Raw genomic sequence first — 72,089 nt, 5'->3', positions numbered from 1 at the left:
AACTACTCACACTTCATCGGAGGGGCTATGGTGTTGATGTAGAAGCCCTCCGTGATCGATGCCCCCTCTGGCGGAGCTCCGGAATAGGCCCCAAGATGGGATCTCGTGGATACAGAAAAGTTACGGCGGTGGAATTAGGGTTTTGGCTCCGTATCTGATCGTTTGGGGGTACGTAGGTATATATAGGAGGAAGGAGTACGTTGGTGGAGCAACAGGGGGCCCATGAGGGTGGAGGGCGCGCCTGGGGGGGGGGGGGGGTTGGCGCACCCCCCTACCTCGTGGCCTCCTCTTTTGTGTCTTGACGTAGGGTCCAAGTCTCCTAGGTCTTGTTCATTGAGAAAATCACGTTCCCGAAGGTTTCATTCTGTTTGGACTCCGTTTGATATTCCTTTTCTTCAAAACCCTGAAATAGGCAAACAAGAGCAATTCTGGGCTGGGCCTCCAGTTAATAGGTTAGTCCCAAAAATAATATAAAAGTGGATAATAAAGCCCAATAATGTCCAAAACAGTAGATAATATAGCATGGAGCAATCAAAAATTATAGATACGTTGGAGACGTATCAAGCATCCCCAAGCTTAATTCCTGCTCGTCCTCGAGTAGGTAAATGATAAAAACAGAATTTTTGATGCGGAGTGCTACTTGGCATAATTTTAATGTAATTCTTCTTAATTGTGGTATGAATCATTCAAAGATTCAAGAAAAAAGTTCATATTGACATAAAAATAATAATACTTCAAGCATACTAACTAAGCAATTATGTCTTCTCAAAATAACACGGCCAAAGAAAGTTCATCCCTACAAAATCATATAGTTTAGTCATGTTTCATTTTCATCACACAAGAATGCTCTCATCATGCACAACCCCGATGACAAGCCAAGCAATTGTTTCATACTTTAGTAATCTCAAACCTATAAACTTTCACGCAATATATGAGCGCGAGCCATGGACATAGCACTATGGGTGGAATAGAATATAATGAGGGGGGTTATGTGGAGAAGACAAAAAAGGAGAAGGTCTCACATCAACGAGGCTAATTAATGGGCTATGGAGATGCCCATCGATTGATGTTAATGCAAGGAGTAGGGATTGCCATGCAACGGATGCACTAGAGCTATAAATGTATGAAAGCTCAACAAAAGAAACTAAGTGGGTGTGCATCCAACTTGCTTGCTCACGAAGACCTAGGGCACTTGAGGAGGCCCATTGTTCGAATATACAAGCCAAGTTCTATAATGAAAAATTCCCACTAGTATATGAAAATGACAAAACAAGAGACTCTCTATCATGAAGATTACAGTGCTACTTTGAAGCACAAGTGTGGCAAAGGATAGTAACATTGTCCCTTCTCTCTTTTTCTCTCATTTTTTTATTTGGCCTTTCTCCTTTTTTATATGGCCTTTCTCTCTATTTTTTTATAATTCCTCACTTGGGACAATGCTCTAGAAAATGATGATCATCACACTTCTATTTTTTACAACTCAATGATTACAACTCGATACTAGAACAAAAGATGACTCTATATGAATGCCTCCGGCGGTGTACCAGGATATGCAATGGACCAAGAGTGACATGTATGAAATAATTATGAACGGTGGCTTTGCCACAAATACTATGTCAACTACATGATCATGCTAAGAAATATGACAATGATGAATGTGTCATGATAAACGGAATGGTGGAAAGTTGCATGGCAATATATCTCAGAATGGCTATGGAAATGCCATAATAGGTAGGTATGGTGGCTGTTTTGAGGAAGATATAAGGAGGTTTATGTGTGAAAGAGCGTATCATATCACGGGGTTTGGATGCACCAACGAAGTTTGCGCCAACTCTCAATGTGAGAAAGCGCAATGCATGGTACCGAAGAGGCTAGCAAGGATGGAAGGGTGAGAGTGTGTATAATCCATGGACTCAACATTAGTCATAAAGAACTCACATACTTATTGCAAAAATCTACAAGTCATCAAAAACCTTTGCACTACGCGCATGCTCCTAGTGGGATAGATTGGTAGGAAAAGACCATTGCTCGTCCCCGACCGCCACTCATAAGGAAGACAATCAAATAACACCTCATGTTTCAAATTTGTTACATAATGTTTACCATATGTGCATGCTGCGGGACTTGCAAACTTCAACACAAGTATTTCTCAATTTCACAACTACTCAACTATCACGACTTTGATATTATTACCTCCATATCTCAAAACAATCATCAAGCATCCAACTTCTCTTAGTATTCAAAACACTCATAAGAAAATTTTACTAATCTTGAATACCTAGCATATTAGGATTTTAAGCAAATTACCATGCTATTTAAGACTCTCAACATAATCTAAGTGAAGCATGAGAGATCAATAGTTTCTATAAGACAAATCCACCACCGTGCTCTAAAAGATATAAGTGAAGTACTAGAGCAAAACTATATAACTCAAAATATATAAGCGAAGCACATAGAGTATTCTAACAAATTCCAAATCATGTATGGCTCTCTCAAAAGGTGTGTACAGCAAGGATGATTGTGGTAAACTAAAAAGCAAAGAATCAAATCATACAAGACGCTCCAAGAAAAACACATATCATGTGGTGAATAAAAATATAGCTCCAAGTAAAGTTACCGATAGAAGTAGACGAAAGAGGGGATGCCTTCCGGGGCATCCCCAAGCTTTGGCTTTTAGGTGTCCTTAGATTATCTTGGGGGTGCCATGGGCATCCCCAAGCTTTGGCTTTTAGGTGTCCTTAGATTATCTTGGGGGTGCCATGGGCATCCCCAAGCTTAGGCTCTTGCCACTCCTTGTTCCATAATCCATCAAATCTTTACCCAAAACTTGAAAACTTCACAACACAAAACTCAAAGTAGAAAATCTCGTGAGCTCCGTTAGCGAAAGAAAACAAAAGACCACTTCAAGGTACTGTAATGAACTCATTCTTTATTTACATTGGTGTTAAACCTACTGTATTCCAACTTCTCTATGGTTTATAAACTACTTTACTAGCCATAGATTCATCAAAATAAGCAAACAACACATGGAAAACAGAATCTGTCAAAAACAGAAAAGTCTGTAGTAATATGTATCTAGAGCAAGATATGGAACCCCAAAAATTCTAAAATAAATTTCTGGACGTGAGGAATTTATTTATTAATCATATGCAAAAAGAATTAACTAAATATCACTTTCCAAATAAAAATGAAATCAGTTCTCGTGAGCGCTAAAGTTTCTGTTTTTTACAGCAAGTTGAACAAGACTTTCCCCAAGTCTTCCCAACGGTTCTACTTGGCACAAACACTAATTAAACACAAAAAACACAACCAAAACAGAGTATAGATAAATTATTTATTACTAAACAGGAGCAAAAATCAAGGAATAAAAATAAAATTGGGTTGCCTCCCAACAAGCGCTATCGTTTAACGCCCCTAGCTAGGCATAACAAGCAAGGATAGATCTAGGTATTGCCATCTTTGGTAGGCAATCCATAAGTGGCTCTCATAATAGATTCATAAGGTAATTTAATTTTATTTCTAGGAAAGTGTTCCATGCCTTCCCTTAACGGAAATTGGAATCTAATATTTCCTTCCTTCATATCAATAATTGCACCAATCGTTCTAAGGAAAGGTCTACCAAGAATAATAGGACATGAAGGATTGCAATCTATGTCAAGAAAAATAAAATCTATGGGCACATAATTCCTATTTGCAACAATAATAACATCATTAATTTTTCCCATAGGTTTCTTAATACCGGAATCCGCAAGGTGCAAGTTTAGAGAGCAATCATCAAAATCATGGAAACCTAACAAATCGCACAAAGTCTTTGGAATCGTGGAAACACTAGCACCCAAATCACACAAAGCATAGCATTCATGATCTTTAATTTTAATTTTAATAGTAGGTTCCCACTCATCATAAAGTTTTCTAGGGATAGAGACTTCCAATTCAAGTTTTTCTTCATAAGATTGCATCAAGGCATCAACGATACGTTTAGTGAACGCTTTATTTTGACAATAAGCGTGAGGAGAATTTAGCACGGATTGCAACAAGGAAATACAATCAATCAAAGAGCAATTTTCATAATTAAATTCCTTGAAATCCAAAATAGTGGGTTTAGCAACATCTAGGGTTTTAATTTCTTCAATCCCAACTTTTATCAATTTTAGCATAAAGATCTAAAAACTCCGAATTCTTGGAACGCCTTCTACGTAAAGGTGGATCATATTCAGTCCCATAATTATCAAGATTCATATTGCAAAACAAATATTTAATGAGGGACACATCAATAAATTTTAGATCTTCGTCTTTATTTTCATAGCAACTAGAAGAACACACTGTTATAAAGGCATCTTTCTTAGCACGCATCCTAGCGGTTCTTTCTTTGCACTCATCAATGGAAATTCTCATGGCTTTGAGAGACTCATTGATAGCATGCTTAGGTGGAATAGATCTAAGTTTCAAAGAATCAACATCAAGAGAAATCCTATCAACGTTCCTAGCCAGCTCATCAATCTTAAGCAATTTTTCTTCGATCATAGCATTGAAATTCTTTTGCGAAGTAATAAATTATTTAATATTAGATTCAAAATCATTGGGCATTTTATTATAATTTCCATAAGAATTGTTGTAGGAATTACCATAATTATTAGAGGGATTACTTGGATTAGGCCTAGGATTGAAATTTCCTCTATACGCGATGTTACCAAAATTGTTCCTACCAACAAAATTCACATCCATAGATTCATTATTATTCTCAATCAAGATAGACAAGGGCATATCATTAGGATCATAAGAAACACTCTTACTAGCAAATAATTTCATAAGTTCATCCATCTTTCCACTCAAAACATTAATTTCTTCTATCGCATGCACCTTTTTATTAGTAGATCTTTCAGTATGCCATTGAGAATAATTAACCATAATATTATCTAGGACTTTAGTAGCTTCTCCTAAAGTGATTTCCATAAAAGTGCCTCCCGCGGCCGAATCTAAAAGATTTCTAGAAGCAAAATTCAATCCGGCATAATTTTTTGTATAATCATCCACAAATTCAAACCATGAGTAGGGCAATTACGTATCATTAATTTCATTCTCTCCCAAGCTTGTGCAACATGTTCATGATCAAGCTGCTTAAAATTCATAATATCGTTTCTAAGAGAGATGATCTTAGCGGGAGGAAAATACTTAGAGATAAAAGCATCTTTGCACTTATTCCATGAATCAATACTATTTTTAGGCAAAGACGAAAACCAAGATTTAGCACGATCTTTAAGCGAAAAAGGATATAGCTTCAATTTAACAATATCATTATCCACATCTTTCTTCTTTTGCATATCACACAAATCAACTAAGCTATTAAGATGGGTAGCGCCATCTTCACTAGGAAGGCCGGAAAACGGATCTTTCATGACAAGATTCAGCAAAGCAGTATTAATTTCTGAAGATTCAGCATCGGTAAGAGGAGTAACCGGAGTGCTAATAAAATCATTGTTGTTGGTATGGTGAAGTCACAAAATTTAGTGTTATCTTGAGCCATCGTGACAAGCAAGCAAACTAACACACAAGCAAACAAAAAGCAAGCGGGCAAAAAGAGGCAAACGGGAAAGAGAGGGAGGATAGAGAGAGGGCGAATAGAACGGCAAGGGTGAAGTGGGGGAGAGGAAACGAGAGGCAAATGGCAAATAATGTAATGCGGGAGATAAGGGTATGTGATGGGTACTTGGTATATTGACTTTTGCGTAGACCTCCCCGGCAACGGCGCCAGAAATCCTTCTTGCTACCTCTTGAGCACTGCGTTGGTTTTCCCCGAAGAGGAAGGGATGATGCAGCAAAGTAGCGTAAGTATTTCCCTTAGTTTTTGAGAACCAAGGTATCAATCCAGTAGGAGGCTACACGCGAGTCCCTCGTACCTGCACAAAACAAATAAATCCTCGCAACCAACGCGATAAGGGGTTGTCTATCCCTACACGGCCACTTACGAGAGTGAATCTGATAGATATGATAAGATAACATTTTTGGTATTTTTATGATAAAGATGCAGAGTAAAATAAAAGCAAAGTAAAAGCAAAAGGAAATAACTAAGTATTGGTAGATTAATATGATGAAGATAGACCCGGGGACCATAGGTTTCACTAGTGGCTTCTCTCGAGAGCATACGTATTCTACGATGGGTGAACAAATTACGGTTGAGCAATTGACAGAATTGAGCATAGTTATGAGAATATCTAGGTATGATCATGTATATAGGCATCACGTCCGAGACAAGTAGACCGACTCCTGCCTGCATCTACTACTATTACTCCACTCATCGACTGCTATCCAGCATGCATCTAGAGTATTAAGTTAATGAAAACAGAGTAACACCTCAAGCAAGATGACATGATGTAGAGGGATAAACTCATGCAATATGATGAAAACCCCATCTTGTTATCCTCGATGGCAACAATACAATACGTGCCTTGCTGCCCCTACTGTCACTGGGAAAGGACACCACAAGATTGAACCCAAAGCTAAGCACTTCTCCCATTGCAAGAAAGATCAATCTAGTAGGCCAAACCAAAATGATAATTCGAAGAGACTTGCAAATATAACCAATCATACATAAAAGAATTCAGAGAAGACTCAAATATTGTTCATAGATAGACTTGATCATAAACCCACAATTCATCGGTCTCAACAAATACACCGCAAAAAGAATATTACATCGAATAGATCTCCACAAGAGAGGGGGAGAACATTGTATTGAGATCCAAAAAGAGAGAAGAAGCCATCTAGCTACTAACTATGGACCCGCAGGTCTGAGGTAAACTACTCACACTTCATCGGAGGGGCTATGGTGTTGATGTAGAAGCCCTCCGTGATCGATGCCCCCTCCAGCAGAGCTCCGGGACAGGCCCCAAGATGGGATCTCGTGGATACAGAAAGTTGCGGCGGTGGAATTAGGGTTTTGGCTCCGTATTTGATCGTTTGGGTGTACATAGGTATATATAGGAGGAAGGAGAACGTCGGTGGAGAAACAAGGGGCCCACGAGGGTGGAGGGCGCGCCTGGGGGGGGGGGGTAGGCGCGCCCCATACCTCGTGGCCTCCTCTTTTGTGTCTTGACGTAGGGTCCAAGTCTCGTGGGTCTTGTTCATTGAGAAAATCACGCTCTCAAAGGTTTCATTCCGTTTGGACTCCGTTTGATATTCCTTTTCTTCGAAACCCTGAAATAGGCAAAAAAACAGCAATTCTGGGCTGGGCCTCCGGTTAATAGGTTAGTCCCAAAAATAATATAAAAGTGGGTAATAAAGCCCAATAATGTCCAAAACAGTAGATAATATAGCATGGAGCAATCCAAAATTATAGATACGTTGGAGACGTAGCGCCCGCCCTTGCCGCTGCGGGGTGTGGAAACGCACAGGGGCCTAGACCACCGACGCGAGGGACGATAGCGGTGGCGCCTCGCAATCCGTCGCAGGTGTCTGGGAAGCAGCCTCAGGATGTGTTGCCGCCTCACTTTGTTGCGAGGCCGCCGCAACAATGGTCTGGGCCGGTGCAGATGCATGAACCGCCACCTCAACCTGAGCATGTGGTATTCGGAGGCGTGGGACACGCTCGGTTCCCGCTTAACCATGGTGGTAATGGACCACCTCGGGGTCAGTGGGGCGACGATGGATACAACACTTATGGTGAGGGCCAACATCGTGGCTCGTCGTCGACGGGCGGCGGGTGTGGTTATGCATGGTAGAGTGATGGAACTGCAGAAAGACCTTTTTATGGCCCTCTGGGAGGCTTTGTTGAGGGGGCATCTAGCCCAGATTACCGGCAGAGAGGTGGTTACCGTGGTCATCGTGGTGGTCGAGGTGGTCGGAGCTGTTACCGCAAACCTCCACCGCCTGTCGTTGTGGAGCCAACGACGACCTCAGAGGTGGTTCCTTCTGGATAGACGCCGGAATTGTCCGGCCAGGCTTTGGATGCGGTGACGGCTCCGGCTGATGCCGATGTGACTGTGACTGAGGCCTTAGTGACGGGTGCTGTCGGTGCTACCAACAAGACAGATGGTGAGAGAGCTTCCAAATGGGCCCGTAAAAAGGAGAAGATGCTCTATTATCGTTGTGGCGAGAGAGGACACTTTATTGCAGAATGTGTGACTGAGTTATGTGATACCTGTCTCAAGCCAGTGCATGATACAGGGGAGTGCCCGGTATTACGTGATTAGATACAAAGTATTACCATTTATGGAGTTTACTGTGCCGAGTTGATGTTTTTTGAGTCTCCTAGTGCGAGGGAGATCCCAGAGGAACCCTAGAGAACGACCATGGGGATTTTCAAAGTCACAAAAGGTGATGTGTCTGAGGCTCAGATTATGCAGAGGCTTAGTGAATTAGCTCCAGGTAATTTCCAGTGGGAGCTTATGCGACTCGAGGCCAATATGTATAAGGTAGACTTCCCTACAACAGAGGACTTGGAGCGTCTTCTCAATTTTGGGTTGTGCCATGTACCTGGCACCGAGTGTATTCTTGAGTTTCATGAGTGGAAGAAGGTAGAGCCTCAGGGAAGGCCTCTCACTCAGGTCTGGCTACGATTCTCAGGGGCTCCATCAAAGCCGCTTCAGGATGCTCAGGTGGATGCTAGCTTGGGGAGGCTGGTCGGGAAAACTGAGAGGGTGGACATGGCCTTTACCGGAGCCAACGGGGTGGCCCGACTGTTGGTGAGTGTCCTGGACATCGAGTTTGTGCCTGACGTGGTCAAGTGGACATATAGGGGCCTGGTATACGACCTTGAGATTGAGTTTGAGGATACCAATCTCTTTGCTGAGGCTCTAGCAGGGACGGATGTGGATATGCAAGATAATGATGATGGTACGGGTAATACGGAAGCGCGATGGGAGGATGTTGGGCGTGAGTCATCCAATAACCTGGGCTCCGCCTCACAGACGCCAGGGACTGGGGCTACTCCTTCAGCTACGGTACCTATGAGCACTCTGAGATTTGGCTCTTTTGAGCCAGCATCTGCGCCTCCTAGGTTGTGGAGCGATCGGATGGAGTCTGAGGATGTTCTTGAACGCACGCTCCCCCTAGACTTTGCAGATGCAGATGCCCATCCGGCTGTTTCACCGGGCATGAGGACTCTGATGGTGCCGGCTGCGGAGGTGACTGCGTTGCCATACGGTGACGGGTCCGATTTGGGAGGGGGACCCGACAGGTGGCCTCAAACCCTTTTTCTCCACTGATGGCCTGGCCGGCCGTGCCTGCGCCGTCCACAGGCCCCGAGGGCCGGCTGTCGTCCGCTCGGCAATAGGTGCCGACCCACTCGGCGCCGACCGAGGTGGCTGCGCCACCCTCCTGCCTGAGGGGCGGGTCGGGTGGGGAGCGGGGACAGGTGGCCCCCGCAATTACTTCTCCTTGTCAGCATGTGGATGGGATGCAAGTGGTTGCTACCTCTTGAGCACTGCGTTGGTTTTCCCTTGAAGAGGAAAGGGTGATGCAGCAAAGTAGCGTAAGTATTTCCCTCAGTTTTTGAGAACCAAGGTATCAATCCAGTGGGAGGCCACACGCAAGTCCCTCATACCTACACAAACAAATAAGAACCTCGCAACCAACGCGATAAAGGGGTTGTCAATTCCTTCACAGTCCCTTATGAGAGTGAGATGTGATAGAGATAATAATAATAGGATAATTTTTTTTGGTATTTTTATGATATAGATTGAAAGTAAAGATTGCACAGTAAAATAGATTGGAAACTTATATGATGGAAAATAGACCCGGAGCCATAGGTTTCACTAGTGGCTTCTCTCAAGATAGCATAAGTATTATGGCGGGTGAACACATTACTGTCGAGCAATTGATAGAAAAGTGAATAATTATGAGAATATCTAAGCATGATCATGTATATAGGCATCATGTCCATGACAAGTAGACCGACTCCTGCCTGCATCTACTACTATTACTCCACACATCGACCGCTATCCAGCATGCATCTAGAGTATTAAGTTCATAAGAACAGAGTAACGCATTAGGTAAGATGACATGATGTATAGGGATAAACTCAAGCAATATGATATAAACCCCATCCTTTTATCCTTGATGGCAACAATACAATACGTGTCATTTCCCTTTCTGTCACTGGGATCGAGCACCTCAAGATTGAACCCAAAGCTAAGCACTTCTGCCATTGCAAGAAAGATCAATCTAGTAGGCCAAACCAAACTGATAATTCGAAGAGACTTGCAAAGATAACCAATCATGCATAAAAGATTTCAGAGAAGAATCAAATATTGTTCATAGATAGACTTGATCATAAACCCACAATTCATCGGATCTCGACAAACACACCACAAAAAGAGTTACATCGAATAGATCTCCAAGAGGATCGAGGAGAACTTTGTATTGAGATTCAAAGAGAGAGAAGAAGCCATCTAGCTAATAGCTATGGTCCCAAAGGTCTGAAGTAAACTACTCACATATCATCGGAGGGGCCATGGAGTTGATGTAGAGGCCCTCCGTGATTGATGCCCTCTCTGGCGGAGCTCCGGAAAAGGCCCCAAGATGGGATCCCTTGGGTACAGAAGGTTGCGGCAGTGGAAATAGGGTTTCATGGTGCTCCTGGATGTTTTCGGGGTATGTGAACATATATAGGAGGAAGAAGTAGGTCGGTTGCGCCACAAGTGGCCCACGAGGGGGGAGGGCGCGCCCAGGGGGTAGGCGCGCCCCCTGCCTCGTGGACACCTCGTTCGTTTCTTGACGTCCACTCCAAGTCCTCTGGATCACGTTTGTTCCAAAAATGACGCTCCCAAAGGTTTCATTCCATTTGGACTCCGTTTGATATTCCTTTTGTGCGAAACACTGAAATAGGCAAAAAACAACAATTTGCACTGGGCCTTGGGTTAATAGGTTAGTCCCAAAAATAATATAAAAGTGTAAAATAAAGCCCATTAACATCCAAAAAAGAAAATATAATAGCATGGAACAATCAAAAATTATAGATACGTTGGAGACGTATCAAGCATCCCCAAGCTTAATTCCTGCTTGTCCTCGAGTAGGTAAATGATAAAAACAGAATTTTTGATGTGGAAACCTTTCTAGCATGTTCTTCAATGTATTTTCTCTATTGTGTCATGAATGTTCAGATCCGAAAGATTCAAGATAAAAGTTTATTGTTGACATAAAAATAGTAATACTCCAAGTATGTTAATCAAGCAATTATGTCTTATCAAAATAACATAGCCAAAGAAAACTTATCCCTACAAAATCATATAGTTTGGCCATGCTTCATTTTCATCACACAAAATGCTCTCATCTTGCACAACCCCGATGACAAGCCAAGCAATTGTTTCATACTTAGCCTTTTCAAACTCTTTCAACTTTTACGCAATATATGAGTGCGAGCCATGGACATAGCACTATGGGTGGAATATAATATGATGATTGATGTTGTGTGAGAAGACAAAAAGGGAGAAAGTCTCACATTGACGCGGCCAATCCATGGGCATGGAGATGCCCACCGATTGATGTCAATGAAGGATTAGGGATTGCCATGCAACGGATGCACTAGAGCTATAAATATATGAAAGCTCGTCAAAGAAACTAAGTGGGTGTGCATCCAACTTGCTTGCTCACGAAGACCTAGGGCATTTGAGGAAGCCCATCATTGGAATATACAAGCCAAGTTCTATAATGAAAAATTCCCACTAGTATATGAAAGTGACAAAATAAGAGACTCTCTATTATGAAGATCATGGTGCTACTTTGAAGCACAAGTGTGGAAAAAGGATAGTAACGTTGTCCCTTCTCTCTTTTTCTCTCTTCTTTTTTTGTTTGGGCCTTCTTCTTTTTATGGCCTCTTTTTTTCGTCCAGAGTCTCATCCCGACTTGTGGGGGAATCATAATCTCCATCATGCTTTCCTCACATGGGACAATGCTCTAATGATGATCATCACACTTTTATTTACTTACAACTCAAAAATTACAACTCGATACTTAGAACAAAATATGACTCTATGTGAATGCCTCCGGTGGTGTACCGGGATTGAGATGAATCAAGAGTGACATGTATGAAAAATTAAGCATGGTGGCTTTGCCACAAATACGATGTCAACTACATGATCATGCAAAGCAATATGACAATGATGATGCATGTCATAATAAATGGAACGGTGGAAAGTTGCATGGCAATATATCTCGGAATGGCTATGGAAATGCCATAATAGGTAGGTATGGTGGCTCTTTTGAGGAAGATATAAGGAGGCTTATGTGTGATAGAGCGTATCATATCACGGGGTTTGGATGCACCGGCGAAGTTTGCACCAACTCTCAAGGTGAGAAAGGGCAATGCACGGTACCGAAGAGGCTAGCAATGATGGAAGGGTGAGAGTGTGTATAATCCATGGATTCAACATTAGTCATAAAGAACTCACATACTTATTGCAAAAATCTACAAGTCATCAAAACCAAGCACTACGCGCATGCTCCTAGGGGGATAGATTGGTAGGAAAAGACCATCGCTCGTCCCTGACCGCCACTCATAAGGAAAGCAATCAAAGAACACCCCATGCTTCAAATTTGTCACACAATGTTTACCAAACGTGCATGCTACAGGACTTGCCAACTTCAACACAAGTATTCATCAATTTCACAATTACTCAACTAGCACACCTCTAATATTACCACCTTTATATCTCAAAACAACTATCAAGCATCCAACTTCTCTTAGCATTTAAGATTTATAACAAAGTAAATTACAATGCTTTTTCTAAAGGACTCTCAAAATTATATAAGTGAATCATGAGAGGTCAATTGTTTCTATAAAATAGAACCACCGCCGTGCTCTAAAAGATATAAGCGAAGCACTAGAGCAAAAATTATCCAACTCAAAAGATATAAGTGAAGCACATAGAGTATTCTAATAAATTCCAATTCATGTGTGTCTCTCCCAAAAGGTGTGTACAGAAAGGATGACTGTGGTAAACTAAAAAGCAAAGACTCAAATCATACAAGACGCTCCAAGCAAAACACATATCATGTGGCGAATAAAAATATAGCTCCAAGTAAAGTTACCGATGGACGAAGACGAAAGAGGGGATGCCTTCCGGGGCGAAACCAAGCTTAGGCTTTTGGTTGTCCTTGGATTTTACCTCGGGGTGCCTTGGGCATCCCCAAGCTTAGGCTCTTGCCACTCCTTGTTCCATAATCCATCAAATCTTTACCCAAAACTTGAAAACTTCACAACACAAAACTTCAAAGAAAATCTCGTGAGCTCCGTTAGTAAAAGAAGACAAACCACCACTTCAAGGTACTGTAATGAACTCATTCTTTATTTATATTGGTGTTAAACCTACTGTATTCCAACTTTTCTATGGTTCATAAACTCTATTACTAGCCATAGATTCATCAAAATAAGCAAACAACACACAGAAAACAGAATATGTCAAAAACAGAACGGTCTGTAGTAATCTGTAGGTTTAGTATACTTCTGGAACCCCACAAATTCTAAAATAAATTTCTGGACGTGAGGAATTTATCTATTAATCATCTGCAAACAGAATTGACTAAATAGCACTCTCCAGTAAAAAGTGGCAGCAAATCTCGTGAGCGCTAAAGTTTCTGTTTTTTTACAGCAAGAACGCAAAGACTTTCCCCAAGTCTTCCCAAAGGTTCTACTTGGCACAAACACTAATTAAAAGCATAAAACCACATCTAAACAGAGGCTAGATGAATTATTTATTACTAAACAGAATCAAAAAGCAAGAAACAAAAATAAAATTGGGTTGCCTCCCAACAAGCGGTATCGTTTAACGCCCCTAGCTAGGCATAAAAGCAAGGATAGATCTAGGTATTATCATCTTTGGTATGCAATCCATAAGTGGCTCTCATGATAAATTCATAAGGTAATTTAATTTTCTTTCTAGTAAAGTGTTCCATGCCCTTCCTTAACGGAAATTGGAATCTAATATTCCCTTCCTTCATATCAATAATTACACCAATCGTTCTAAGGAAAGGTCTATCAAGAATAATAGGACATGTAGGATTGCAATCTATATCAAGGAAAATGAAATATACAGGCACATAATTCCTATTTGCAACAATAAGAACATCATTAATTCTTCCCATAGGTTTCTTAATGGTGGAATCCGTAAGATGCAAGTTTCAAGAACAATCATCAAATTCACGGAAACCTAGCAAATCACACAAAGTTTTAGGAATCGTGGAAACACTAGCACCCAAATCACATAAAGCAAAGCATTTATGATCTTTAATATTAGTCTTAATAGTAGGTTCCCACTCATCATGAAGTTTTCTATGGCTAGAAACTTCCAATTCAAGCTTTTCTTCATAAGATTGCATTAAAGCATCAATGATATGTTTAGTAAAAGCTTTATTTTGACTATAAGCATGCGGAGAATTTAGCACAGATTGCAACAAGGAATACAATCTATCAAAGAGCAATTATCATAATTAAATTACTTGAAATCCAAGATAGTGGGTTCTTTGCTATGTAAAGTTTTAACCTCTTCCATCCTACTTTTATCAATTTTTGCATCAAGATCTAAAAAGTCCGAATCATTGGGACGCCTTCTAACTAAAGTTGACTCATATCCAGTTCCATCATTATCAAGATTCATATTTCAAAACAAAGATTTAATAGGGTACACATCAATAACTTTTAGATCTTCATCTTTATTTTCGTGGAAACTAGAAGAACACGCTTTCACAAAGCAATCTTTTTTAGCACGCATCCTAGCGGTTCTTTCTTTGCACTCATCAATGGAAATTCTCATAGCTTTGAGAGACTCATTGATATCATGCTTAGGTGGAATAGATCTAAGTTTCAAAGAATCAACATCAAGAGAAATTCTATCCATGTTCCTAGCCAACTCATCAATCTTAGACAACTTTTCTTCAATCAAAGCATTGAAACTCTTTTGCGAACTAATAAATTCTTTAATATTAGATTAAAAATCAGAGGGCATCTTATTATAATTTTCCTAAGAATTGTTGTAGGAATTACCATAATTATTAGAGGAATTACTAGGAAACGGCCTAGGATTAAAATTACCTCTATACGCGTTATTACCAAAATTGTTCCTACCAACAAAATTCACATCCATAGACTCATTATTATTCTCAATCAAAGTAGACAAAGGCATATCATTAGGATCATAAGAAACACTTTTATTAGCAAACAATTTCATAAGTTCATTCATCTTTCCACTCAAAACATTGATTTCTTCTATAGCATGCACCTTTTTATTAGTAGATCTTTCAGTATGCCATTGAGAATAATTAACCATAATATTATCTAGGAGTTTAGTAGCTTCTCTAAGGTGATTTCCATAAAAGTGCCTCCCGCGGCCGAATCTAAAAGATTTCTAGAAGCAAAGTTCAATCCGGCATAATTTTTTTTGTATAATCATCCAAAGATTCAAACCATGTGTAGGGCAATTACGTATCATTAATTTCATCCTCTCCCAAGCTTGAGCAACATGTTCCTGATCAAGTTGCTCAAAATTCATAATAACGTTTCTAAGAGTGATGATCTTAGCGAGAGGAAAATACTTAGAGATAAAAGCATCTTTGCACTTATTCCATGAATCGATACTATTTTTAGGCAAAGGCGAAACCAAGTTTTAGCACGATCTCTAAGAGAAAATGGGAATAGCTTCATTTTAACAATATCATTATCCACATCTTTCTTCTTTTGTGTATCACACAAATCAACAAAGTTGTTTAGATGCGTAGCGGCATCTTCACTAGGAAGGCCGAAAATGGATCTTTCATGACAAGATTCAACAAGGCAACATTACAAGATTCATCATTGGTATGAGGAGCAATCGGAGTGCTAATAAAATCATTATTGTTGGTATTGGTGAAGTCACACAATTTAGTATTATCTTGAGCCATCGTGACGAGCAAGCAATCCAACACACAAGCAAACAAGAAACAAGCAAAAAGAGACGGACTAGAAAAGGGAAGGGGAACGGAAAAATAGGGCGAATAAAACGGCAAGGGTGAGGTGGAGGAGAGGAAAACGAGAGGCAAATGGCGAATAATGTAATGCGATGGATAAGAGTTTGTGATGGGTACTTGGTATGTCTTCACTTGTGCGTAGACTCCCCGGCAACGGTGCCAGAAATCCTTCTTGCTACCTCTTGAGCACTGCGTTGGTTTTCCCTTGAAGAGGAAAGGGTGATGCAGCAAAGTAGCGTAAGTATTTCCCTCAGTTTTTGAGAACCAAGGTATCAATCCAGTAGGAGGCCACACACAAGTCCCCCGTACCTACACAAACAAATAATAACCTCGCAACCAACGCGATAAAGGGTTGTCAATCCCTTCACGGTCACTTCCGAGAGTGAGATCTGATAGAGATAATAATCATAGGATAAATATTTTTGGTATTTTTATGATATAGATTGAAAGTAAAGATTGCAAAGTAAAATAGATTGGAAACTTATATGATGGAAAATAGACCCGGGGGCCATAGGTTTCACTAGTGGCTTCTCTCAAGAGAGCATAAGTATTACGGTGGGTGAAAAAATTACTGTCGAGCAATTGATAGAAAAATGAATAATTATGAGCATATCTAAGCATGATCATGTATATAGGCATCACGTCCGCGGCAAGTAGACCGACTCCTGCCTGCATCTACTATTATTACTCCACACATCGACCGCTATCCAACATGCATCTAGAGTATTAAGTTCATAAGAACAGAGTAACGCATTAGGTAAGATGACATGATGTAGAGGGATAAACTCAAGTAATATGATATAAATCCCATCTTTTTATCCTCGATGGCAACAATACAATACGTGTCGTTTCCCTTTCTGTCACTGGGTCGAGCACCACAAGATTGAACCCAAAGCTAAGCACTTCTCCCATTGCAATAAAGATCAATCTAGTAGGCCAAACCAAACTGATAATTCGAAGAGACTTGCAAAGATAACCAATCATGCATAAAAGATTTCAGAGAAGAATCAAATATTGTTCATAGATAGACTTGATCATAAACCCACAATTCATCGGATCTCGACAAACACACCATGAAAAGAGTTACATTGAATAGATCTCCAAGAAGATCGAGGACAACTTTGTATTGAGATTCAAAGAGAGAGAAGAAGCCATCTAGCTAATAGCTATGGACCCGAAGGTCTGAAGTAAACTACTCACACATCATCGGAGGGGCCATGGAGTTGATGTAGAGGCCCTCCGTGATCGATGCCCTCTCCGGCGAAGCTTAGCAAAAGGCCCCAAGATGGGATCTCTTGGGTACAGAAGGTTGTGGCGGTGGAAATAGGGTTCTGTGGTGCTCTTGGATGTTTTCGGGGTATGTGAACATATATAGGAGGAAGAAGTAGGTTGGTTGAGCCATGAGGGGCCCACGAGGGGGAGGGCACGCCCAGGCGGGGTAGGTGTGCCCCCTGCCTCGTGGACACCTCGTTCGTTTCTTGACGTCCACTCCAAGTCCTTTGGATCACATTTGTTCCAAAAATCACGCTCCCGGAGGTTTCATTCCGTTTGGACTCCGTTTGATATTCCTTTTCTGTGAAACTCTGAAATAGGCAAAAAAACAGCAATTTGCACTGGGCCTTGGGTTAATAGGTTAGTCCCAAAAATAATATAAAAGTGTAAAATAAAGCCCATTAACATCCAAACCAGATAATATAATAGCATGGAATAATCAAAAATTATAGATACGTTGGAGACGTATCAGTGGTGCTGGCCGTGTCTCCCTCCACTCAGAGGGCCGGGTCAGGTGGGGACTTCAGGCATGTGGCCCAGCACCCATGCCCCCCGTGCTCGTAGGGAGCATCGGGGACTTCGCTGGTGATTGCGACCGATTTTGGTGGCTCTCCGGGAGGTGCAGTCGGGCCGCACATTGGGGGTGGGGCTGGAGGCCTCACTCCAAATAGGGCCACTCGAGAGGAGGTCACCGCTCTTGGAGGCATTTCGGACCCTGTGTCTGAGGGGCGACAGATGAGTTGTCGCATCCAAGACCGACCGGATGTTGATGACATGGAGCTGAGGTGTGCTATGTGGGCGGCCAAGCTCCTTGACATTGAGGTCACTACTGGTATGTCAGTCAACACTTCAAATTCCATTATGCATTTTTCCAATGATGAGATTATTCATAATGCAAATCAGTTAGGCATTTCACTAGGTAGTAATGATAGTGAAATTTCTAAATCTGTTAATGATATCCTGGACCTTGAGGAGGAACACGCTTTAGAACTGATACGCAACTTAGCAGCAGTCAAACCGATGAACGATTCCGACATAGAGGCATTGGGAGTCAGGGTGCTAGATACTTTCTGTGCGGATCTTGTCCCACCCATCCCTGAGACAGAGGAGGAGGACGATTCTATGCCCATAGGGGAGTTGACTTTGATTGTGGATTAGGCTGTTAGGTCCACGGAGCCCGGTTGTGAGGACCGGGTGGAGGATCAACATAAGCCTAAACGTAAGTGGAAGCGAAAGATTTATCCTACTTCAGCGGTGCGTAGAAGTGCTAGGATCCATACTACTAAAAAAATTCATGATGAATTATGAGAGGCATCTTTTGGAATAGCAGAGGTTTGACAGACATGGCTAAAACAAGGTTTCTAGCAGATGCTTCCATTGAACAAAAGTTGGATTTTATCGCCCTTTTTGAAACGGGAAGGGGCAATTTCTCTCCCCAATTTCTAAGTACTCTTTCAGGAGGGGTCAATTTTGATTGGCATTGCCTCCCCCAAGAGGAAGATCAAGTGGGATCTTACTTGGGGTTAGATGCGAGACGTTGGAAGTCCGAAGTGTGGTCATGGCAGATTTCGCTATTAAGTTTCGGGTTAGATCCAAGGTTGATGGGTTTAACTGGGTACTGGTGGCGGTATATGGTGTCGCGCAGCCAGTATTCAAATCAGATTTTTGACGGATCTTGTCCGTATTTGCGGGTCTGAGCAGCTTCCAATCCTGGTTGGGGGTGATTTTAACATTATTCGAAGGAGAGAGGAAAATAATAATGATAATTTTGACGACAGGTGGTCGTTTATGTTTAATACCATCATTGAAAGCTTGGATCTGAGAGAGATATAGCTTTCCGGGAGAAAATCCACTTGGGCTAATACCCTACCAAACCCGACGTTTGAGAAGTTGGATAGAGTCCTCGCGAGCATCGACTGGGAACAGAAATTCCCTCTGGTAACAGTCCAAGCTTTATCACGCGGAATCTCAAACCACACCCCTTTGTTGGTTGACTCTGGTGAGGCAACACGTGTCAAAAATAGAAATACCTTTTCTTTCAAATTAGCATGGTTTGAAAGAGATGGGTTCTTGTATCTGATAGCCAGGGAATGGGCGAAACATGCAGGAGGGAAGAGCTCTATTGAGAGATGGCAGAATAAGATACGACACTTGAGAAGTTTCTTACGAGGGTGGGCTAAGCATCTTAGTGGGATTTATAAGGTTGAAAAGGAAAGGCTCCTTACACTTATATAGTCCCTAGATTTAAAAGCTGAGTCCACAATTTTAGGACCCACGGAGCTTCATGCTAAAGTAGATGCGGAAAATGAGACTGAAAGAACTCTTGCGAGAGGAGGAATTGAAGTGGGTATTGTGAGCTAAGGTTCGCAAAGTTGTCCAAGGGGACGCCAACACTCAATTCTTCCATATGACCGCCAATGGCAAGCATAGAAAGAAAAGGATCTTTCAGCTTGAGCAAGATGAGGGGACATCTTTAGGATAGGAAAACCTACAATTATACATAACCAATTATTACAAGCAGCTCTTTGGGCCTCCGGAGGATAATTTTGTGACCTTGGATGAGTCTAGGATTGAGGATGTTCCTCAACTTGCTGTGGAGGAGAACGATTTATTGACCACCCCATTTTCGGAGAAAGAGGTGTTTGAAGCTATCGCATAGATGAAGCATAATAAAGCTCCGGGACCGGATGGATTTCCAGCGGAGTTCTATAAAAAATGCTGGCATATTATTAAAGGGGATTTTATACCGATGTTTCATGACTTATTCTCTGGACAGCTTCAGTTGTTTCATCTGAATTTTGGAACAATAACTTTGCTCCCTAAGAAAATAGAGGCTGTGAGAATTGAGCAGTTCAGGCCGATCTGTCTTCTGAATGTAAGTTTCAAAATTTTCACCAAGGTCGGGACTAATCGACTCACACAGATTACGCACTCTATGGTGTAGCCGTCCCAAACTGCTTTCATGCCGGACAGAAAAATCCTAGAAGGGGTTGTGGTCCTTCATGAAACGCTCCATTAAATTCACACGAAAAAACTAGACGGGGTTGTTTTCAAAGTGGATTTTGAGAAAGCGTACGATAAAGTCAAATGGTCTTTTCTTCAACAGGCCTTGTGTATGAATGGTTTTTATCTGGCCTGGGGACGCCAGGTAGAATCATTCACGCAAAAAGGGAATGTTGGAATTAAAGTGATGAAAGTGCTAGTTATCGACTAGAGGGGGGGTGAATAGGTGATTTTTATGAAAGTCTTCAAAACATGAAAGTTTCAAAGACAAACGATAGAAATGAACCTATTAACATGCAGCGGAAGGTAGACTACACTAGGTAAGCCATAGTCAAGTATTCAATGAAGTGAAAGCACGAAGATTATTAGCAGCTAGGTAGTACAGATCAGGATGGAAGATAGTATGAAGCTAATCAGAACAAGTAGTCACACAGTGAAGTCAAACAAATAATGCAAGCAGGCAATGACTTCACGAAGACAAACTGTAAGTAAAGAGAAGGAAGAGATAGAACCAGTTGCTTGGTGAAGACAAAGGATTTGTTGGAACAGTTCCAGTTGCTGTGACAACTGTACGTCTGGTTAGGGAGGCTGAGATTCAACTCAGAAGACTGCGTCTTCACCTTATTCCCCTTGAGCTAAGGACACCCAGTCCTCGCCCAATCACTCAGGTAAGTCTTCAAGGTAGACTTCCAAACCTTCACAGACTTCGTTCACCGGCGATCCATAATGACTCTTGGATGCTCAGAACGCGACGCCTAACCGGCTGGAGGATTCACAGTCCTCAAGTGTAACAAGTCATCAGATCACACAGACAAAAAGACTTCAGTGATGCCTAACACTCTTTGGCTCTGGGTGTTTAGGGCTTTGTACTCGCAAGGATTTCTCTCTCAAAGGCTTCGAGGTGGGTTGCTCTCAAACGAAAAAGCCGTGCACTAACTCTGAGCAGCCACCAATTTATGGTGTAGGGGGTGGGCTATTTATAGCCACTAGGCAACCTGGCCTGATTTGTCTGATATGACCCTGGGTCACTAAGGAACTGACACGTGTTCCAACGGTCAGATTTCAAACACGCGCGACAGCTTGACTTGGGCTACAAGTAAAGCCGACTCATCCAACTCTGGATAAGATTTGCTCTCATTGTCTTCGCTCGAAGACTTAGGATTTGGTTGAGCATCACTTTAGTCACTCTGACTTTGTTCACTTGGACCCCACTTAACAGTACGGTGGTTCCTATGACTCAACAAAGAAGAAAATGAAACTACGAAACAACTATGTCTTCGTGCTCCAAAGACTTCATGCGATGTCTTCTCATGTCATAGTCTTCAATGTGAATATCTTCACATACCACCATTATCTTCAATGTCTTCACACATTTTTAGGGGTCATCTCTGGTAGGTAAACCAAATCAATGAGGGACTACTACCTGTGTTATCCTGCAATTCTCACAAACACATTAGTCCCTCAACCAGGTTCGTCGTCAATACTCCAAAACCAACTAGGGGTGGCACTAGATGCACTTACAATCTCCCCCTTTTTGGTGATTGATGACAAACTGGTTGAAGTTTTCAACAGGGATAAAAGTATGTGAAATTGTAAAGGATTAATGATTGTCTTCATAAGTAGCAAAAGGCTCCCCCTGAAGATGTGCATATAAGTATTTTGCATTTGAATGCAAATGCACATGGCAGGTTGTATTTGTGGAGATCCTCTTCAACATATGAAGACAATTCATCATGCATGTAGATGTATAACAAAGATAATGGCATGCATAATGAAAAATGGACGTCTGCAAAATGAATTCATGCGGAATTTATCGTCACACATGCGGAATTTATCATCGCATCACATAGTTGACAGAAAAGGTAGCAGACGACCATCAAGTTTAAGTGTTACAACTAAAAGAACCAAATTTATCAAAAGCGAGAGTTGTAAGCACTTGGCAAATGTAGCAAAAGTATAGCAACCACCCATATGGACCCGCTTGAAGAGTATCAACTCATATGCTTCTCCCCCTTTTGTCAGTAGTGACCAAAAAGGTTTGGACATAGAGCTTTCTACTCGTTCCCATGAGGAGTAGGCGAATCAGCAGGGTCGTCGTTGAGGTCTGGTGGTGCAGAAGAATTTGGTGCAGTGTCGATACGGGCCGAAGTTGGAGGTGGTGAAGTAGCATCATCTTGGTCATCAATGACTATGTCATTGACTGTTGCCGCTAAGGATGAGTAGTCAGAGTCTTCGAGTGAGGGAGTCCGACACAAGTGAGAATTCCTTGGAGGAGTTGAGTCAAACTTGAATCTCTCCGTGAAGCCATCGTCTTGAAGATCAGCTTCAAAACTGAGTAATGTCAAACTCTTCCACGACCTCCGACAGGTTTCATGAGTGACAAATGCATTCTTGGTGGCCAGGTTGCGAATGCAATTAACATCCACCAAAAGACTCTGCATCTGACTCTTGAGCCAGTCATGATGCTTATCCTATTTCTGATGCAGGGCGACAAGAAGCTCTTGGTCATTAAGAACACAAGATGGCTTACGAGGCCTTTGGGCAATTGTGCTTTCAGTGGCTTTAGTATGGGCACGAGGTGCGCGTGTATTTCCAGCCAAAGCATAAACACGAGTGACGGCCTTAACTCCTTCAATGGGCTGGGTGAAGCTTTGACGATCGACATTGTGAAGATAAATTGGCTAATTTGCAGGCTTTGGGTAGATGGCTTCGATAGACAGATCAACCTCTGGTAAGAATATAAGATGATTGCGCGTAGACGGCTGATAGTTGATAGCAGAGGGAAGCTTGATGAGGCTCATTACCCATGGAGCATAAAACTTCAGACCAAAGAGATCAGAGCCAGATGCAGCCAATTGCCTGATGAAGAAGTCTTGAGCATTGAAGCTGATGCCATTGAAGATATAGAAAACCAATGTCATCATTGCTCCTTCAAGCTTTGCTGTAGAAGAATGTCCTTTGACAGGCCATAGAGTCTGCCCGATGATATGATAAATAGTGCGGGGCAGATAGTCTAGGTCTTCAACAAAGAACTCCTTTGGATATTCAGCGTCTTGGGGTAGTGGCTTCATTATGCTCAGCATTTGGCTCATGTTGGGCTCTGACTTTTGGAAGATGCTCTCCAAGGCATTGCGGTGAAGCTGACAACCTGGTTCATAGTGTTCACCAGGAGTGGGCAGGACAGTAAGCTCAATGATGTATTGGGCTTTGGCTTCATGATGTACATCGCATGTCATCCACTCAAGGATCCAAGTCTTCGGATCCCTGTTGTAGCCACGAATGTGGAGAGTTGCATAGAATTGCAGCAGAAGCTCTTCATTCCAATGCTCTTTAGCAGTCACAAAGTTCATGAGACTAGCATCACAGAAACAGTCAAGTGCCTCTTCTAAGCAGGGCATGCCAGCCATGGCTTCGCAGTCTAGACGCATATGAGGAAAAATGTGCCCCTGATTGTATAGTATGCAGGAATAGTAACTGCGCTACTGATAACTCCAGAACCTATCAGATGATATTCTTGGCTTGGAATATGGGTTCTTGGCGCTATCAAAGAAGGTGTTGTGTGTTATGAAGCCATTCACATTAAATGATCCTGGTGAAGTTGCAGTACCTGGAAACCTTGGCAGCCTTGGCTTCGGCTTCTGGACCTGAGGCATGTGATCTACATGATAGTCAAATTGCGGACCGGCAGCAGGTGGAGGAACCAGAATGGGCCAATGGATGGTGGTAAGTTGACCTTGATAGAATGCTTGCTCAATGGTGTGCGGCCTGGGAGGTGGTACAGGAGCAGAGGCTTTGTCTTCGAGCTGCGGATTTGACTCAGGTGCAGCATTGGCTTCAGGTGCATTCACTTCTGGCACCACATTAGCTTCAGGCACCACATTAGCTTCGGCCATGACAACGTCATTGGCTTCAGTATTGGTGTTAGTGGTCGCCTCAGAGTTTTCAACCTCCACTTGAGTAGCTGGAGAGTCGGACATGTTCTCCTCAAGAACAACTTCACGGTTGGACGGGGGTGTAGCAACACGTTCTTCTTCTCTTGGTTCTTCTTGTTCATCGACCGATGCAGCCGGAATGTCTTCATCAGCTTTTGCTTCGGACTCAGAGACGTTCACAGTTGGAGCGGCATCAGGGAATACTTGTCATGCCACTGAGTTATGTTGCTCTTCTCCTTCTGGAATGCTCGACAAAGTGACTTGTGGCCTTGGTCATTTGCGAAGCCTACAGAGTGCGGGCGACACCTTTGGAGAGGGAGTCGGCTGGACCACAAAGTCATCATCTTCACGCACCTGAGTGGTGGCTTGAGGTGGGGGAGTACTTGGTGATTCTTGACGGGGGGAGACTTGAGGGTGATCAGCCCATGAATCATCCTGAGCAACCGACGTCAAAGGATGACCAATGCCGATGAGCTCGCTGTTCGTGAGAACAGGCGATGATGCCATGTTGTGCTCGATCGAAGGAAAGACTTCATCAGCTTCTACATTGTCTTGGGGACCAATGCCTTCAGCTACGGTGGGGTCAGCAGTTGGCTCTTCTTCAGCTTCAGGAGCCTCTGTGGTAGCAGGCTCATGAACTATCAACTGGCGCTCATGGTGTTCTGATGCAGGGCGAGCAACTGAGATTTGCTCGACGAAAAGGGGCTCTGTGGGAGCAGCCCGATCTTTCTTCTTGGTTTTTCTCTTATTGGTCGGTGGAGCATCGTCAGTGGTGGCCTTGGTCTTGCGCTTTCGGGCTTCAGCTTCAGCTGCCCTTGTCTTCTTCAGTTTTGAAGCAGCTGTGGGGACCTTAGGCTTCGAGCATGTCATACTGGCAGGGAAGACAATGTGAGGTTCTTCCTACCTTGATGCTTCAGCTTGGGCCACAACAGGCTTCTTCTTTGCAGCCATTCTGGGGTCGATGCCAAGATGCCCCAGAGCCTTGCGCTTTTCAGCTTCATTGTGAGCTTGAACACTTTTCTCAACAAAGTACTTCATTCGCTCTCTTGAACCTTTTGCTTCCTAGCGTTTCTGGTGGAACTACCCCTTGAGCTCATGTAGCATCTACTTGAAGCTTTGAACATCGGCCACACTGAGGTTGGCTATATTCTTCTTAAACTGAGACTTCTCATAATCAATTTTGTTCTTCAGTTCAACAATCTTCTGAGCAAGAGCCAACTCAGCAACAATGGCACTGTGGAAAGAGACACTGATGCCAATTGGAAGCTCAAGGTCATCGAGGTTGATGCTGGGGTTTGCAAACCATTCGACAATGAAGTTATTCAGGATATCCGCATCAAACAGGGGTAGATCATTGAAGATCTCCGCCTCTTCCTTGCTCTTTATCAGCAGCTCAAGAGTGTCATCGCCAAGATCGTTGTCACTTGACAGATCAATGGCTTCATTCTCGTTCCTCAGAACGGCAGATGGGGTCACTGCTTGACCGGAAATCTGGATGGGCTTCTTCTTCTTCTCAGTCTTGGAGACGCGAGAGAGATCTTCAGACTGCACACTGGCTTCAGGAGGTGCAGTGGACAGAGGCTTCGCACGCGAAGCTTTTGGTGCAGTGGAGGGCTTTGAAGCCTTTGGTTTCTTCTGCTTCTGAGGCTTGGGAGGAGCAGGCGCTTCATCAGAATTAGCGTCATCTGCAGAGTGCTCCACGGCGGCCCCCTGAACAGCAATGTGAGTGAGGAGACCGTCGAGGTTGTAGAAGGCCCCAAAGATATTGGGTTCGGCATCACGAGTGCCATCAGCACGAGGAGCCGATGGACCCGAGTTGAAGTCTAGACCAAAGTCCTTCTTGTTCTTCTTTGCAGACTCTTTGGCAAACTGGAAGTTGCGCTTAAAGAGATTGTCTTCACGACACCATAGCAAACTGGATGGGTCGGCATTAGCAGGCTGAGGTCCACGGACCATGCAAGGGTAGAATCCCTCAGGAATGGCTTCGGTCTTGGACTTGGGGTGAAGACCTTTGTATATAATATCTACCCATGGGCTCTTGATGGCATTCTTTTCAGCATATTCGTCAGTGACAAATTTGTACTTGAACCATTCCTCTGCCCAATGTCTTCGAATCCATTGGATTCGGTTCTTGCGTTCACCATAGGTCTCTTCAGGATCTGAGTTGTATAGCTCATAGAGATCTGGTGGTAGGTCCTTAGCTGTGTTCCCACGGTGCTGTCTGCCGCCCTTCCTGACTGATTTCTCTGTTGCCATGAAGTTCAAACTGAATGGCTTCAGAACTTGCAAAGGCTTCCGTCTGCTGGTCAGACAGGAACTGGCTTTGGGAGGATTGATGTGACGCAGTAAGAATTCTGCAAATGAATGCAGACTATGAGAACCAAGGGATTCTCCCATGGACATGTACCTGTGATATCATTAGAGATGCGAGGGAAGGGCAAGAGGTCATATGCATTCTCAAAAGATTTTGAAGATAAATCAGTTTAGAAGACATTTACCTCATAGCGCGAAGACATTCACTTATATGATGAGAGTTGGTTCCAGATTTGTACGAATCCAAGAATAAGTACAAGTGAGGATCTAACTGTGTGTGAAGCATAAGTGAATATACTTGGCATGTTATGAGATGCAGAACAGGATAGATCCAAATTTGCAGGGACAAAAACCACTTGTGGTTGAAAAGGATGAATCTATCGGATCAAAAGTACAGTAAAAATGAGGTTTTATTTACCACACGAAGAACTGCTAGACAGAGTAGAAGATGAGGCCGAGCAGTTCAATCTTCCGTGCCCTAACTCGGCGACGGAGGACACCTACGGCAACGGCGGAGAAGACGATGTCCGCGGCCGGCGTGACGACGGCGTCGGTGAGGTCGCGGCAGCTAAGCGCTTCGTCGTCGGCGTCGTCGAGAGCTAGTGGTGGCGCTAGGGTTTGTGCAAGAAGGAGAGGTGGGAGAAGAGATAATGACTGGGTGTGGTGTGTATTTATAAGGACATGGACGGCACAATGTTATTACGCAGGTGCCCCTGGCGGTTCACATCTGAGGTACACATGGCATGCATGCAACACCTTGGAAGTTGTTCCATGTTCCCACGCATGCCTGGATTGTCGGGTGGTCGTTCTCGCTTCTCCGGGTTTCAGGCACAAAGGATTGAGCATTTAAAATGGATTTAATGTTTGTCTCTGTATCTTCCGCTGACAAGGACGCAGAGAAGACATTCGACGGTTTCAATAGAATGCATATGATTTGGATAGATAGATTTGAGAAGGGAGCATAGAGAGGTTAGGGTCCGATCACATTCACTTAGATCACAAGATTCAAACGAGAAGACATAGCTATAAGTGAATGTTGTAGAGGACAGAACACTAATATATGAATATATCAGAATAAGACCAAATCAACATTGTGAAGATAAACATGAAGTCATGTCAATATTGAAGACAAACCAAATGTGAAGACTTTGCAAATGTAACGCCAACAAAAAACACTCCAAACAAAAGTTTGGTGGTGGCGTTACCCACCGTATAGGAAGTATTAGACCCAGACACGGCGCACAATTATCGTGGTGCTCCGAAGTCAAGTTCTGCATTAATGTATTCACACTTAGAGTGTAAGTCTTCATTAATTGAAGATATATGTTACTTCGTGTGTTGCACATCTAAGTCATCAACATGCATAAGTGTTAGGATGTGTGCCTAATCACATGACATTTGAGGATTCCAAGATATTTAGCTCACACCGCAACTTGCAAAACCTCTTCTCATCCAAGGGATTTGTGAAGATATCTGCCAGTTGCACTTCAGTGTTGAAGTGAATGATATCAATATCTTCCTTCATGACATGATCTCTGAGAAAGTGATGACGAATTTCAATGTGCTTTGTCTTCGAGTGCTGAACTGTGTTGTTGGCAATCTTGATGGTGCTTTCATTGTCACAGTAGAGTGGTACTTGCTTCAGATGGATGCCATAGTCTTTGAGTGTTTGCTTCATCCATAGAAGTTGAGCGCAGCAAGATCCAGCAGCAATGTATTTAGATTCAGCAGTGGAGAGAGATACACAGTTCTGCTTCTTTGAAGACCAACAAACAAGTGATCGTCCCAGAAAGTGACATGTGCCTGATGTAGACTTGCGATCCACCTTGTCACCAACATAACCAGCATCCGAGAATCCAACTAGATCAAACTCTGAGCCCTTTGGATACCATAATCCTAGTGTTGGGGTGTAAGCCAAATATCGAAGAATTCGCTTCACAGCTAAGTGATGCGATTCCTTTGGTGCCGCTTGGAATCGGGCACACATGCAACACTAAGCATGATATCTGGCCTAGATGCACATAAATAAAGTAAAGAACCAATCATGGAGCTGTATACCTTTTGATCGAATTGTTTACCATTGGCGTAAGGACCCAGATGACTCTTGGTTGGCATTGGCATCGTGTAACCTTTGCAGTCTTGCATTCCAAACTTTTTCAGATAGTCTTTGAGGTATTTCTCTTGAGATATGAAGATGTTGTTGTTTTGCTGACGTATTTGAAGACCAAGGAAGAACTTCAGCTCACCCATCATGGACATTTGATATTGCTCTTGCATCATGTGTCCAAACTCATCACTGTATTTTTGTTTAGTGCAGCTGTAGCGACCCGACCTCAGACGGTCAAGTCTCTGTGCTTAAGTGTCATCCCTGGATTGGTATGCTGACACACACAGTACTCGAGGATTTATAACAGAGGTAAATCACATGTATAAAATAACATAAATACTATTAACTCAATCCAAATAGCGGAAGTAACAACAAGGTTGTGGATTCCCATCAACACCAATGGCAAAGTTGAGTGTAGAAATCGTAACCCTAACGTATCACTTACTCGTCGTAAGAATCCTGCAACATGAGACGTTGCAGCCACAAATGATCAGTACATTGAATGTACTGGCAAATTCACACCAGAGGATAATGATGAATAATAGCTATCACTACATGCATATTTGGCTGGTGGAAAAACTCTATGGTTATAGTGTTTTTGCGAAAAGCCAAATTTTCCCTACTGCAAAGGAATATAATTTATTTAACTACAAAGTTGGTTGAAAAAATATTGAGAAGGTTCCTCCAACTCAATCCCAAATTAACATCAATAACCCAACCAATTATTTAAGTAACGTGATGAGATCAATATGATAATCCAAGTACCAGATACTCAAGATGTCCATAACCGGGGACACGGCTAATCATGATTAGTTTGTACACTCTACAGAGGTTTGCGCACTTTTCCCCACAAGACTCAATCGCCTCCATTGGATTTCTCGCACTACATGGTGTTTGAGAAACGAATGACTGAGACACAGTCTTTCAGAAACATTAACCCTTTACTCTAGGCAGACAATACCAAACCTACATCCCTCTACCTGCCGATCCACCTCTTCAAGAGCTCATGCGACCTACTCAACTATGCTAGAGCCCATAATAGCTTGTGGCTGCACATAGAAGTTTCTAGCATGAATAATCTTATGATCCCTCTGAGCCTGGGTAGAATTCGATAGGGTGATCATACGGGTCCTCCGAGATCCCCTTGGGCAAACACTGGGTTCTCCAGGTGCCCGGGCAACCACTGGGTGCTCTAGGGTGCCCCAACCAATCCACCCAGATGTGTATTAAAGTAGCCACCTTAAGTTAACCATTAAACAATAACTCTCACATTTGTCATGAATTCTCTCAAACCGATCCACGTCTACGAGCATTGCATAGCAATATAAGCATAACGTAAAACTAACTCCCAAGGTTCGAATACAGGGCAATAGGTTCCTACCTCATCAACTACTTCCCAATACCCACATGTTATCAAATCCTAACCATGCAATGTTTGAGGGTGAAACTAATGCATAAAAACTGGGTATGAAAGGGATATGATCAAAGTGTGAACTTGCCTGCAATGTTGATGAAGATGATTCGCATTCGACACTCTTGATAGATCTACTCATCTCACTCCGGTCAATCTATCGTAAGCAAGCAATAGTAACCACACATAAGCAATCACTCAAAAGATCAGAAAGAATGAAGAAGACGATTCAGAAAACATCAAAACCAAGCAAATAAATCTTGCAACAATAAACAATTTCTAATAGTACCAAAATTATATGAATTTGGCCTTATCAGAAATTTTAGGTCAAGAGCATCGATTAGCAAAAAGAATCAACTCAAACGGAGCTACGAAACTCAAGTTACGATCAAACGAGGTTTGAATCTAAATCTGTTTGAAACCAAATTTTAAAACTTTCAAAAACATGTTTAAGTTGTTTTACTGGATAGAGGAGATCATAACGAAGACGTGGGAGTTGGTTTCGTCGGATTTGGATAAACGGGTAAAAAGATGTGATAGATTGAAGATCAGGGACTAAACTATGAAGAAACTAATTACATACGGGTCCCTGGCTAAAATTAAAAAGAAAAAGAAAAAGACTAAATAATGAGCGTTCGTTATAGAACGCTAACGAACGAATCCATTCGCTGCGAGGACCTAACTAGCGAACGTTCTCGAAATAACTAGGCTAAAAAGAAAAACCGATCTAATAATATAAAACCGAAGTAAACCAAATAAACGGGAGAAAATCGACGGTTCATACCAATTCGGCCGGCTCGGCGGTTTAGGCGGAGAAAACCGCCGGCGGGACGGCGAACAGCGGGCGGCGGGCGGCGCTGCAGACGGTGGGGCAAGGCGGCAGCGGCAGGAGGCGTCGCGGGCGGCGCAAGGCAGTGGTGCGGGCGGAGCAGCGGCGGCGGCGGAAGCTGCGGCGGCGGCGCGGCAGTTGCGGTGAGATGCGGCGATGGCGAGGATAGAGAAGAGAGAGGGCGGCTGAGGCGGCGCTTATATAGGGGGCGGGGCGACTCCGTGGCGTGGGCGAGGGGGCATAAGAGAGGCGGCGGCGGGACTCCGCGGAGGTCACGGCGGCGGCGGCAGTGTCGGGCAGGAGACGGAATCCTGCCCGAGCTCGGGGACGAGCGGGATGGGCCGTTGGGCCGCGGCCTGGCTCGGGCGCTGGGCCGGCCCAGTCGGCAACGGAAAAAAGGTTTTTTTGACACAACGAAAAAAAATAACGCGAAAAAATAAAATGGAACCTAGGCATATAATATATCAAAAAAATCAAAAAAAGATTTTCTACAACGTGAACTATTTTTCAAGGCCAAATAAAGTTTACAAAAATTCAAATAAATCAAATAGTGCTACTGATTCAATAAAACCCGCTAAAAATCATTTAGAAAAATACCAAAATGATTTCAAATTAAATTTTCTCCAATTTTCTGATGTAGGGAATCATTTTACCCTATTTTCCATTTATTTTATTTTTGGAGAAAAATAATTTGGACAAAATCCAAATAACTCAAAATTGAAAATAATTTCAAACGGACTTTAAATTTGATCCTTTAAACTTCCAACTCATATTTCATATATTTTGAAGAAGTCATTTTATCTTCTCTCATGAAAATCATTGAGTTTCTTAAAGTTTCTGAATTTGAAAATAGTTCCAAATGAAATTCAAATATTTTCACATACCCTTTTCATTTATTTAAATGGAAGAAGTCATGTCATCTTCTCTCTAGGGTTTTGTATTTGAAAAGAATTTGAATTCACGGAGATCAAAATGAAAAAGGTGAAAGTTTGGGAAAGTCCTTTTATTCCCTCTCATTTAACTTTCAAAAAGTTTCAAATTCACTCACTTTCAGACAATCAATCAAACAATCAATCAAATCTATCTATTTATTATAACATTCCAAAATTTAGAATTTTGGGATGTTACAAACCTACCACCCTTAAAATGAATCTCGTCCTCGAGATTCGGAGAGGCTAGAAAGAAATAGGTTAGGTTCGGGGGTCTTCTCAAAATCCATCGATCGTCTCCAAGGGTCTGGGGTGCTACCACCCTTAGAAACATGGTAACTGTTCGATGTAACTCATATAATCCATCCTTATTGTTTGATAGTGTCGGTCTTCTCAGATCTTCAAGATAATTCCTTCTCTGGCACTTCCGATAGTGGCATAACCTTTTCCTCAATACTTCTGTCCTTTCATATTGGTAAGGTTATCCCGAGACTCGATCCTCTTAGCTGACGGGTCTAGCGCCAAAACTAAACAACTATCGATATCTCATGGTGGTCAACAATTTATGGTTTCTCCTGCAGGAAATGGGTCTGGGTTTATCCTCACCATATAACCTACGGTTGGCAAAAACTGCTTTGTACAAGGGAAAAAATACGTATACCATTCTAAGGTTTAAACATGGTTTTGATCGTCGTCTCTCTACTATAGGTAAGTCACTCAGATTTACCATCCCATATAACAAGGCGAATAATAAGAGTAAGTCGGTATGGTGATCAATCCATCCCGCACCCAAATCATTACCCTATGTATGGTTTAGCGAATCTCGCATTCTAACACTCGGTCATCCTCACAAGCATTGCAGAATTTCTCATGTCAACGAACTAAGTTCAGATAAATACATTGATTCTGCAAGCCAAACAAACATCTATCGTTCCTTCACAACTCTCAGGTTTTGCGTAAACTCCTATAAGATCGTCTGTCAAAAAAATCGTATCTTCTTCCATGGTTTTTTTCCTTCAACAAGAGTGTGCTTGCTTCTTGGCAGGTCCTGGGGCATGTGGGTTATGGCCCATCTCATCACTTGTAATCCTTGAACTCTTCCTCGGGGCAACTGATTGTTTTCCAACATTCAGCCTCCCAGCATTCATAAATCCATCCAATTGTACTGTTTCTCTTCCTTCTATTGGTGCCAAACTAAAATGTGATTACTCCAATTCATCCTGGAGTTACACTTGCTCCATATTACCAACATTATACCTCCTTTACGTCCAATAATACTTCATCACTCCATACTCTTGGGGATACCCCACATATGGAGGCAAGACTCCTTCTTATTTTGTCCAAAATCCACTTCGTCGTATATCATTCTCCTTTCCATGGGTCAAGTGTCCTCACAGGGTACTAGCACCCTTAAAATGCACAAACTCATCCATAGACCATACTTCTCATATCCTCGAAAATGGTCAAACCCTTTCTTCATAGGGTAACAACTCATAAAATCCAAATCTTTACCAACGATGCTAACTTTATTGATTCTCCAATGATTACAATCTCTTGCTTTTTCATTACATGCCTCAACTCAACACCTCAATATAAAAGAAAATGTTTTCACTACTACTACTATACTTCTCACAAACACAACTAATTATCACAAGTCTCCTTCTCCTTGGGACAATCTCTGGCAAAATGCCCTGCTCCATTACAATGAAAACATATTACTTCTGACAAGTATCGAGGTTTCCTTTTTGGGCAACTGTTGAGGTAGTGCCCTGACTCCTTGCACCTGTAACAGGTGATATGACTCAAGTCCTTCCTGGAATCCAATCTACTTCTCTTTCTAGACTTTTCCGTTCCAATCGGGGCTTCTATTTCCTGTGGGTCATACTCTACTTCCTCTGTCCCCAATACTACTAGATCCCCATTCAAACAATTCTGGGAGATGTGTCCTTCTTCTCCACATGATTAGCATGACTTGGTGCAGGGTTTAATTGGTTCTTCTTTGGGTGTGTCCTCCACCTCTTCCTTCATCACTGGTTCTTCTAAAATTTCCATGAGGGCTCCTTTCATTTCTTCTTTCTTCTTTTGTACGGTTCTTTGTGCCATGGGGTAAATGTGACATTGAGAAGGGTAGTGGGTAGTCCCTTCACACAAGAAACAAGTGATCTGCCTAGTTGGGAATTCTTCAGCTGTGTGACTTCCTTCACATTTAGGGCATTCATCCTTGTGTTCTTTATGGGTGTGTCCTATTTCTCCACAAAGCTTGCATGCACAGAGCTTCTTCATATCATTTCCATAAGGCTTCAACTTTTGGGACACAAGCCGAGACTTTGGCAGAGTTAACTTAAATTCTTTCCAAGTGGTTACTCCCTGCCATCCATTGATGGTTTGGTACATCCTCCACCAAGTAGCAGCACCTCTTTCAAAGCACTTGAAGAGCGTGATGGGACATATCCTTTCCGGCTATAGGGTTATTCTTCATGTGATCCTCCATGTTCTGAATCCATCGGTCTGTCTCCAACTGACTCATCGGTCCAAAAAATACAAGCTCATCTCCATTCATCCTCTATTGGGTCCATGGTTTTTGGGGTGAGATAAGAGAGATAGAGAGGGATACACATGCTACCTCTTTTAGCACTGCGTTGGTTTTCCCCGAAGAGGAAGGGATGATGCAGCAAAGTAGCATAAGTATTCTCCTCGGTTTTTGAGAACCAAGGTATCAATCCAGTAGGAGGCTACGCGCGAGTCCCTCGTACCTGCAAAAAACAAATAAATCCTCGCAACCAACGCAAATAGGGGTTGTCAATCCCTATAGGGCCACTTACGAGAGTGAGATCTGACAGATATGATAAGATAATATTTTTGGTATTTTTATGATAAAGATGCAAAGTAAAATAAAGGCAAAGTAAATAACAAAGTAAATAACTAAGTAGTATGAGATTGATATGATAAAGATAGACCCGGGGGGCATAGGTTTCACTAGTGGCTTCTCTCGAGAGCATAAGTATTCTACGGTGGGTGAACAAATTACTGTTGAGCAATTGACGGAATTGAGCATAGTTATGAGAATATCTAGGTATGATCATGTATATAGGCATCACGTCCGAGACAATTAGACCGACTGTTGCCTGCATCTACTACTATTACTCCACTCATCGACCGCTATCCAGCATGCATCTAGAGTATTAAGTTAAAAACAGAGTAACGCCTTAAGCAAGATGACATGATGTAGAGGGATAGATTCATGCAATATGAAGAAAACCCATCTTGTTATCCTCGATGGCAACAATACAATACGTGCCTTACTGCCCTTACTGTCACCGGGAAAGGACACCGCAAGATTGAACCCAAAGCTAAGCACTTCTCCCATTGCAAGAAAGATCAATCTAGTAGGCCAAACCAAACTGATAATTTGAAGGGACTTGCAAAGATAACCAATCATACATAAAAGAATTCAGAGAAGATTCAAATATTATTCATAGATAGACTTGATCATAAACCCACAATTCATTGATCTCAACAAACACACCGCAAAAAGAAGATTACATCGAATAGATCTCCACAAGAGAGGGGGAGAACATTGTATTGAGATCCAAAAAGAGAGAAGAAGCCATCTAGCTACTAACTATGGACCCGTAGGTCTGAGGTAAACTACTCACACTTCATCGGAGAGGCTATGGTGTTGATGTAGAAGCCCTCCATGATCGATGCCCCCTCCGGTGGAGCTCCGGAACAGGCCCTAAGACGGGATCTCGTGGATACAAAAAGTTACGGCGGTGGAATTAGGGTTTTGGCTCCGTCTCTGATCGTTTGGGGGTACGTGGGTATATATAGGAGGAAGAAGTACATCGGTGGAGTAACAGGGGGCCCACGAGGGTGGAGAGCGCGCCTGGGGGGGGGGGGCAGGCGCGCCCCCTACCTCGTGGCCTCCTGTTAGTTGACTTGACGTAGGGTCCAAGTCTCCTGAGTTGTATTCGATGAGAAAATCATGTTCCCGAAGGTTTCATTCCGTTTGGACTCCTTTTGATATTCCTTTTCTTTGAAACCCTAAAATAGGCAAAAAAACAACAATTCTGGGCTGGGCCTCCGGTTAATAGGTTAGTCCCAAAAATAATATAAAAGTGGATAATAAAGCCCAATAATGTCCAAAATAGTAGATAATATAGCATGGAGCAATCAAAAATTATAGATACGTTGGAGACGTATCAAGCATCCCCAAGCTTAATTCCTGCTCGTCCTCGAGTAGGTAAATGATAAAAACAGAATTTTTGATGCGGAGTGCTACTTGGCATAATTTTAATGTAATTCTTCTTAATTTTGGTATGAATATTCAGATCCGAAAGATTCAAGACAAAGATTCATATTGACATAAAAATGATAATACTTCAAGCATACTAACTAAGCAATTATGTCTTCTCAAAATAACATGGCCAAAGAAAGTTCATCCCTACAAAATCATATGGTTTAGTCATGTTTCATTTTCGTCACACAAGAATGCTATCATCATGCACAACCCTGATGACAAGCCAAGCAATTGTTTCATACTTTAGTAATCTCAAACCTATAAACTTTCACGCAATATATGAGCGCGAGCCATGGACATAGCACTATAGGTGGAATAGAATAGAATGAGGGGGGTTATGTGGAGAAGACAAAAAGGGAGAAAGTCTCACATCAACGAGGCTAATCAATGGGCTATGGAGATGCCCACCGATTGATGTTAATGCAAGGAGTAGGGATTGCCATGCAACAGATGCACTAGAGCTATAAATGTATGAAAGCTCAACAAAAGAAACTAGTGGGTGTGCATCCAACTTGCTTGCTCATGAAGACCTAGGGCACTTGAGAAGGCTGTAACGCCCTCGATGCGACTATATCTCCCACGTGTCGAAGCACGACTTAGAGGCATAACCGCATTGAAAGCAATGTCGCAAGTGAGGTAATCTTCGCAAACAACCCATCTAATACAATAAGGGAAAAGAGATACATAGTTGGCTTACAATCGCCACTTCACACAATTACATGAATAAAGCATTACATCATCCAGATACAACCAAGGTCCGACTACGGAACCAAAATAAAAGAAGAACCCCAAAAGCGACAAAGGTCCCCGATCGACCCCAACTGGGCTCCACTACTGATCAACTAGAACGAAACAAAACAAAGGACAAGATCTTCATCGAGCTCCTCCTGAGTTGGGTTGCGTCATCTGCACGGACTCATCGGCACCTGTAAGCTGGTTTTGGAAGTATCTGTGAGTCACGGGGACTCAGCAATCTCGCACCCTCGCGATCAAGACTATTTAAGCTTATGGGTAAGATAAAAGGTATGAGGTGGAGCTGCAGCAAGCGACTAGCATATATGGTGGCTAACATACGCAAAAGAGAGCGAGAAGAGAAGGCAAAGCACGGTCGATAAAAGTATGATCAAGAAGTGATCCTAGAACAACCTACGTCAAACATAACTCCAACACCATGTTCACTTCCCGGACTCCGCCGGAAAGAGACCATCACGGTTACACACGCAGTTGATTCATTTTAATTAAGTTAAGGTTCAAGTTATCTACAACCGGACATTAACAAATTCCCATCTGCCCATAACCGCGGGCACGGCTTTCGAAAGTTCAAATCCCTGCAGGGGAGTCCCAACTTAGCCCATGACAAGCTCTCACGGTTAATGAAGGAATAGACCTCCTCCCGAGACATTCCGATCAGACTCGGTATCCCGGTTCTACAAGACATCCTCGACAATGGTAAAACAAGTCCAGCAAGACCACCCGATGCGCCGACATCCCAAAAGGAGCTGCACATATCTCGTTCTTAGGGCAACACCGGATAAGCAATCCGTACAACTAAAACCATCCCTCGAGTTTCCCCGAGGTGGTGCTGCAAGGGGCTCTAGTTTGGACCAACACTTAGACAAGCACTGGCCCGGGGGGTTAAAATAAAGATGACCCTTGGGCTGGCCTAACCCAAGGGAAAAAGAGGCTAGGTGGAAAATGGTAAAACCAATGTTGGGCCTTGCTGGAGGAGTTTTATTCAAAGTGAACTGTCAAGGGGTTCCCATTATAACCCAACCGCGTAAGGAACGCAAAATCTGGGAACATAACACCGATATGACGGAAACTAGGGCGGCAAGAGTGGAACAAAACACCAGGCATAAGGTCGAGCCTTCCACCCTTTACCAAGTATATAGATGCATTAATTAAATAAGATATATCGTGATATCCCAACAAAATATCCATGTTCCAACATGGAACAAGCTTCAATCTTCATCTGCAACTAACAACGCTATAAGAGGGGCTGAGCAAAGCGGTAACATGGCCAAACAACGGTTTGCTAGGACAAGGTGGGTTAGAGGCTTGGTTTAACAATATGGGAGGCATGATAAGCAAGTGGTCGGTATCGCAGCATAGGCATAGCAAAAGGGCGAGCAACTAGCAAGCAAAGATAGAAGTAATTTCGAGGGTACGGTCATCTTGCCTGAAATCCCGCAAGGAAGAAGAACGAGTCCATGAAGAAGACAAACGGAACGTAGACGAACGGGTCCTCACAACGCGATGTTACCGGAATCAACCCGAAGAAGCAAACACCGGAAAGAAGCACACAACATAGTAAACAACCAACACATGAACATGGTATGATATGCGGGATGCGGTATGCGATGCATATGCATAATTTGCAAGGGAATGAATGAACCTGGCCTCAACTTGGAAATCCAAGTGTGCCACTGGAAAGATGAGCTGAAATCGCTTGAAAACGATATAAAGATCACCGGAATCGGAGTTACGGTTTGGAAATGGCAAGCGATTCAAATATGGCACCGATCTGCGATTTACAGCAAGTAGCCATCTAAATGCAACAAGATGGACATGCTACAGCACCCAAACATGACAACAAAATACATGGTAGGGATGCATTCAAGATGCTTAACAAAAGTCTAGCACTGAGCTACGGCCAATTCATCCATTAACAGGTTCAAACAAGCATGGCAAAAATGCATTTGGCAAACAGATTTCAGACTTAGTGAAATTAACACTTGTCTGGAATTTCAGATCAGATAGCACTCTTTGGAGAAACAAAACTATATGCTACAGGACCTGAACATGGCAAAGTAAAGCATGACATGGAGCTACTCAAAGAGCTTAACAAAAGTCCCTTAGTGACCTTGAGCCAAAAGGGATCAGAAAATACAATTGCAAGCATGTGAACATGGCAAAAACATAATCAGACCACAGACTTAGTGAAAACTGGAGCATGCTGAAACAGATATCAAGTAGGCATGTTTACGAGCTCGATGCACTCACTACAGAGCAAGTCATGCAAAGATGATATGCTATGCGGGATGCGATGCGAGATGCAAAATGCAAGATATGACAGGAAATGCATGAACCTGGCCTCAACTTGGAAATCCAAGTGTGCCATTGGAAAGATGAGATGAAATCGCTTGAAAACTATATAAAGAACACCGGAATCGGAGTTACGGTTTGGAAATGGCAAGCGATTCAAATATGACACCGGACTGCGATTTGTAGCAAGTAGGCATCTAAATGCAATGAGATGAACATGCTACAGCACCCAAACATGGCAACAAAATACATGGCAGGGAAGCATTCAAGATGCTTAGCAAAAGTCTAGCACTGAGCTATGGCCAATTCATCCATTAACAGGTTCAAACAAGCATGGAAAAAATGCAAATGGTAAAACAGATCTCAGACTTAGTGAAATTAACACTTGTCTGGAATTTCAGATCATATAGCCCTCTTTGGAGCAACAAAACAACATGCTACAGGACCTGAACATGACAAAGAAAGACATGGCATGGAGCTACTCAACAAGCTTAACAAAAGTCCCTTAGTGACCTTGAGCCAAAAGGGATCACAAAATATACTAACAAGCACACGAACATAGCAAAAACATAATCAGTTTTCAGACAGTGAAAACTGGGACATGCTGAAACATAACTCACGAAGGCATGTTTACGAGCTCGATGCACTCACTACATTACAAGTCATGACAAGACAAGCACACATCCCTTAAGAAGGCACAGAATGCAAGCTAGACATGACAAGAACAATAGCATAGCATGCACGGATCAACTACAACATCATCGGCAAAATCGCTAACAAGTAGACAATCTGTCCAGATTCACGAAATAGCAAAAGTAGAGCTCGATTGACTCAAGCTAAGGTGCTCCATAATTGCAAACAAAGACATGGATGGATAGAGCACTACAAGATTAACAAAACATCCTTACTGGTCATCCTCAAAAGAGGCACGGATCACTAGGAAACAACATGAACATATGGAATAATGAAATAAACAGACCAAGGACTTAGTGGAAATGCTAAGTCCCTGAAATCAGCATTAACAAGTGCCTCACTTTGCAAGCTTGTGCTAGTCACCACACACATCACAAAAATACATGGGTTGCACCTCTGGATAGATGGCAAAACATATAATAAAACACATGAAGAGCTCAGGGGCATATCATGCACACAATAATCATGGCAAAAATGAGAAATATCTAATTGGAGCAGCAGATCTGACAATTAACTCAAGTAGCACTCTTCCAACAGCATTTCGGGCATCAAGATGAACTCAAATGAAAATGATGCAATGAGATGAAATGATGTACTCTCTGAGGCGAATATTTTGATATGCTACATGCCCAAAGCGGACCTACGGATGCAAAGTTACGGCATGATGAAGATGGGCATATGAAACATGGAAATTTTGGGGACTTAGTATAAATTATACCCTCGAGGAAAAAGCCAATGGCACGGGATCCGAGGTTCGTCGCCGCGGTTCTCGCCGGAGAAGGCGGAGAGAGAAGTAGACCTCGCCAGAGTTGGCGGATCAGGGCCAGATCTCACCGGATCCGGCCGGATCTCAGCCTGGGGCGGCGGAGGAGGCTGCCAGGGGCAGCGCTGGAGCGGGTCGGCGAAGGGGCGGCAGCGCTGGCGTCCGGGCGAGGCGGCGGAGTCCGGCAAACCTCCCGCGGCGGCTCGGCGGCGCCGGACGGCAGCAAGGAGGCGGCGGGGATCGGGCGCTCCCAGGCGCGGGACGCCCAGACACGGGGCGGCGGTGGTTCGGGCCCCGCGGGCCGAAACTGGGCCGCGCGGGCCCGCGGCGGCGGAGGAGAGAGGAGGTACGGCAGGGAGGCGACGGGGTGACGTGGCGCAACGGGATTCACCGGAGTGACGCGTCCGGCGGACATGTCCGATGCGGGATGGACGTGTCCGGCGGCGCGAGGAGGGAGATGCCTAGGGTTTCGGGGAAAGATCCGAAAGCGAAAATGAAGGGGTCTATTTATAGAGGTAGAGGGAGCTAGGGAGCTCCAAATGAGGTGCGGTTTTTGGCCACGCGATCGTGATCGAACGACCGAGATGATGGAGGAGGTTTAGATGGGTTTTGGGCCACTTTGGAAGGGTGTTGGGCTGCAACACACACGAGGCCTTTTCGGTCCCTCGGTTAACCGTTGGAGTATCAAACAAAGTCCAAATGGTACGAAACTTGACAGGCGGTCTACCGGTAGTAAAACAAGGCCGCTTGGCAAGACTCGGTCCAATCCGAAAATGTTTAATCCGCACACACGAGAAAAAGGTAGAAATGACCACCGGAGGAGAATGGAGCGCCGGAATGCAAAATGGACAACGGGGAAAATGCTCGGATGCATGAGACGAACATGTATACAAATGAAATGCACATGATGACATGATATGCAATGCGTGACACGCAAGCAATGACAACGCAACAACAGCAAATAACTGGAGGACACCTGGCACAACGGTCTCGGGGTGTTACAGAGGCCCATTGTTGGAATATACAAGCCAAGTTCCATAATGAAAAATTCCCACTAGTATATGAAAGTGATAACATGAGAGACTCTCTACTATGAAGATCATGGTGCTACTTTGAAGCACAAGTGTGGCAAAGGATAGTAACATTGTCCCTTCTCTCTTTTCCTCTCATTTTTTTCTTTTGGGCCTTTTCTTTTTTTATGACCTTTCTCTTTTTTTTGGGCCTTCTCTTTTTTATGGCCTTTCTCTTTTTTTATTCCTCACTTGGGACAATGCTCTAGAAAATGATGATCATCACACTTCTATTTATTTACAACTCAATGATTACAACTCGATACTAGAACAAAAGATGACTCTATATGAATGCCTTCGGCGGTATATCGGGATATGCAATGGACCAAGAGTGACATGTATGAAATAATTATGAACGGTGGCTTTGCCACAAATACTATGTCAACTACATGACCATGCTAAGCAATATGACAATGATGAATGTGTCATGATGAACGGAATGATGGAAAGTTGCATGGCAATATATCTCGGAATGGCTATGGAAATGCCATAATAGGTAGGTATGGTGGCTGTTTTGAGGAAGATATAAGGAGGTTTATGTGTGAAAGAGCGTATCATATCACGGGGTTTGGATGCACCAGTGAAGTTTGCACCAACTCTCAATGTGAGAAAGGGCAATGCACGGTACCGAAGAGGCTAGCAAGGATGGAAGGGTGAGAGTGCGTATAATCCATGGACTCAACATTAGTCATAAAGAACTCACATACTTATTGCAAAAATCCACAAGTCATCAAAAACCTCGGTACTACACACATGCTCCTAGGAGGATAGATTGGTAGGCTAAGACCATCGCTCGTCCCCGACCGCCACTCATAAGGAAGACAATCAAATAACACCTCATGTTTCAAATTTGTTGCATAACGTTTACCATACGTGCATGCTACGGGACTTGCAAACTTCAACACAAGTATTTCTCAATTTCACAACTACTCAACTAGCACGACTTTAATATTATTACCTCCATATGTCAAAACAATCATCAAGCATCAAACTTCTCTTAGTATTCAACACACTCATAAGAAAGTTTTATTATTAATCTTGCATACCAAGCATATTAAGATTTTAAGCAAATTACCATGCTATTAAGACTCTCAAAATAATATAAGTGAAGTATGAGAGATCAATAGTTTCTATAAAACAAATCCACCACCGTGCTCTAAAAGATATAAGTGAAGCACTAGAGCAAAATTATGTAACTCAAAAGATATAAGCGAAGCACATAGAGTATTCTAACAAATTCCAAATCATGTATGGCTCTCTCAAAAGGTGTGTACACAAAGGATGATTGTGGTAAACTAACAAGCAAAGACTCAAATCATACAAGACGCTCCAAGCAAAATACATGCCATGTGGCGAATAAAAATATAGCTCCAAGTAAAGTTACCGATAGAAGTAGACGAAAGAGGGGATGCCTTCCAGGGCATCCCCAAGCTTTGGCTTTTAGGTTTCCTTAGATTATCTTGGGGTGCCATGGGCATCCCCAAGCTTAGGCTCTTGCCACTCCTTGTTCCATAATCCATCAAATCTTTACCCAAAACTTGAAAACTTCACAACACAAAACTTAAAGTAGAAAAACTCATGAGCTCAGTTAGCGAAAGAAAACAAAAGACCACTTCAAGGTACTGTAATGAACTCATTATTTATTTATATGGGTGTTATACCTACTGTATTCCAACTTCTCTATGGTTTATAAACTAATTTACTAGCCATAGATTCATCAAAATAAGCAAACAACACACGCAAAACAGAATCTGTCAAAAACAGAACAGTCTGTAGTAATCTGTAGCTAGCGCAATATCTGGAACCCCAAAAATTCTAAAATAAATTGCTGGACGTGAGGAATTTATATATTAATCATATTAAAAAATAATTAACTAAATATAACTCTCCAAATAAAAATGACATCGATTCTCGTGAGCGCTAAAGTTTCTGTTTTTTACAGCAAGTTCAACAAGACTTTCCCCAAGTCTTCCCAACGGTTCTACTTGGCACAAACACTAATTAAACACAAAAAACACAACCTAAACAGAGGCTATATAATTTATTTATTACATAACAGCAAGTATAAACATTGGGTTGTTTCCCAACAAGCACTTTTCTTTAAAGCCTTATAGCTAGGCATAATATTTCAATGATGCTCACATGAAAGACAAGAACTGAAGCACAAAGAGAGCATCATAAAACACGTGAAAAACACATCTAAGTCTAACATACTTCCTATGCATAGGCATCTTATAGGCAAACAAATTATCAAGGCAAACCAGAAAGAAACAATAGCAATCTCAACATAACGAGAGGTAATTTAGTAACATGAAAATTTCTACCACCATATTTTCCTCTCTCGTAATAATTACATGTAGGATTATAAGCAAATTCAAAAAAATATCCATCACATAAAATATTCTCAACATGATCCACATGCATGCAAAGTTGTCACTCTTCCGAAATAGTGGGATCAACATTAACTAAAGTCATGACCTTTCCAAACCCACTTTTATCAAAAACTTCATAAGATTGAACATTCTTCAAATGTGTGGGATCTAAGGTTGAAATTCTTCCAAACCCACTTTAAGTATTATTGCAAACATTATAATCAATATCATATTCATCATGGGGTTTAAATAAATTTTCAAGATCAAAAGAAGAATCACCCCAATCATGATCATTGCAACAAGTAGAGGACATAGCAAAACTAGCATCCCCAAGCTTATGGTTTTGCATATTATTAGCACAACTGACATTAATAGAATTTATAATAGCATCATTGCAATCATGCTTTTTATTCAAAGATCTATCGTGAATCACTTCATATAATTCTTCATCGCAATTTTCAGATTCATGAATTTCAAGCAAAACTTCATAAAGATAATCTAGTGCACAAAACTCACTAGCAATTGGTTCATCATAATTGGATCTCTTAAAAAGATTAGCAAGCGGATGAGGATCCGTAGATCTTAGGTTCTCTGTTTAGTAATACATAAACAACTATTCTAACCATACGAGCAAACAGGAAACAGGCAAAAAGAGGCAAATAGAAAAGAGAGGAGGAGGACGGAGAGAGAGAGGGCGAATAAAACGGCAAGGGTGAAGTGGGGGAGAGGAAAACGAGAGGCAAATGGAAAATAATGTAATGCGGGAGATAAGGGTATGTGATGGGTACTTGGTATGTTGACTTTTGCGTAGACCTTCCCGGCAACAGCGCCATAAATCCTTCTTGCTACCTCTTTTAGCACTGCGTTGGTTTTCACCGAAGAGGAAGGGATGATCCAGCAAAGTAGTGTAAGTATTTCCCTCAGTTTTTGAGAACCAAGGTATCAATCCAGTAGAAGGCTACGCGCGAGTCCCTCGTACCTGCACAAAACAAATAAATCCTCACAACCAACGCAAATAGGGGTTGTCAATCCCTATAGGGCCACTTACGAGAGTGAGATCTGATAGATATGATAAGATAATATTTTTGGTATTTTTATGATAAAGATGCAAAGTAAAATAAAGGCAAAGTAAATAACAAAGTAAATAAATAAGTAGTATGAGATTGATATGATAAAGATAGACCAGGGGGCCATAGGTTTCACTAGTGGCTTCTCTCGAGAGCATAAGTATTCTACGGTGGGTGAACAAATTACTGTTGAGCAATTGACAGAATTGAGCATAGTTATGAGAATATCTAGGTATGATCATGTATATAGGCATCACGTCCGAGAAAAGTAGACCGACTCCTGCCTACATCTACTACTATTACTCCACTCATCGACCGCTATCCAGCATGCATCTAGAGTATTAAGTTAAAAACAGAGTAATGCCTTAAGCAAGATGACATGATGTAGAGGGATAGACTCATGCAATATGAAGAAAACCCCATCTTGTTATCCTCAATGGCAACAATACAATACGTGCCTTGCTTCCCTTACTGTCACCGGGAAACGACACCGCAAGATTGAACCCAAAGCTAAGCACTTCTCCCATTGCAAGAAAGATCAATCTAGTAGGCCAAACCAAACTGATAATTCGAAGGTACTTGCAAAGATAACCAATCATACATAAAAGAATTCAGAGAAGATTCAAATATTCTTCATAGATAGACTTGATCATAAACCCACAATTCATCGGTCTCAACAAACACACCGCAAAAAGAAGATTACATCGAATAGATCTCCACAAGAGAGGGGGAGAACATTGTATTGAGATCCAAAAAGAGAGAAGAAGCCATCTAGCTACTAACTATGGACCCGTAGGTCTAAGGTAAACTACTCACACTTCATCGGAGAGGCTATGGTGTTGATGTAGAAGCCCTCCGTGATTGATGCCCCCTCCGGCAGAGCTCCGGAACAGGCCCCAAGATGGGATCTCGTGGATACAGACAGTTACGATGGTGGAATTAGGGTTTTGGCTCTGTCTCTGATTGTTTGGGGGTACGTGGGTATATATAGGAGGAAGAAGTATGTCAGTGGAGCAACAGGCAGCCCACGAGGGTGGAGGGCGCGCCTGGGGGGCATGCGCGCCCCCTACCTCATGGCTGATGACCCACAAGTATAGGGGATCTATCGTAGTCCTTTCGATAAGTAAGAGTGTCCAACCCAACGAGGAGCAGAAGGAAATGATAAGCGGTTTTCAGTAAGGTATTCTCTGCAAGTACTGAAACAAGTAGTAACAGATAGTTTTGTGATAAGATAGATTGTAACGAGCAACAAGTAACAAAAGTAAGTAAAGTGCAGCAAGGTGGCCCAATCCTTTTGTAGCAAAGGACAAGCCGGGACAAACTCTTATAATAGGAAAATCGCTCCCGAGGACACATGGGAATATCGTCAAGCTAGTTTTCATCACGTTCATATGATTTGCGTTCGATACTTTGATAATTTGATATGTGGGTGGACCGGTGCTTGGGTGCTGTTCTTACTTGAACAAGCATCCCACTTATGATTAACCTCTATTGCAAGCATCCGCAACTACAACAAAAGTATTAAGGTAAACCTAACCATAGCATGAAACATGTGGATCCAAATCAGCCCGTTACGAAGCAACGCATAAACTAGGGTTTAAGCTTCTGTCACTCTAGCAACCCATCATCTACTTATTACTTCCCAATGCCTTCCTCTAGGCCCAACTAATGGTGAAGTGTTATGTAGTCGACGTTCACATAACACCACTAGAGGCTAGACAACATACATCTTATCAAAATATCAAACGAATACCAAATTCACATGAGTACTGATAGCAAGACTTCTCCCTTGTCCTCAGGAACAAACATAATTACTCACAAAGCATATTCATGTTCATAATCAGAGGGGTAATAATATGCATATAGGATCTGAACATATGATCTTTCACCAAATAAACCAACTAGCATCAACTACAAGGAGTAATCAACACTACTAGCAACCTACTAGCACCAATCCCCGACTTTGAGACAAGAATTGGATACAAGAGATGAACTAGGGTTTGGAGATGAGATGGTGCTGGTGAAGATGTTGATGGAGATTGCCCTCTCCCGATGAGAGGAGCGTTGGTGATGACGATGGTGATGATTTCTCCCTTCTGGAGGGAAGTATCCCCGGCAGAACAGCTCTGCCGGAGCTCTAGATTGGATCCGCCAAGGTTCTGCCTCGTGGCGGCGGAGTCTCATCCTGAAAAGTTCCTTCTTATTTTTTTCTCATCGAAAGACCTCATATAGGAGAAGATGGACGTCAGAGAGCCACCAGGGGGGCCACGAGGTAGGGGGCGCGCCCTAGGGGGGCGCCCCCCACCCTCGTGAGCAGGGTGTGGGCCCCCTGGCCTTCATCTTTGGCGAGGATTTTTCTTTATTTATTTTAAGACGTTCCGTGGAGTTTTAGGACTTTTGGAGTTGCGCAGAATAGGTCTCTAATATTTGCTCCTTTTCCAGCCCAGAATTCCAGCTGCCGACATTCTCCCTCCTTATGTAAACCTTGTAAAATAAGAGAGAATAGCCATAAGTATTGTGACATAAAGTGAAATAACAGCCCATAATGCAATAAATATTGATATAAAAGCATGATGCAAAATGGACATATCAACTCCCCCAAGCTTAGACCTCGCTTGGCCTCAAGCGAAAAGCCGATAACAATAAATATGTCCTCATGTTTAGAGGTAGAGGCGTCGATAAAAATAAATACGGACTTGAAGGCATCATGATTGTTCTCATAACAGCAACATATATAGATTTTGTCATATGATTACTTGTGTTCAAGTGATGATCTATTCACAATGCAAAAGTATAAATCATAAACCTTATTGGGCTCCGACAAACTATAATCTCAGTCATTGAAGCAATTCCAATTTATCATAACATCGGAAAGAGTCTATGCCAGAGCTAAAAAGCAAGTCCACATACTCAACTATCAATTAGTCCTTCATAATTGCTAACACTCACGCAATACTTGTGGTTACAGAGTTTTAATCGGACACAGAGAAAGATAGGGGCTTATAGTTTTGCCCCACAACCTTTTACCTCAAGGGTAATGTCAACAATAATGGTTCATGCTCCCCTACATCCAATTAGATATATATATATATATATATATATATATATATATATATATATATATCATGTTCTTTCCAACATGCTAAGCTTGCCAAAGGATAAAATGAAAAATAAAAGGTGAAGATCACCATGACTCTTGCATAAGGTAGAAGATAATAATAAAGGATAGGCCCTTCGCAGAGGGAAGCAGAGGTTGCCATGCGCTTTTATGGTTGGATGCACAAAATCTCAATGCGAAAGAACGTCACTTTATATTGCCCCTTGTGATATGAACCTTTATTATGCAGTCCGTCGCTTTTATTACTTCCACATCACAAGATCGTACAAAGCTTATTTCTCCCGCACCAATCAATCATACATATTTAGAGCAATTTTTATTGCTTTGCACCGATGACAACTTACTTGAAGGATCTTTCTCAATCCATGGTAGATATGGTGGACTCTCATGGCAAAACTGGTTTAGGGATTTTGGAAGCACAAGTAGTATTTCTACTTGGTGCTGAGAATTTGGCTAGCATGAGGGGGAAAGGCAAGCTCAACAAGTTAGAGGATCCATGACAACATACTTTATCTCATATATAAGAAAGACATAACTCATTATGTTGTCTTCCTTGTCCAACATCAACTCTTTAGCATGTCATATTTTAATGAGTGCTCTCAATCATAAAAGATGTCAATGATAATATATCTATATGTGAAAACCTCTCTTTCATTATTACTTCCTATTAATTGCAACAATGACCAAAGCTATGTCTGCCAACTCCCAACAACTTTTAATCATCATACTCTTTCTATGTGAAGTCATTACTCTCGATAAGATCAATATGAACTTTTTGTTTCTTTTTATTCCTTTTCTCTTTTCTTCTATTCACCCAAGATCATGGCAAAATAATCAAGCCCTTGACTCAACACTAATCTTTATTATATATAGCTCACGGACTCGATTACAAAGAGGGGTAATAAAGCAAAACTCAAAACTAGATCATGCCATAAACTTTATTCTACTAGATGAAGATACTACTAATAGGATCGAACTAAGAAAAATGGTAAAGATAGGAGTTGTGATTGTGATACGATACCGGGGCACCTCCCCCAAGCTTGGCAGTTGCCAAGGGGAGTGCCCATACCCATGTGATTATATCTCCTTTGTCAGTGAAGAAGGTGGAGGTGACGGATAATCGCACATCGAGCGTAAGAGGTCCTCCAGCTTGCGAATAATGCCCTTGAGTGCAACAATATGCTCCTTCAACAAAATATTTTCTTGTGTGAGATACTTGTTTTGTATACGAGCTAACTCAATCATCTTGAAGGCTTCGATCTCAGTTGGGGTAAGAAGGTTATGATCAGGTTGAAGTATGTCTTTTGCTGCTGGAGCTTGATCCTCCATGGCCTTCTTGATCCTTTCATCCTTGTTGACCCTCGTGGGTTCTTCCCTCTTCAAATCTATCTTCATTAGCCAAGCATCATTGTCACCATTGTTGGAGGAGGGAGACGACATGATGCCTAGCCTGGAAAACCCTGATAGAAAACAGCTCGAAACAAGAACAGAGGAAATTTGCGTGATACGGGAGTCAAAACCTTTGGGAGAATATATAATGAATTTTTACCGACCAAAATACGTAACGTGCAAAAGAATGGAGTCTGAAGGGAGGTGCTCACGAGGTAGGGGGGCGCCCAGGGGGGTAGGGCGCGCCCACCACCCTCGTGGGGCCCTCGTGTCCTTCTCGGACTGCTACTTATTTTTCTATTTTTCTAAATATTCCAAAACGGAGAAATATTGCCTTAAAATTGTTTTGGAGTCGGTTTGCTTACCGTACCACATATCTATTCCTTTCCGGAGTTTGGAACGTTCCAGAAAGTGTCCCTTATGTATTCCTCCGGGGTTACGGTTTCAATAATATTGGTTTCAACATTTATGGGATTACCTGAGATATAATGTGTAATTCTTTGACCGTTTACCACCTTCGGATTTGTGCCTTCGAAGTTGTTGATTTTTATGGCACCGGAACAATAGACCTCTTCGATAACATAGGGGCCTTCCCATTTAGAGAGAAGTTTGCCTGCAAAAAATCTTAAACGAGAGTTGTATAGCAATACATAATCACCTACATTAAACTCACGCTTTTGTATCCTTTTGTCGTGCCATCTTTTGACTTTTTCTTTAAACAACTTGGCATTTTCATAAGCTTGGGTTCTCCATTCATCAAGTGAGCTAATATCAAATAACCTCTTCTCACCGGCAAGTTTGAAATCATAGTTGAGCTCTTTAATAGCCCAATATGCCTTATGTTCTAGTTCGAGAGGTAAGTGACATGCTTTTCCATAAACCATTTTATACGGAGACATACCTATAGGATTTTTGTATGCAGTTCTATAAGCCCATAATGCATCATCAAGTTTCTTAGACCAATTCTTTCTAGACCTATTAACAGTCTTTTGCAAAATTAATTTGAGCTCTCTATTGCTCAACTCTACTTGACCACTAGACTGAGGGTGATAAGGATATGCAATTCTATGATTAACATCATATTTAGCAAGCATTTTACAGAAAGCACCATGAATAAAGTGTGAACCACCATCAGTCATTAAATATCTAGGGACTCCAAACCTCGGGAAAATAACTTCTTTAAGCATTTTAATAGAAGTGTTATGATCAGCACTACTAGTTGGAATAGCTTCTACCCACTTAGTAACGTAATCAATAGCAACTAGAATATGTGTGTATCCATTAGAGGCAGGAAAAGGTCCCATATAATCAAAGCCCCAAACATCAAACGGTTCAATAACAAGAGAATAATTCATAGGCATTTCTTGACGTCTACTAATATTACCAATTCTTTGACATTCATCACAAGACAAGACAAACTTACGGGTATCTTTGAAGAGAGTAGGCCAATAAAAACCAGATTGCAATACTTTATGTGTAGTTCTATCTCCAGCGTGGTGTCCTCCATAAGCCTCAGAATGACACTTGCGTAGGATCTGTTCCTGTTCATGCTCAGGTACACAACGTCTAATAACACCATCTACTCCTTCTTTATAAAAATGTGGGTCATCCCAAAAGTAATGTCTCAAGTCATAGAATAACTTTTTCTTTTGTTGGTATGTGAAGCTAGGTGGTATAAATTTAGCAACAATATAATTAGCATAATCAGCATACCATGGAGTACTACGAGAAGTACTTATAACATTTAATTGTTCATCAGGAAAGCTATCATTAATAGGTAGTGGGTCATCAAGAATATTTCTAACCTAGACAAGTTGTCTGCAACGGGGTTCTCAGCTCCCTTTCTATCAACAATATGCAAATCAAATTCTTGTAGCAAGAGAACCCATCTAATAAGTCTAGGTTTAGCATCTTTCTTTTCCATAAGATATTTAATAGCAGCATGATCAGTTTGAATAGTTACTTTAGAATCAACAATATAAGATCTGAACTTATCACAAGCAAATACAACTGCTAAAAGCTCTTTTTCAGTAGTAGCATAATTTCTTTGAGCATTGTCTAGAGTCTTACTAGCATAATGAATAACATTTAATTTCTTATAAACTCTTTGCCCTAGAACAACACCTACAGCATAATCGCTAGCATCACACATAATTTCAAAGGGTAAATTCCAATCAGGTGGCTGAACAACAGGTGCAGAGACTAATGCTTTCTTAAGTATTTCAAATGCTTCTACACAATCATCATCAAAGACAAATGGTATATCTTTTTGCAATAAATTAGTCAGAGGCCGAGAAATTTTTGAGAAGTCCTTAATGAACCTCCTATAAAATCCAGCATGACCAAGGAAACTTCTTATACCTTTGATATCCTTGGGACATGGCATCTTTTCAATAGCATCAACCTTGGCTTTATCAACTTCAATACCTCTTTCACAAACTTTGTGCCCCAAGACAATACCTTCATTAACCATAAAGTGGCACTTTTCCCATTTTAAGACAAGATTAGTTTCTTCACATCTCTGCAAAACTCGATCAAGATTGCTCAAGCAATCATCAAAAGAGGAACCATAGACGGAAAATTCGTCCATAAAAACCTTACAAATCTTTTCACAAAAGTCAGAGAATATAGCCATCATGTATCTTTGAAAGGTAGCAGGTGCATTACATAAACCAAAAGGCATACATCTATAAGCAAAAGTACCAAAAGGGCATGTAAAAGTAGTCTTTGATTGATCTCTAGCCGACACAGGTATTTGAGAGAAACCAGAATAACCATCTAGAAAGCAATAGTGTGTATGTTTGCATAATCTTTCTAGCATTTGATCAATAAAAGGTAAGGGGTAATGATCTTTCTTAGTAGACTTATTTAATTTATGGAAATCAATTACCATCCTATAACCTGTGATAATTCTTTGTGGAATCAATTCATCTTTATCATTAGGAACAACAGTAATACCTTCCTTCTTAGGGACACAATGGACAGGACTTACCCACTCACTATCAGCAACGAGATAGATTATACCTGCCTCCAGAAGCTTTAGTATTTCTTTTCTTACCACTTCTTTCATCTTAGGATTCAGACATCGTTGAGGATCACGAACTGGTTTGGCATCTACTTTCAAATTTATTTTATGTTGACATAGAGTGGGACTAATGCCCTTAAGATCATCAAGAGTATATCCAATAGCAGCACAATGCTTCTTCAGAGTTTTCAATAATCTTTCTTCTTCATGCTCTGAAAGGTTAGCACTAATAATAACAGGATATATCTTCTTTTCATCAAGATAAGCATATTTAAGATTATCAGGCAAAGGTTTAACCTCAAACACGGGATCACCCTTGGGTGGAGGAGGATCCCCTAAAATTTCAACAGGCAAATTGTGTTGCAGAATAGGTTCTTGTTTAAAGAATACTTCATCTATTCCCCTTCTTTCATTCATGAACATATCATTTTCATGGTCTAGCAAATAGTGTTCTAAAGGATCACTAGGAGGTACGGCAATAGAAGCAAGACCAATAATTTCATCCTTACTAGGTAATTCTTCCTCACGATGTTGTTTACTAAATTTAGAGAAATGACGGTGTCCTGGACTAGGGGGTACTCACCACGTCATCTCCCGATCTATTAGATTGGGCCGAGGCCCCCCATGGACGTATACTCATGGGCCAGTTCGGACAGCTGCCGCATACAAGGAAGATTCCACAAAGACTTGGCGATCAAGACAAGGACTTCTCCCCACCAGCGTATTCGGCTAGGACTCTTGTTAACCTAGGCCTCTGGTGCTTTATATAAACCAGGGCCAGGCTAGTCGATAGAATATACAACATACAGAACAACAATCATACCATAGGCTAGCTTCTAGGGTTTAACCTCTTTGATCTCGTGGTAGATCTACTCTTGTACTACCCATATCATCAATATCAATCAAGCATGACGTAGGGTTTTACCTCCATCAAGAGGGCCCGAACCTGGGTAAAACATCGTGTCCCCTGCCTCCTGTTACCATCCACCTTAGACGCACAGTTCGGGACCCCCTACCCGAGATCCGCCGGTTTTGACACCGACATTGGTGCTTTCATTGAGAGTTCCGCTGTGTGATCAACAAAAGGATCGATGGCTCGCCTGCAGATCAACTGCGACTTTGGCTTCTTCGTCACCAGTTCGACTGGTCACCTTGGTTCGACCAAGAATTGCGCCCATGTTCGGATCACCATGTTCGGACGAGGGCCTTCATCAAACATCAACTCCAATCTCTATCAAGATCACGGAGGAATTATCTATGGATCTCAGGGGCTCAACGTCAACATTGCCCTCAAGCAACCGTGCTGTTTTTTCGGACAGCGAACTCGTATCTGCCGCCACCACCTCCTCGAGTATCACTTTGACGATCGCTTTGGTGGAATTGTGCAGAATTGGGTCTATAACAACCCTAGAAAATTTTGTCGAGTTCCAATGGAGGAATCTCTGGCAATCCACGATATACCGGAGCCCTGTCAAATCTGCATGGGAATTTGAATGAGTTTAGGGAATGGTGTCCAGCTTCTAGCTCGGATGTCCTTTGTAAGATCCAACCGTTGATCGGCTGCGGAATTCCTATATCTACCACCTCTCAAAATTTCAGCTCGATCCGACCGTCCAAACTCCGGGAACCTTCCGATTAGTGCATTACTTTTCGGATCTATTTTCTGCGCGAAAACGAATCCGACCCGAGTTCATCTTTTTTATGAACGGGATTTCGGACATCCCTTTTGAAGAAGTTTTGTATGGGGTATTGTGTTTTGTTCCCGAACACCCCCACTAACTTTAAGATCTTTTGAACATGATCTTCAACATCATGCTGGTGTCAAACCAGTACGGCAATATTACTCCACGGCTGCCGACCTGCGCTAGACACGTCGTCACTTTAGCCGAGCTCAACTTCTTCGGATCATCATCTCGGCAAGCCGAACAAGAGTCCGGCATCGTGAAGGATAAATCGTCATCAACATCGCCGCCCCACGGATTACATGGAGCGGGCATACGGGCATCGCCGCACGGTCGCTTCATCAAGCCGGCATCGACCACGTCACGACCTGCATCGACAGGGCCGCACTATTGCTTCTTCAAGTTGGTGTCCATCACGCCGACCTACTTCGACATCTCGGATGGACCGGGGGCTGCACCATCTCTTCATCAACCTACTCCGGACGCTTCGGCGTCATTAGCCGACCAGCTCCGTCACGTTAGCTGGGCCGAGGGCTTTGCCTCGGCGAGTCAACCTTTACCAGCATTACCATGCCGTCGTTTTATCGCCCATCAGGCAATGGGTGTGCGGAGCAAGTCCCAATTTTGGGAATCACCTTCCTTTGGATTGCTACAACAAATAAACCAGGTGCTATTAATCCCAGTATTTTTTGCTTGTTTGGGTTCATTTTTCCCAAGGAATTATTACTCTAGTTTGTCCATGATATGTACACAAGTCTATCAAATGGTGACCGCATTAACGACGGTCGCGTGGTGGTTCGATCAGTTTCTGTACATAGTCCGGCCAACGCCGCATCTGGAGCTCGGACCGACCTGTGAATTCAGGCTTTGCCACGCCTTTACTACATCACGCCGACGCCCTGCATCGGCATTGACTTCGGCGCCAGGCCATATTTCTTCTATTCCTCACTTTACATAAATTAATTATTATGCAACATTTTTTTAATTATCATTATTACTATTATCTCCGGTTTGCACTATTTTTTGTGCACAGGAAAATGATCCGGGGACTTCGGCGTCACTCTGCCGGTCTGCATTGACCGTGCTATGTCACCACTTCGGCGTGTCGAGCTCTCCGCTCTGCCACCTTGGGACCGGCTTGGGGGATGGAACCTTGCCCCGCATTAAGCTCGGACCGCATCATCAATACCGAACACATTAACCAGCTAAGTCGCTTTCATGCTCAAAGCTTTAATTTCTAACTTGTGTTCGGTTCGACCAAGAATTATACTTTTTGGAAAAAAGTTGCTTGTAAAAAATTTCCTTGTCCAAACTTTGTTTGTGACGCATAAATTCAAATACCCCGTTTACTTGGGGGCTTCCTTTATGAAGCTTTTCCTCTTGCATATGATTATACTTGTACGGCTTCGTTCCTTGTTCGTGTATTACGCCACAATATGCACCATATTGACTTAAGCGATTTGCAAGCTCGGTTGCCTCGCTCCTGTGTTTACCCCTACGTTCCCGATTGTTCGGCTAGGGAGTAAAGGGAGCACCTCTGCGATTGTCACGATCGGGTCACCCGAGCCGGACCTCAGACTGGGTGAAGCCGAAAGCTAGCGCTCTTATTGTTTTCAATGATGGTCGGCACACAACGGAACTCATGAGTACAAAAAATCTATTGCACAAGTCTCATAATAACAATGTGCACCGAAGAAAGGTATCGGTGGGTGTACTATTTTCTTTGAAGATGCTTCTTACACTTTGCAGTAATATAGCATAAGTTCCCTGAGCGCGCTTTGTCTGTTACAGCCTTATGGCCTGATTGCCTGGTTATTGGAAACACCATCGATATTCTCGACAGATGGAGTACATAACACTTTTCGGTCCTTGACCGAAGAGGGAGAAGCCGACGGTCGGTTAAGACGCGTTTAAAGTTCGGTTGAACATAGATATGATATAAGTACTTCGGTACATGGAATCATTCTTTACTCAAGTCACTTGGGGGCTCTTAAGTTTATTTGAGCCGTTTTATAATAAGTGTTCTTCTTCTTAGTCGTTGCAAAGTTTTATTATTATATCTATCACTCCTTTTTTCGACACGAGTGTGCGGTCACTAGCCGGGGAGCCTAATTTCTCTCTCAAAGCCGCTAGAGTTTAGTTTGCTAAACTGGCCTAATGAGAAGTACTCCGCCCTCGGGATAGGAGGTTGAAGCCGTAGGCTGACCCGCTCGAAGTCTTGAGATAGGATGTATCATGTTAAAGCACGACAGAAGCACTTCTTTTTTCTAAGACCAATTTTCGGATTGGCACCGAACACTTGATCTTGTTCGGACGTCATGTTTTTACTGACGTTTCTTGGTTTTCCAAGCTTTTTGGCACTTTTAAACTATTTGTGCTTTTCCAGCATTAGTCTCGCAGTGCAACGCCGGACACCTTTAGGGATTCGGCAAAAACATTCTCAGATATTGCTATATATGCATCGGTTTCGAATTGTGTCTTCGGTCAATAGTTGGGTTGCCCGGCTCCTGCACTTGCTTCCTACGTTCCGTTTTGTTCGGCTAGGCGTGCAAAGGGAGAACCACTGCGATTGTGCTTCCAGCTCACATGGTTAAGCACCTCAGTGGAGAAAGCCGAAAACTGACTGTCACAATAAGCGTAAACTGGTCAGCGATCCGATGACTATGTTAAATGACGGGCCGTTCATAACATTGGCCGAAGTGTTTACGGCTTGACCCCGACTGTCGCCAAACACTACCGGGGGCTATTAACTGGCCTCCCAAACTAAATCCTCGATATTTTGCTCTTACATTAGAGCTGAGGTTTAATGATCATGCTTAGCATGACAACCCAAAGAAAGGAACCGATAGCGGGACTATTTTCTTTGGAAGACATTTCTTCTGTTAAACAGTAATATAACTCTCTGCGTACCTTTGTTTATAAAACCGTATGGCCAGATTGCCTTGTTTGTTGTAAATCTTTGCCCTCATAAAGGTTTTATAAAGTAGGACAAACACTCCTAGGCTACTGGCCGAGGAGGTGGAAGCCGATGGTCGGTTAACAAAGTTTTGTACAATGCGGATCTGAGCATTAATGACGTAAAGTACTTGGATACATAGAGTCATTACACATAATTTGTGATTTTACTATGGATATTGATCCTTAATTCGGCCACACGTGCCCGCATTAAGGCTCGGGGGCTACTGGGCTTCGGGCTTATTATTTACAAATATTAAAGGGGCACATTGATCCCCTGATCTGGTGTTGCCACCCGACCAGTGTCTCGGGGGCTACTGCATTGCTTGTCCAATGCAGAAAGTTTTATGTGCAATATAGTTTCCAAGGAGATTTTGATCCTCGGGTTGGTCGGCCGCACCCAACCTGAGTCTTGAGGACTGAGCATGTCGCTTTTAGTGTCCCGAAGTATTCTGCCGAGCTTGGACTTGATCCTCGGGCCGATTTTGCAAATCAACCTGAGTCTCAGCGGCTACTAGGATCAGCAGTCTTACGTCATCCTTCAGGTGCATCTTGGGTTTTAGACCGATACACACCTTGAGGGCTACTGGCTATGTATCTCGGCAGAGAATAAATTGCACCAACAAAAAATATTCACAAAAATCGGCCCACATTCAGGGTGGTGCACCACCTCGGAAGCAGTCCGGCATAAAGCTCGGGCGCTAGTGGCTAGCTCCGTAGAGGGCATTTCCGGCATTAAGCTCGGCTAAACTCCTTCAAACTTTTTTGAACCAAGGTGATATGACACCTCGGATATAGTCCGGCATTGGAGCTCGGATACATAGTCCGGCGTTGGAGCTCGGATACATTCCGTCGTTAGAGCTGGGAAGCGGTCCGGCATTGGTGCTCGGGTGCAAAAGATACCTCGAATACAGTCTGGCGTTAGAGCTCGGACGCAAGAGGACACGGCCTCCCGGGAACAACTTCAAACCCGAGGCGTGGCATAAAAATAATAAGGCATTGATAAAGGCCGGAAACTTAAAGGGGCTCCTCGGATACCCGGCGTATAAACTCGTCGAATGCATTTCGGCGATCCTCAAGATCGAAGATGAGAAGATTTGTTGAACCAGTTTTCAAGACCGACGACCGAAGATGAAGAACAGTTCGGAAGAATCGAGGAGCGTCCCTAACTTGAAGACCGGTTCAGGGGGCTACTGACGGTGTCCTGGACTAGGGGGTACTCACCACGTCGTCTCCCGATCTATTAGATTGGGCCGAGGCCCCCCATGGCCGTATACTCATGGGCCAGTTCGGACAGCTGCCGCATACAAGGAAGATTCCACAAAGACTTGGCGATCAAGACAAGGACTTCTCCCCACCGGCGTATTCGGCTAGGACTCTTGTTAACCTAGGCCTCTGGTGCATTATATAAACCAGGGCCAGGCTAGTCGATAGAATATACAACATACAGAACAACAATCATACCATAGGCTAGCTTCTAGGGTTTAGCCTCTCTGATCTCGTGGTAGATCTACTCTTGTAATACCCATATCATCAATATCAATCAAGCAGGACGTAGGGTTTTACCTCCATCAAGAGGGCCCGAACCTAGGTAAAACATCGTGTCCCCTGCCTCCTGTTACCATCCGCCTTAGACGCACAGTTTGGGACCCCCTACCCGAGATCCGCCGGTTTTGACATCGATAAGAAATTTAACTCATGAACCATATCATCCAAGCCAACGGTAACAACATTCTTAGTGCAATCTATGGTAGCATTGACAGTATTTAAGAAGGGTCTACCAAACATAATGGGACAAAAGCTATCTTGTCGGGAACCAAGAACAAGAAAATCAGCAGGATATTTAGTTTTCCCACACAAGACTTCAACATCTCTAACAATTCCAATTGGTGAAATAGTATCTCTATTGGCAAGTTTAATTGTGACATCAATATCTTCTAACTCAGCAGGTGCAATTTCATTCTTAATTTCTTCGTATAAGTCAATAGGTATTACACTAGCACTAGCACCCATATCACATAAGCCATGATAACAATGATCTCCTATTTTAACAGAAATAACAGGCACGCCTACCACAGGTCTATGTTTATGTTTATCACAAGGTTTAGCAATTCTAGCAGTTTCACCTTCGAACTGAATAACATGCCCATCAATATTATCAGACAAGAGATCTTTAACAATAGCACCATTGGGTTCTACTTTAACTTGCTCAGGAGGTGTATAAGTTCTAATATTGCTTTTACGAACAACAGTTGAAGCTTTAGCATGATCCTTTACTCTAACAGGGAAAGGTGGTTTCTCAACATAAGAAGTAGGAACAATGGGATCATTATAAGTGACAGTCTTTTCTTCAACTTTAATAGGTACAACTACTTTTACTTCTATGGGGGGGTGATATTTAAACCACTTCTCCTTAGGGAGATCAACATAAGTAGCAAAAGATTCACAGAAAGAAGCTACTATCTCAGAGTCAAGTCCATATTTAGTGCTAAACTTACGAAAAATATCGGTGTCCATAAAAGATTTAACACAATCAAACTTAGGTGTCATACCTGACTCCTTACCTTCGTCGAGGTCCCAATCTTTAGAGTTGCGTTTAATTCTATCCAATAAATTCCATCTGAATTCAATAGTCTTCATCATAAAAGAGTGTAACGCCCCGGACACACCCGCCGGTGGCCGTTACTCCTGGCGGGATCTAGACTAGCCCCACAGATCAATACTAGTCTTTTATGCGCACTTTGTCCTCACTCATGCACACCCGGGAGCAACTTCCCGGTCGGTCACCCATCCTGACACTACTCCAAGCTGAGCACGCCTAACTTTGGCGTTCTGTCCGAATGGGCTACCAGAAAAGAAGGAATTCCTTATTGATATGAGTAGTCTATCATCCCTAATAAGCCAGGCCATCACAAAGAGCCAGCACAAGAAGTATCGAGCATGGTGCGATTGTTTTCAGAAAGCCGAGCATATAAATTTTGCATAATTATTTCTCTCGAGAGCTCATGATTGGGGCATGAATATAACATTGATTTAAGCCTCCCCCAAGCTTGAGCGATGCTTTATCCTTCGCAAGGCCAGAAATTATATATATAATTGCAATCACAATGAACAAGATGCATAGGGTAATACTTTCGATGAAATTCCAGCTTCAATCTTTTATAGTCCCATGATCTCATATCATCACATAGCCTATACCATATCAATGTGTCTCCCTTCAAAGATAAAGGGAATACCTTCTTCTTAGCAACATCATCGGGTATACCTGCAAGCTTAAATAATCCACAAACTTCATCCACATATATTAAGTGCTCATCAGGATGCTTTGTTCCATCTCCTGTAAAAGGGTTAGCTAGCAGTCTTTCCATCATACCCGAAGGAAATTCAATATGAGTTTCATTTTCAATAGGTTCAGTAGGTTGAGGAGCAACTCTTTGCTCTACTGGACGGGGTGAAGATACCCCGAACAAGCCCCTCAGAGAATTACTTTCCATAGTAACAAGTGACATTAAATTTCAGCACACTATATAAATTTTTCCTTACCAAATTCCACCTACCAAAGGCGCTACACTCCCTGGCAACGGCGCCAGAAAAGAGTCTTGATGACCCACAAGTATAAGGGATCTATCATAGTCCTTTCGATAAGTAAGAGTGTCGAACCCAACGAGGAGCAGAAGGAAATGATAAGCGGTTTTCAGCAAGGTATTCTCTGCAAGTACTAAAACAAGTGGTAACAGATAGTTTTGTGATAAGATAGATTGTAACGAGCAACAAGTAACAAAAGTAAGTAAAGTGCAGAAATGTGGCCCAATCCTTTTGTAGCAAAGGACAAGCCGGAACAAACTCTTAAAATAGGAAAAGCGCTCCCGAGGACACATGAGAATATCGTCAAGCTAGTTTTCATCACGTTCATATGATTCGCGTTTGATACTTTGATAATTTGATATGTGGGTGGACCGGTGCTTGGGTGCTGTTCTTACTTGAACAAGCATCCCACTTATGATTAACCTCTATTGCAAGCATCCGCAACTACAACAAAAGTATTAAGGTAAACCTAACCATAGCATGAAACATGTGGATCCAAATCAGCCCCTTACGAAGCAATGCATAAACTAGGGTTTAAGCTTCTGTCACTCTAGCAACCCATCATCTACTTATTACTTCCCAATGCCTTCCTCTAGGCCCAACTAATGGTGAAGTGTTATGTAGTCGACGTTCACATAACACCACTAGAGGCTAGACAACATACATCTTATCAAAATATCAAACGAATACCAAATTCACATGACTACTAATAGCAAGACTTCTCCCTTGTCCTCAGGAACAAACGTAATTACTCACAAAGCATATTCATGTTCATAATCAGAGGGGTAATAATATGCATATAGGATCTGAACATATGATCTTTCACCAAATAAACCAACTAGCATCAACTACAAGGAGTAATCAACACTACTAGCAACCTACTAGCACCAATCCCCGACTTTGAGACAAGAATTGGATACAAGAGATGAACTAGGGTTTGGAGATGAGATGGCGCTGGTGAAGATGTTGATGGAGATTGCCCTCTCCCGATGAGAGGAGCGTTCGTGATGACGATGGTGATGATTTCCCCCTTCCGGAGGGAAGTATCTCCAGCAGAACAGCTCTGTCGGAGCTCTAGATTGGATCCGCCAAGGTTCCGCCTCGTGGCGGCGGAGTCTCGTCCCGAAAAGTTCCTTCTTATTTTTTTCTCATCGAAAGGCCCTATATAGGAGAAGATGGACGTCGGAGAGCCACCAGTGGCCCACAAGGTAGGGGGCGCGCCCCCCACCCTCGTGAGCGGGGTGTGGGCCCTCTGGCCTTCATCTTTGGTGAGGATTTTTCTTTATTTATTTTAAGACGTTCCTGGAGTTTCAGGACTTTTGGAGTTGCGCAGAATAGGTCTCTAATATTTGCTCCTTTTCCAGCCCAGAATTCCAGCTGCCGGCATTCTCCCTTCATATGTAAACCTTGTAAAATAAGAGAGAATAGCCATAAGTATTGTGACATAAAGTGAAATAACAGCCCTTAATGCAATAAATATTGATATAAAAGCATGATGCAAATGGACGTATCAATGGCCTCCTGTTAGTTGACTTGATGTAGGGTCCAAGTCTCCTGAGTTGTATTCGGTGAGAAAATCACGTTCCCGAAGGTTTCATTCTGTTTGGACTCCGTTTGATATTCCTTTTCTTCGAAACCCTAAAACAGGCAAAAAACGGCAATTCTGGGCTAGGCCTCCGGTTAATAGGTTAGTCCCAAAAATAATATAAAAGTGGATAATAAAGCCCAATAATGTCCAAAACAGTAGATAATATAGCATGGAGCAATCAAAAATTATAGATACGTTGGAGACGTATCAACACATAATACAACCAATAGTTTTTGAAAAGACAAATTTTTATTGTGGCTGTCGGAAAAACATCAAACAAATGACAGCTCACAATCGTCGCATCTAACGTAGGTATATAACAGGGGTTTGGTCTTCTAAATATTAATGAATCTTCAAGTCGTCAAACTCTTCACATCTTGTTCATGTCTCTGATGGCTACTTCCGATCATGCTTGTCCTTCTCAAGTTCTTTTGCCAGATCATCTTTGTCGATGCGAAGTCTCTCATGACATCCTTCAATATTCTGATGGCTACTTCCGATCATGCTTGTCCTTCTCAAGTTCTTTTGCCAGATCATCTTTGTCGATGCGAAGTCTCTCATGACATCCTTCAATATTCTGGGGTTGCGTTCCAAACTTCTGGGTTTCAACATCCTTGGCATGAACCATGGTCCTACTATCCTTCAGTTCCTGACAAATCTCCGGTATCTCGAGGTTGTAGCTCCTCCAGCTTGGCTACTTTCAACTTTTGGTTCCTGAGTTCTTCATGAAATGCTTCCTTGTCTAATACGGCTTCTTGGAGTTCCATCTTAAAATTCCTGATGTACTACTCCAGATCCTGGTGATACACCGGCTAAGGTTTAAACTTCATCTTTTGCTGATAGATGCTCCATCAGCCTTCTACCATCCAATCCTTCCAAAGAAATGCATGCTTAGCTCAGCTCGGTGACCATAGTATCAGTGGCGATGACATCATGGATAACCGTGTTTCTGCCCTTGTCATTGCCATGAGCTATCTTCCATAGTTGATATCTCCTGCCTTAGGGTTTTCTTGGCAAAACTTTGAGTTCTCATGCTCCATGTTCCGGTCTTTCTCCGATACACCTTGATCTCGGGTATTGATGGCTTCCATAGTCTGAAAAATTCCAATAGGGTAGCCTTCCTAGGTCATACAAATCTGGAAAATTCTACAGGGCCTTCAAATTCTCCTAGTCTTCGGAGTCTTCAACCATTGCAGTTTCCATTATTATAATGTATGGTAAAATCCTCTTCATTCCGAATGGTCTCGGTTGTCCGATATCTTGTACTTCTTGGAGTGGTCTCATCAGTCGAATCTTCGTGTAGTCAAAGGGGAAAGGGAGGTATAGTCTCACTAAAAGAAATTTTTCGAATAAGCTCAGAAGAGAAGAGAGGTAAAAGATCCTTTTGAAAAGAAAGTTTAGAGAAAATCTTTCCTATGGGCTTGCCAATTTCTAGGGGTCATGTCCTACAATCAACATGTGCTCTGATACCATCTTGTAGCGGCCCGACCTCAGACGGTCAAGTCTCTGTGCTTAAGTGTCATCCCTGGATCGGTATGCTGATACACACAGTACTCGAGGATTTATAATAGAGGTAAATCACATGTATAAAATAACGTAAATACTATTACCTCAATCCAAATAGCGGAAGTAACAACAAGGTTGTTGATGCCCGTCAACACCAACGGCAAAGTTGAGTGTAGAAATCGTAACCCTAACGTATCACTTACTCGTCGTAAGAATCCTGCAACATGAGACGTTGCAGCCACAAAGGGTCAGTACATTGAATGTACTGGAAAATTCACACCAGAGGATAAAGATGAATAATAGCTATCACTACATGCATATTTGGCTGGTGGAAAAGCTCTATGGTTATAGTGTTTTGCGAAAAGCCAATTTTTCCCTACTGCAAAGGAATATAATTTATTTAACTACAAAGTTGGTTGAAAAAATATTGAGAAGGTTCCTCCAACTCAATCCCAAATTAACATCAATAACCCAAACAATTATTTAAGTAACATGATGAGATCAATATGATAACCCAAGTACCAGATACTCGAGATGTCCATAACCGGGGACACGGCTAATCATGATTAGTTTGTACACTCTGCAGAGGTTTGCGCAATTTTCCCCACAAGACTCGATCGCCTCCGTTCGATTTCTCGCACTACATGGTGTTTGAGAAACGGATGACTGAGACACAATCTTTCAGAAGCATTAACTCTTTACTCCGGGCAGACCATACCAAACCTACATCCCTCTACCTGCTGATCCACCTCTTCAAGAGCTCATGTGACCTACTCAACTATGCTAGAGCCCATAATAGCTTGTGGCTGCACACGGAAGTTTCTAGCATGAATAATCTTATGATCCCTCTGAGCCTGGGTGGCATTCCATAGGGTGATCACACGGGTCCTCCGGGATCCCCTTGGGCAAACACTGGGTTCTCCAAGTGCCCGGGCAATCACTGGGTGCTCCAGGGTGCCCCAACCAATCCAACCAGATGTGTATTAAAGTATCCACCTTAAGTTAACCATTAAATAATAACTCTCACATCTGTCATGAATTCTCTCAAACCAATCCACGTCTACGAGCATAGCATAGCAATATGAGCATAACGTAAAAGTAACTCCCAAGGTTCGAATGCAGGGCAATAGGTTCCTACCTCATCAACTACTTCCCAATACCCACATGTTATCAAATCCTAACCATGCAATGTTTGAGGGTGAAACTAATGCATAAAAACTGGGTATGAAAGGGATATGATCAAAGTGTGAACTTGCCTGCAATGTTGATAAAGATGATTCGCACTCGACACTCTTGATAGATCTACTCGTCTCACTCCGGTCAATCTATCGTAAGCAAGCAATAGTAACCACACATAAGTAATCACTCAAAAGATCAGAAAGAACGAAGAAGACGATTCCGAAAACATCAAAACCAAGCAAATAACTCTTGCAACAATAAACAATTACTAACAGTACCAAAATTATATGAATTTGGCCTTATCAGAAAGTTTAGGTCAAGAGCTTCGATTAGCAAAAAGAATCAACTCAAACAGAGCTAGGAAACTAAAGTTACGATCAAACGAGGTTTGAATCTAAATCTGTTTGAAACCAAATTTCAAAACTTTCAAAAACATGTTTAAGTTGTTTTACTGGATAGAGGAGATCGTAACGAAGACGTGGGAGTTGGTTTCATCGGATTTGGATAAACGGGTAAAAAGATGTGATAGATTGAAGATCAGGGACTAAACTATGAAGAAACTAATTATATACGGGTCCCTAGCTAAAATTAAAAAGAAAAAAGAAAAAGACTAAATAATGAACGTTCTTTACAGAACGCTAACGAACAAATCCGTTCGCTGCGAGGACCTAACTAGCGAACGTTCTCGAAATAACTAGGCTAAAAAGAAAACCCGATCTATTAATATTAAACTGAAGTAAACCGAATAAACCGGATAAAACCGGCGGTTCATACCGGTTCAGCCGGCTCGGCGGTTTAGGCGGAGCAAACCGCCGGCGGGACGACGAAGAGCGGGCGGCGGGCGGCGGCACCGGCGATGGGGCTGCGCGGCGTGGGCGGCGCTGCAGACGGCAGGGCAAGGCGGCAGCGGCGGGAGGCGTCGTGGGAGGCGTCGCGGGCGGCGCAGGGCAGCGGTGCGGGCAGAGTAGCGGCCGCGGCAGCGGCGCGGCAGTTGCGGCGAGATGCGGCGGTGGCAAGGAGAGAGAAGAGAGAGGGCGGCGGAGGCGGCGCTTATATAGGGGGCGGGGCGACTCCATGGCAGAAGAGAGGCGGCGGCGTGACTCCGGGGAAGTCACGGCGGCTGCAGCGGTGTCGGGCAGGAGGCGGAGTCCTGTCCGAGCTCGGGGACGAGCGGGATGGGCCGTTGGGCCGTGGCGTGGCTCGGGCACTGGGACGACCCAGTCGGCAACAAAAAAAAGTTTTTTTAACTCAACGAAAAAATAAAATAATGCAAAAAAAGAAAATGGAACCTAGGCATATAATATATCAAAAAATCTGAAAAAGATTTTCTACAACGTGAACTATTTTTCAAGGCCAAATAAAGTTTACAAAAATTCAAATAAATCAAATAGTGCTACTGATTCAATAAAACCCGCTAAAAATCATTTGAAAAAATACCAAAATGATTTCAAATTAAATTTTCTCCAATTTTCTGATGTAGGGAATCATTTTACCCTATTTTCCATTTATTTTATTTTTGGAGAAAAATAATTTGAATAAAACCCAAACAACTCCAAATTGAAAATAATTTCAAACGGACTTTAAATTTGATCCTTTTAAACTTCCAACTCGTATTTCATATATTTTGAAAAACTCATTTTATCTTCTCTCATGAAAATCATTGAGTTGCTTAAAGTTTCTGAATTTGAAAATAGTTCCAAATGAAATTCAAATATTTTCAAATACCCTTTTCATTTATTTAAATGGAAGAAGTCACGTCATCTTCTCTCTAGGGTTTTGTATTTGAAAAGAATTTGAATTCACGGAGATCAAAATGCAAAAAGGTGAAAGTTTGGGAAAGTCCTTTTATTCCCTCTCATTTAACTTTCAAAAAGTTTTGAATTCACTCACTTTCAGACAATCAATCAAATCTATCTATTTATTATAACATTCCAAAATTTAGAATTTTGGGATGTTACAGCAACCGAAGATAATGTCGTCCACATATATTTGGCACACAAACAGTTCACCATCATATGTCTTCGTGAAGAGTGTGGGATCCAGGGAACCAGGTTTGAAGCCTTTGCTCTTCAGGAAGTCTTTGAGTGTGTCATACCAAGCACGAGGGGCTTGTTTGAGGCCGTACAGTGCCTTGTTGAGCTTGTAAACCATGTCAGGATGTTTTGGATCTTCAAAGCTAGGTGCTTGTGCAACATACACTTCTTCTTCAATCTTGCCGTTGAGAAAGGCACTCTTCACATCCATTTGATACAGAAGGATGTTATGATGATTTGCGTAGGCTAGCAGTATGCGAATGGCTTCAAGCCTAGCCACGGGAGCAAATGTTTTATCAAAGTCAATCCCTTCAACTTGAGTGTATCCTTGAGCAACGAGACGAGCCTTGTTTCTGACAACTTGACCATGCTCATCTTGCTTGTTGCGATATATCCATTTAGTGTCTATGATATTGTGTTTACGAGGATCAGGATGCTTGACCAATTCCCACACATTGTTCAACTCGAACTGTTGAAGCTCTTCTTGCATAGCTTGAATCCACTCGGGTTCCATGAAGGCTTCAGCAACTTTCTTGGGTTTAGATATTGAGACAAATGCAAAGTGCCCACAGAAATTTGCTAGTTGTGCCGCTGTTGAATGAGTGAGTGGACCAGGTGCATTGATGCTATCAATTATCTTCTCAATCCGCACTTCATTTGCAACAAGAGGATGAACTGGACGCAGATTTTGCTCTTGCTGATTATTGTCTTCATCTTCATCATTGGCTTCAGGCTGAGCAGAGTCTTCAGGTTGATTTGGTGCAGAAATGATAAGTTCCTCTTCAGCCTGAGCTTCAGACGGTATGATTTCGCCAGTTCCCATAAACTTGATGGATTCACTAGGTGGAACTTCATCTAGCACATTTGGCAGGTGCTCTCTTTGCGAGCCGCTAGTCTCATTGAACCGCACGTCCACAGTTTCAACCAGTTCATAGTGAAAGAGGTTGAAAACTCTGTAGGAGTGCGAATCCTTTCTGTAACCAAGCATAAAACCTTCATGTGCTTTCGGTGCAAATTTTGAAGTGTGATGTGGATCCTTGATCCAGCACCTGGCACTAAATACTCTGAAGTAACTGACATTTGGCTTCTTACCAGTAAGGAGTTCATATGATGTCTTCTTTACAAGCTTGTGAAGATAAACACAGTTGATGACATGGCATGTAGTATCAATAGCTTCAGCCAGAACTTTCTTGGAGTCTTGTACTCATGAAGCATCGTCCAAGCTATCTCAACGAGTGTTTTGTTCTTGCGCTCCACGATGCCATTCTGCTACGGCGTGTACGGAGCTCAGAACTCATGAGTGATGCCCAATGTATCAAGATAAGTGTCGAGCCCGGTGTTCTTGAATTCTGTGCCATTGTCACTTCCGATATGCTTGATCTTGATGCCATACTTGTTGATGGCACGGTTGGCGAAGCGTCTGAAGACATCCTGCACTTCAGTCTTGTAGAGAATTAAATGCACCCATGTATATCTTGAATAATCATCAACAATGACGAAGCCGAGACAAGCAGTAGCAATGAGAGTAGAGTAGTGAGTAGGACCGAATAGGTCCATGTGTAGTAGTTCGAAGGGTTGAGTTGTTGTCATGATTGTCTTCGAGGGATGCTTGGCCCTCGTCATCTTTCCTGCTTCGCAGGCACCGCATAAGTGATCCTTCTTGAACTTGATGCCCTCGATGCCTATGACGTGCTTCTTATTTGCGAGAGTATGCAAGTTCCTCATGCCAGCATGCCCTAGCCTCCGATGCCAGAGCCAGCACTCTGAAGCTTTTGCAAGAAGACATACGGCAAGCTGTGGTCCTGCTGAGAAATCTACCATGTACAAATCATCTTTCTGATACCCTTCAAAGACTAGAGACTTGTCAGATTCCATTAGAAGAAGGCAACGATATTTTCCAAATATCACAATCATGTTCAAATCGCAAAGCATTGAGGCAGACTTTAAGTTGAAACCAGGGGATTCAACAAGCATCACTTTATCCATGGGCTGATCCTTTGAGATTGCAACTCTACCTAGACCCAATACCTTGCTTTTACTAGTGTGAGTAAATGTGATGTGACTCCTCTCAGATGGACGTAAGGTTGAGTCCATGAGAAGACTTCGATCACCAGTCATATGATTAGTGCATCCACTATCAATAATCCATTTTGAAGCAGCTGGTGTTATACCCTACAGAACAGTTAAGGGGATGGGCTTCACGAAGAGTATTGTGAAGCATAAGTATTTGACGAGCAAGTGGATTATGAAAGCTCAGACCCAGGTTCGAACTGATAGGATGCATGTTAAGCAACTCAGGAACGAAATACATAATAAGATCATTTGGGCATTTTATATTGTGCCCCACAAGATGTTTTAGGTCCTCATCAATAGCATCTGACACATTTGATTTCAGGCTAGAGACCTTTCCCTGCAAAAGAGAGTTAAGTCTTCTTAACCACCCACATCTTTAGGGGTGACTTCGAAGCAATGATTCTAAGTGCAGCATCTGAGAACTTCGGCTTTGGAGCCCTAGCAAATAGCCTTGCAGGAGGTGAGTAGTACTCATATGAATAAGTAGTGTAGTTCTTGGTCTTATGAACATGGCGGTTTGATGAGACACGCTCATATTCATAGGCCTGAGTATGGTTTCCCTGCAAAACATTTGTGTTAGGGCGACTCTGGTGAGTCCTCTGTCTGTATGAAGCCTTTGGACCATGTGAAGCCTTTGGTCTGGGGTTTGTCTTCTTCCCAGGTTGTGTCATGATGACATTCACCTAAAGATTTTCAAGACAACTCTTGGGCACCCAGATCTTCTTCAAAGGTGGTCCATTCCTGCAGTTAGTACCAATATACCTGGCAAACACTTCACCATTCTGATTCTTAAACAGTGTATAGTTTGCATCAAAGGATTCATCAATGATAATAGGGTTAGCACAAGTGAAGCCAGATAGGGTGGATGGATCCACTGAAGGTTCCTTTGCAGCAACCCATCTAGTTTTGGGGTACTGCTCAGGCTTCCAGTAAGAACCATCAACATTCATTTTCCTCTCAAACCCAACACCCTCTTTCCTAGGGTTTTGGTTCAGAATTTGCTTTTTGAGGACATCACATAGTGTCTGATGCCCTTTGAGACTGTTGTACATCCATGTTTCAAGCAATATCTTCAACCTAGCATTTTCATCAGCAATAGCAGTGGCATCCCCAGCAGAGGGGTTAGTTACCACATCAACAGTTGAAGATATTGCAATAGTAGCAGCAGTAGAACATTCAGCAACAGAAGTAGCGTTATCACGCTCAAGGAATTTCAGACATGGTGGTTCAAATCCTTCCTGAGCGGGACTGATCTGTTGAGCGCGAAGTGACTCGTTTTCTTTTTGAATATCTTCATGAGCTGCTCTCAATTTCTCAAGTTCTTGCTTCCTTTGAAGATACTCATAGGAAAGCTTTTCATGAGTTATTGAGAGCGTTTCACGATGACTTTCAAGTTCCTCATACTTAACATGAAGATTTTTTATGTCTTCAATTAAGGATTGAGATCGGGTCATTTCCGCGTCCAACAGGTCATCGCTTTTGTCTAACAGTTTTGGAATATGTTCCATAGCTTTCTATTGTTAAGTTGCAATTTTAGCAAGTGTTTTGTAGCTGGGTTTGGATTCACAATTAGAGTCATCTTCACTTGATGTTTGAAAGTAAGCATCGCGTGAGTTTACCTTGGCACCACATGTAACACCCCGGATGTAACTTACCATATTTGTAACTCCAACTCTGCCATTTCCGGCCTTAAGTTATGATATTCGTGGTTGGGTTTTGTCTTCGTTTTGCATTTTTTCCATGTCATGCATTTCGTATCATGTCATCATGTGCATCGCATTTGCATTCGTGTTCGTCTCATGCATCCGAGCATTTTCCCTGTTGTCCGTTTTGCAATCCGACACTCCTACGTCCTCCGACGCCCCCTTTTGTCTCTTTTCTTGTGCGGGTGTTAAACGTTCTCGGAATGGACCGAGATTTGCCAAGTGGCCTTGGTACACCACCGGTAGACCGCCTGTCAAGTTTTGTGTCATTTGGAGTCCGTTTGATACTCCAATGGTTAACCGGGGAACCGCAAAGGCCTCCTGTGTGTTGCAGCCCAACACCCCTCCAAAACGGTCCAATAACCCATCCAAACCTCTCCCATGTCCTCCGTCGTCGGATCACAATCCCATGGCCGAAAACTACACCTCATTTGGACACTCCTACCTCCTCCTAGGTATAAATATGTGCACCCCTTCTCAAATCTCGGATGAATCCCTAGCATTTTCCCCTCTCCGCCGCCGGACATAATCCCCGCCGGTCGGACGTGTCCAACGCCCTCGCCGCCGCCACGTATTGCCTCCCGATTTGCCGTCCCGTGCCCACTTCAGCGCCGGCCGCCCGGGGCCCAGATCCGGCCCGCCCCGGGTTGAACCGGGCCTCGCCGGGCCCGCAACCGCCGCCTCCAGATCGCCGCCGCCGTTCGTCTTCGCGCCTCGCTCCGGTCGTCGGGCCGCCCCTCGTCGGAGTCGCCGGCTGCCCTGCGCCTCATGCACCACACCGGCCTTGCCCCTCCACCGCCTCTTGCACCACCACCGCCGCCGGCTCGCGCGCCACCGCCGCCCCTAGCGCGTTGCCCTGCCGCCGTTCCTTCCTCGCCGGCACCCCGCAAGGCTCGCCGCCACCGCCGCCGCGAGGAGTTCGCCGCCCCGCGCCCGACGACCTCTACCGACCAGATCCGGCTCCTCTGGCCCCTCTCCGATGACCCCGACCACGCCGACCGCCGTCTCCCTCCTCTCCGTCCATCTCCGGCACTGTTCTGGCGAGCTCTCCGGACGATCCTCGCGATCCGCGCCAACCCTAGATCTGGGAATTTCGGAGGTCTAATTTTCCATAAGTCATTTCCCCCTCATACTTTATTGCTCTGTTCAACGCATCATAATTTCATCACCATAGCTCCGTTTCATGCGCATAATATAACGAAATGTTCGTCATG

This window comes from Triticum aestivum, chromosome 1A, assembly GCF_018294505.1.
Source record: "Triticum aestivum cultivar Chinese Spring chromosome 1A, IWGSC CS RefSeq v2.1, whole genome shotgun sequence".
NCBI classification, from domain to species: Eukaryota; Viridiplantae; Streptophyta; class Magnoliopsida; order Poales; family Poaceae; genus Triticum; species Triticum aestivum.
Note: the sequence above shows the minus strand (reverse complement) of the source record.